A 61,985-nucleotide genomic window follows, 5' to 3' on the forward strand; every position below is an offset into this window, starting at 1 on the left:
AATTGCCCAACTGCTGTTGTTCAAAACAGTTTTGTATTTAAATTACTCTTTTGTAGTTTTGATATTTCCTCCCATCTTACGCATGGGTTGATAAAGTATCAAACCCAAATATTCCTCACAAAATCTTGTCGACCATATATAGATATTCATCTTTCCAATTTCCTCGTTGAACACTCGGAATGTTATCCGTTATCGGTGGATTCAGCACTTAGCAACCACCAGTGATTCGGGGAATCAGCACTTAGCAACCCCTTTCACATTCAAAAATACGGTGGAATCAGCACTTAGCAACCACCAATGATTCGGGGAATCAGCACTTAGCAACCCTTTGGGGGAATCAGTACTTAGCAACCCCCTTTTACATTTTAAGATACGGTGGAATTAGCACTTAGCAACCACCAATGAATCTGGGAATCAGCACTTAGCAACCCCTTTCACATTTAATATACGGTGGGATCAGCACTTAACAACCACCAACGATTCGGGGAATCAGCACTTAGCAAACCCTTGGGGGAATCAGCACTTAGCAACCCCCTTTTTATTCAATGTACTCCGGCTTATTCCGAATGTTCAACCGGAAACCGTGTTTTTCAACACTTTACCACCTTTCCCAACTTAACCACATATTTAGAATCTTTGCCAAATATTTATTCTATGTTCAAATAAGTCTCAACATATATCAAATAATATCAAAATAATGTATTATTTCACATGTTTATTTACCTCGGTGCAAAATATCAAAATTTTGCAATTTACTCCACTATCTTCTCTTTTCCCCGTTTGAGATATTCTTCTCGTCTTTCTTGATTATGGAGCTTGGAAGCTTGAAAACTCTAACTATGGCTTCCCCCCTTGCTGATTTCGTCCAAATGAAGAAGATGAGCACAATTTGCCATCTTTTTCCCTTTTAATTCATTTTAATTACTAGATTACCAAATTGCCCCTAACTTAAAATTTTCCTATTTCACTTATCTCATGTCCATTTTTGTCTACCAACTTAACCTAAGGACTTCCAATTTAAAGTTTCATAACAAATGGACACCTCTAACAAGTAGAACTCAACTTTTTCACTTTTTACAATTTAGTCCTTTTGACTAAATTGAGTGCCCAAACGTCAAAATTTTTGAACGAAATTTTCACGAAATCTTTCCGTGAAATTGTAGACCATAAAAATATAATAATAATCATATTTTCCCTCGTCAGATTTGTGGTCCTGAAACTACTATTTCGACTAGGCTCAGAATCGGGCTGTTACAGTTATGGTTAATTGGGTTTCCACGTTAGTCAATTTGGTTTTCATCGTTGCTAGTTAACTGATCATATCAGCTAGTTAACTGGCCACGTCAGCTAGTTAGCTAGCCACGTCAATTGTCCCACTAAGTCTGTGAAGAAAAATGTTAATTAATGACTGATTTTTCACTTTTCGATAATGTTAATTATTGATTTATTATTTTTTGAAAGTTGAGTGACTGAATGGAAACCAGAATGACACTTTTGTCAGTTCTATTAAAGTTGAGTAACTTTTGGTGTAATTTACCCTAGTTTTTCCCCCCTAAAACCAAGCAAGTTTTAGGTATGCAATCCCTTGCGTACCTAGAAATATGAGATAGTTTTAATACAAAGTTTTGTGTTATTTTTGATATTACAGCTCAAAATTTAAGAATGTTTGAATAAAAATATTAGTTAAAATATGGATTTTGGTAAAAAGAATTAGGCAAATTTAAAGTATGGATTGAGCTCAAATTTAAACATTTAAAGTTCGAGTCCGATTTTTTTGAGTTTATAATGTTTGATGTTATGTTTTTTTATATAATATAATTATAACACACAAAAATCAAATCTATCATAGTATATAATATTAATATAATTTAAGCATTAAAATATTAATATAATTATATATAATCTTAATAAATAAACATATATTAATTTACTAATTATATAAAAGTCTTCTAAAATGGCGAGTAACCAGCAAATTAAGTAGCTGCACATAGAAATATGTATTCCTCTACTCTTGCACTTTTATTCTATGAATTTAAGATAAGTTTTAATGGAGAATTGGATGTAGTACATGCGTTACGCTTAATTTATTTTTATCTTATGTTATAGTATTGTTATAGTCTCTAATTTTACCGTCCATTGTTGTTTTTACACAAATAGTATCTCTCTATTTTTAGACTTCAAATTTCAAGTTCAGCTTTTAACACTGTTAAATTTTTTTGTTAAATTTATTGATGTGACATTTTAAAATAAAAACACCCACTTCGTAATTATGTAAGTTAGAAAATGATGTTTTAATGAAATAGAAATTAACAAAATAGTTTTAATAATATAAACAATTAAACCTAAATTTTGAATTTACAAATAATATAAAAATACCCTAAAAACTATTTGAATTTTTTTAATTATATTAAAATCATGTTTTCTTAATGTGATTATTTTAAAATTACAGAAAATATATTTTTAATAAAATAAAATAGATATTTAAATTTCATCAATTGTGATATTCTTTTAAAAATATATTTTTATTTCTTATTTTATTTACTATATTAATGTGTATGATGTCATTTCTGTATGATGTCATCTTATCGCATCAGCTTGGTGACATCATCTTCATTATGGCCAGTCTGATGTCATCTTATCACGTTAGCGTCACTAAAGTCTATAATTTTAGGCTGCGTTCTTCATTGCTTAACAAACGAACTTTTCCTTGAAAAAATGCTTTTCTTTGAAAAGCAATGAAGAACGAGCTTCGTTTGGTAACAAATTCTCAGAAGCTGAGAAGTGTTTTTGGGCAGACGGAGAAGTAAAAATTTTTAACTTTTCAGCCAAGAAGTGCTTTTGGCTGGTTCATTTACTTTTTTAGCCACACACGAACGCCCTTATCTGCTCTCTGCTGCTTCTTTGCCCTCATCTCTGCCCTCTGCTGGTTCTGTGTTCTGCCCTTTGCTGGTTCTTTGTTTCTCTGCCCTTTACCGGTGAGTTTATTTTTTTCTTCTCTTCTTCTCTTCTTCTGTATATTTTTGTTTGTCTGGGATTGATTTTCAAATTCCCTGCCCTCTGCCCTTTGCTGGTTCTTTGATTTTCAATTTCCCTACCCTCTGCCCTTTGCTGGTTCTTTGGCCTTGAAGCTGCACCAAACAGTAAATGCTGTTGTGGAGATTGTGAAAGAACATTACTTGGTATGTAGGCAATGCTGTTCAATTTGTTGTCAGCTTACTGCAGTTGTCTCATAAATTCTGAACTCCTTTTAATGTTTTATTAAGTTATTGCAATTCCTGAGTATAACCATGCCATAGGGTATGCATCAATAGCAGATTACAATACACAAAAGCTTCCCCATAAACAATTTGTGAATGGGCAGAGGTGAGGTTGATTTTAGTGACCAATCATTTTTTGCTTATTTTTCGCTTATTTGTATATGTAAATTGGCTGCAGTAATCTTTACAACGTTGTAATTGGTGTTTGGAATTAATATCCTCCATTGTTTAATTGCTTCAATAGCAGCTCCATTTTTGCCTTATGGATAAGGTGTCATTTTCATTTTTGTTTGGTTTCTTTTCAAGTCCTGTAGTGTTCTTGCATGCTTGTTGTGGATGTGTTACTAATGCCTATCAAGCTTAAATACACTCAAAATGATTGATGCAGGGTTATTGCAACTGTTATGGCTCTTCCAAGTCCTGAAACGTCAGGAAGGTTGCTTTTGCTCCTTAATTCGATTGGTGAGGTCACTGAGACATCCAGTTCAAAATGGGCCAAAAAGAAGTCTAGTTATAATGTGGGATCGTTGGTTCCATCAGAGGTGAAAAATTAGTGTTTGATCTTTTAGCTTTTTTGTGCTTGTTTGATTCAAATACATCTATTGAATACTTGTGCTAAATGCTCCATAGGTTACTGAAATAATGCCCCTTGAGTTGAGATTGAAATTTGGAATTGGTTTCTGTGGACGGGTTCATATAACAGAGGATTTGTCTATTAAACCCGCCATGCTTGCTGGTAAGACAATTTCTTGGAAACTTCTGTCGAATGCATGTGAATCTACTTTCAAGCCATGATATAAAAATAAAATTTGTTATATATTTAAAATATTAACTACTAGGCAAATTACTTTTAGTTTCACTTTTTCTATAAGACTCGAGCTTGACTCATATGATCAAACCACACTTTAAAGTCAAAATCAAGATCAATTCATTTTTCTGTTCCTTCTTTGGAAATGATTTTACAATTAAGCTGATTCAGCCCCAACTGTTAGCAAGCATCTGTGCTCATGTCCCCAGAATAACAGTATCTATATTATTTGAGTGAATGAATCTATCGAAACATTAATTGCTTTCTTTACTTGTTTATCAGAAATTTCCATATCATATTATCATAGAAACTGTCATGATTGCTATCCATTGCTTCACTAGTTTCTAATCCTTGGGGCTCTTATAAAGGTTTAGCCCTCTTTCGCACTTTATTTCTCTGCAACCTTAATATGTATTTCTATCAGATGAATAACTTTTGGAATTAGAGTTTCTCTTGTCTTTTATTTTTGAAACATTGGTCTTTTCCCCTTTATGAAGTTTTTGTGGTAGACTTTGTTTTGAGCCTAACTTGAACTTTGTTGATCTTAGAAGCGCAAAAGAGAAGCTTCCAAGGCCTTGGAGCTGCACCAAACAGTAAATGCTGTTGTGGAGATTGTGAAAGAACATTACTTGGTATGTAGGCAATGCTGATTTTGTTGGTCTATTCAAAATATGTTCAACATCTGAGTGGGCTGAAATTTGCTTTTCTGTTTCTCTTGTACTTTTTTACATCATGGTATGTACTAGTTTTATTACTATAGGTCTGATTCTGTTTAAAGATTTTAGTTGAACCTTTAAATGAAATGCAATACACGCTAAACTGTTCAATTGAAACTATGTTTGCTTTTATAATTCTAAGTATTTTGTTTTATATTCTCAAACATTTAATCTAAGGGGTGATGAAATTGTTAGTTCGATCCATTGTTAATTGAACTATAATTATCTAAACCGTTAGTTGAATTGAGCTTTTTTCTGTTAAAATAATTAACCGAATCGAACCAACTTCAATTAATTTTGTCGGCTTTCTATTGAATTGTTATTTATATAACTTTTTTTTTTTCTTTTGGTCCAAAGTTCATACCATTTTGAAACAATTATTGGCAAACATTACACTAAAATAGTAGTGTGCATTAAATCGGAACAAAAGTATGACAAACAATGTGCATTGTCATATATTAGAACAAAAACATTATAACATTACAATACAATGACAGTTGGAACGAAATTGATAGGTGTTTAATTAATTAAAATTAAAATATAATTTTATAATAATACAATCGTGTCAATATCTAATTACAAATATTTAATTTTATATTTAAATATTTAAATATAGTTTATATATTCTAATTAAATTTCATAAATAATTAATATTAATTACTTAGAAATATTTAAAATTAATATTATTTATTAAAATATTAACAATAAGTTATAATAAATTATTTTTTTATATTTTTGCTAAAATATCATAATATTAACTAATTTGAACACTATTTAAATACATATTTGTTACTTTATAATCTCATGTCTAAAATGGACATTTTATTCTTCAAAAGCACTTTTTGATAGCAATGCCAAACACTGAAATTTCTCAAAAGCACTTCTCAAAAGCAATAAAGAATTGACCCTTAATCATTATACCAACATCATCGTTAAATCGAAAAACTGTCAGGGCCTGTATTGTAAGTACAAACTTCAATTATTTTTTATTAAATAGGTGATTTTAGTATTTATAGGCTATTTTACCCAATTCACCTAAAATAATTAAATAATTACAAAAATAACTCCGCTACAGAAACATTAACCGGAATAACCTGGAAGGAGCAGTGTCAAGAGGATATGGCCACCTCATGGCCGGCACACATGTCTCCAATCCCCAAAAAATCAAAAATTTTGAAAATGGGTGTTGGCAACTTGGTTCACAACACCTTAAAAAAATTTATTTATTTTATATCAGTATAACATGTATTTTAAAAAATACAGATGAGAAAAAAAATATACATAGGTGTCTGTCATTGCACAGCAGCACCAAAAAAATACTTTTTAATCACTGCTCCAATCATTAGGTGGTTTTTTGGGGATTTGAGGCATGGGTGCCAGCCATGGGTGCCTTCCTTCCATGTTATTTCGATAAATATTTTTAAACTTGGGTAATTTTTATAATTATTTATTTATTTTAGATTCGTTTAGTAAAATAGTCGTATTTATATTAAAATGATTTTTATGGCGTTTTCTATAGAAAAATTTAATTTTTATTATAATTTTGACTTGATTTTTTAATGGTTTTTTTATCTTATTAATATAAAAAAATTTATCTCAAATAGTATGCACATTAAATTATTTATTAAAATGATATGTTTGCAATAGTTAGAGTGGTGCTTTACAATTTGGCACCATAAATTTTTTTCCACAATCATCATGCCATAATAGGGTTTAAAAATTTATTTTTTATTAGTGGTGTCAACCTATATGATGCCACCAGTATTTCTTGCCAAAATATGAGTTTGAATCGAGTTGGAGGGGTGGGGGAGACTTGTTTGGCGGCACCCAGGTGGAGGGACATTGTCAGGCGGCACCAGGCCCTATTAAAACAAAGCCTTCTTAAACGGTTTAATAGTTAACTGAGAAGAATAAAGGAGAAAAATATTTTAAAAATATGTTGAAAATCGGTAAAAACTAGTGAACATGGGTAAATTTTGATTTCAACATTTTTTAAAAATATCCTTAATACTTTCACAAATTAATTTGAAAAGGTAACGTGTCTTTTCGGAATACATACACAGCGTATGAGATAGAACAACACCATTTTAGGCAAAAGTTGACTAGGCTTGAGGGCAATTTCAACATAATTTTTCCTTTCCTGTTATTGATTAACTGTTAAACCGTTCAAGAAAATTTTGTTTAAATAGGGTTTGGTGTCGCCTAACAACGTCCCTGGGCACCACCACTCAACCAGTGCCGATATTAAGTTGGCCCTCAACTCAAACACATTGATTAATGCCGCTGATTCAAATCTTGTGACATATAGGTGGGGCACAATCAATTCGTCCAGTCGATAGGTTCGACTGAATCATGGCCACGCGGCCTCAACTCGCGATATGCATCCTAATCATATTAAATTACAACATTAGTTAAGATCTCACAATTAATTAAAAAATTACGTGCAACTATTATGAAAAAAATTCCGTGCAATATTAGAACCTTTTTTTTACTGGTAAATGGATCGTCTTTACTTTGTGATCATCTATTGTAATTAAAGAACCCGTCTCGATATCTGCACAAACAATTAAAATTTTAATCATTGACTTAACAAATAAACAATATAAAAATAACAACAATTATTTAATTTGAAATTTGATCCATACACTTTGATTTGGTGTAATTATATATATGAAACTTTAATTACAATTCAAATATATACATGTAAGTCTAATTTTAATTTAATATACATATTTAAAGAAATTATTAGAAAATATGAAATGACTAAGATGTGTACGAGGAAGTGGCCACTTCTTGAGGCACTACAAGAGACTAGTTTATTTCTATATTTGTGAGTTTGAAAATTTATTGAATCAAATTTTTGATCTAGGCCTATTGGGTCGAGTAGGTTACTCAACCCTTAGACGGCTCTAGCTTAGATGGATTTTGTGAGAATATATATATATATATATATATATATATATATATATATATTCTAGAACCAATTTTAGAATCTTCGCAGCTAATGCATCCTAACAAACTGGTTGGCTGGAACTTGTTCTTAGGCGCTCGCTATCTATTTTCATTGTTCAACCCTTTGACAACATGAAAAAACCAAAAGTTTTGCCCTCTCTCTCTATCTATCCATGGGATTGAAAGGCGGAGGCCTTTGGTGTTTCATCCAGTCAAGAGTTAGGGCCTCGTAACCACTAGCCAATATGTTTTTCCTTTTCTCACATTCGTTTATGGTTTGATATGTATTTTCACAAACAAATTATTAAAAAATTTAAAATACTTCAAAAGAACTAAATATCACCTTTTTAAAAATAGATTATTATTATTATGTTATGATTATATTATATTTTAATATATATTTATATTAAATTATATAATTATAATTAAATTTATTTAATAATATTTAATATAATAATTTTAGAATATTATATTTATTATTTTGAAATTATTCATAAATATTAACTTCATAAATTTGATTATAATAATTATATTATTAATAAATTTATAATTTAATTAATTTATAAAAATTTAATTACATTAATAAATGTAATTATGTAATTAAATGTAGATTAATTAATTTAGATTTTAGTATAATTTATATTTATAATTATTTATAATGTCTATTTGACTAAATATTTTTATTACATTTCTAAATTTACAATTTTAAAAATTATTACTAAATATTTTAACATTTTTAATTTTTTAAAATTTATATAATTAAATCAATATGTTTAATTTTAATAGTTTAATTATATATTTATATATAATTTTTTTAAATTTATAATTTTATAATTTTAATTATATATATTTTAAATTTTATTTCAACTGTAATTTAATTGATCTTTTAATAATGTTACAATTGTAATTAATTACTATAGTACTATTTATATTTAAACTTTTAATATATTTAAATAATTATTAAATATATAAATATATTAAATATATAGATGAAATTTTTAAATTATATAAAATTCATTTTATTAAAAATATGTCATAAATTAATTGAAACTCTATTATGTCAATAGTGTTGATACAATTATTTAATATGATTAAAATTAATTTAAGATTAATTTATAATTATATACTTATATTATCAATTTAATTTTAATTAGTCAATAACTAATAAAGATATTTAATAATAATGAAATTAATGTATATTATAAATTATGAATTCAAAATTAGAATCAAATTATATTGCTATCATATTGTGATTATGTATAGTAATTAATCTAAAAATTGTTATAGCTATAATAATAATAAATTTTATTAATATTAATTTCAATTATTAGATTTTAATTTAAGTTCATATATTAAGTTTATAATTAAAATTAAAACAAATTAATTAATTAAAAATTTTATAAAATAATTAAGTAGTTATTTCACATAGTAACATTAAATCAAATGATTACTAGTCTTAATTAAAATTATTTTAACTAATTAATATTAAATTTAATTATGCTGTAATTAAAAAATTCATTTATTTAATTTATTAAAATAAATAATTAAATTTTTTTAATTTAAAATTATATAAATTTTATTTTTTATTAAAAAGTAATAATATAAATTTGGAAAATAAGCAATAAATAGTAAAAATAAAAATAATAAAAAATTAATTTAATTTCAATTTTTCAAAATAATATAATATGACTTTTTTTAAAATTAATGAAATTTTTTTTAAAACAAAAAACAATAATTAATTAAATATTATATTACTTATTAAAGAAAATTATTTATATATTGCCATTTAAATTCCACAACTTAAGTATATTAATGAATGGTTAGCAAAAAATTTACTTAATTGAAAAATTAAAAAATTATAAATACTAATTTAAATATTAAAATCATTTATTTAGATATTTTTTATAAGGATATAATATGCAAAATTAGATAATTTCAATAAATCTTTATTAATAAATATTTATGAAAATTCTAAAATAATTAAATGATTTGAATAGTTTTAAATTGAATTATAATAATATAATATATTATTCTTAGTATTACATTATAAATTAAACTAATCATAGCTTTAATTAAATATATGGTAATTAGTAAAAATGTATATTAAAATAAAATTATCTTTTATTTAATATTAATAATATTAATAATCACCTTATCTAAATCATTACATAAATTATATTACATTTATCTCAATAAATTATAGTTTAATTAATATCTATAATAATTATATTATATTATAATAAATGAATATTATTACTAAATATTTAATATTAAGTTTAAATTATTATAACATAAATACTTCCCAATAATTTTACCATATTAAATTATTTATATATTTATTTATAAATTTATAAATATTTTTAATTTTTATAAATTTAATTATTCAAAATTATTAAATTTATAAATAATAATAATAAATTATATATTTTATAAAATTTTCAATTTTTAAAATATTGATTAAAAATTTTAATGATTTATAAATTTAATTTTTAAAAATTTAAATTAATAGAAAATTTTAGTAAAAAATAAAATTATTTATACTATTTAAATTTATTATTTAAAAATTTATATATTTATATTAATAATATAAATATTTATAATAAATTAAATTATTTAAATATAATATTTAATAATTATATTTTAAAATTTAATATTAAAATTACAATTAAATTAAATTAATTATAAAATAAAAATTTTATAAATTATAATTAAATAATAATTATTTAAATTAAAAAAAATAAAATTAATTATATATATTAAATTTTTAACTTAATAAGATTAAAGTATTAATAATAATTTTGAATATAATTTAAATTAATAAATTATTAAATTTAAACATTACTATATTAAATTAGAATAAAAAAATATTTAAATATAATTTATATAATTAATAAAATTATTTCAATCAAATTTAAATATTAAATTATTAATATAAATTTATTAATATATAAAATTTAAATATTTAAAGTTAATAATAATTTTATATAAAATTATTATCAAATTATTACAATTTATACAAGATTAATTACTAACATTTAATAATTTTATAAAATATAATTTATTATAAATTATATTATAATAATATTATATTTATAAATTTATATAAATTATATTTAAAATTAAATAAGTTAAATATAAATTTATAAATATTACAAATTATCAATAAATATTTAAATTATTTTAATTAATTTTTCATATAATTTTCAAATTTAAATTTATTAAACATTATTAACATAAATTATAAATTAAATTTAAGTGAAATAATAATATGATAATATAAAAAACAAAATTATAAAATAATTATTAATTTTAATAAATTAATTCAATTTACATTAATAAATATATTAATAAAAATTAAAATTAATAAATTAGATAAAATATTATAAAATTATTAATTAAAAATTAATAAATTATTAAATATAATTTATAAATATTATTAATACAATTTTATATAAATAATTTTACAATATATCTATTAAAAATTTTTAATTTTCATGTTTAACTCAAAATCTTTTTTTTATTATTAAAATCAATTTAACAATTTACTATTTTCAATGTTTATTTTGTTAATTTTAATTTAAATCCTTTCATAAACTTTTTATTCATTAAAAATCAATTATTTTAACATACATTCATTTGAATTATACAGGATAATTAAACTAATCTCATTCCATGATAAATACAATGATCATTAAATAAACATTAAAATTACTTAATCAAAAATTTATGAAAAGTATTATTGAAGAAATAATTTATTAAATGGAATTTAAAAATAAAATGTTAATATCAATGACTAATTATAAAATATTAAAAACCAATTATAATTAAAATAATTTATTTAATAGTAAATATAATTTATATAATTTAATAATCATTTTTTAATTTTTTAAAGATGAATACCTAAAATATAAATTTATTAATAATTTAATAACATTGAGTATAATTTAGCCTCAACTACCCATCGTCAAAGGTTTTGATTTGGGGCCTCCGGAAGCCGCCTCCTCCTTGGTCTCTCAAAACAAGAGGGGAGATGGATTTAAACAACTTTTGATTCGGCTTTCTGGAGGATGCAACCCCCCTTGATTCAAGAAGAGATGGGAGATGGGTTTCACTTTAGGCTTCAATATTCCTAAACATATGCTTAAAAGAAACAATCACAGTTTAAACATGACGCCACCAAACTTAGAATTCCACACAAAAATGGATTGGCTGTACCCCAACAAGCGTAGGAAATACGGCAGAAGCTCAGCTTCATGGCCCCCTCAAGCGAACATCAGATAGACCCACACGATCCTTACAAGATATACAAGTTTTTGATAGCCGTCATATCTCTAAGTTAATGAATATCATTAAATCGATTCTAATAATACTCTCAATTGATATCTACATTTTAACAATGATATTTAAAGAGTTGACCTCAATAATAAATACTTTTCTCCACCCCGGGGCGGGCATATTCACAAAAAATTCAAAAAGTTAATTTGACTAATCTTTTGGTTAAACCCCAATTTGATTACAATGTTTGTGTGGAGACAAAATTGATTTTTACTTTTATTAGTTAAACAGCAATACACGGTTCTCTTTTAGAATAACTCATGTATGGCCCCATTAGAGAAAGCGGAGGTTTATGCCCACACAATCATTGAAACGTAATTCCTTGCTACCCACCCACCACCTTCATGCCTCAAGTCACAAACATGTTGAACCATGGACGAAATAAGAAAATATTTTAGGATTAAAAATTACGATAATTTTATCATTTTAATGATTTATATTTTTATATTTTTTAAAAAATTAAATTAATGTTTTTTATATTTTTAGGGGCAATATGTAAATTTATCTTTATTAATTTAAAATTTTAAAAATCACAAAGGACCTAAATAGAAAAAAATATTTTAGAGGAGTGGGACTCCTACCAGCCTCCTAATTTTGCCTTTATTATTATATAGGTTATTTTTAAATTTGATCATTTTATAATTTTGATTTATGAATTTAAATTTTATTAATGTGTGGCCATTAAATATTTTAAAATTGTACCATATTATCATAAAAAAATTTTATATAAAATTTTTAAAAATATATAAAAAATTGTAATTTAAAATTTTTTCAAACAATGACGCATCATATCTTTAGGAAATCTAATTTCAAAAGAAAAAAAATCTCCTGAGGACTGTTTTCCATTTTGAAATTGATTTGGGAATTAGATGATTGGGTCCCGATTAAAGGTGTTAATCAACAGGGTCAAGTTGGGTTTAGGCCGGGTCTAAATATGATATTAATATACTTTATATTTATCTAAATCTTGACCTAAAATATGAATTTAAAATTTTGCCTAAACTTGTACATATTTGTAAAATATTAACCTAAACTCATTTTAAGCCCACCCTTTTGTTTTAAATTTTTTAAAAAATTTATCTATATGATCGTTTATTTTAATATTTGATAATTTGATAATTTTTATTTATTGAAAATTTTATATAGTCACCTTTAACATTTTTTAATATTTACATTAGAGTAGAATTATATATTTAATATAGGTTTGTTTTTTAATATGTTCTAAATTACATAATATATAAAAGTAATATAATATAAAGTATTATTGTAATGACCCAAAAATTCACGGGCATCGAAAAAGTATAATATCGGGCCTCCGTCTTAGTAAATTGAGTTCGAAAATAATTATTAGAAATATTTATTAAACTATTTGTGTGTTTAATTTGGTTTTAGATAGGTGAATTTAGCTTAATTAAGAGTAATTAGTAAAAAGGATTAAATTACAATAGAAATGAAAGTTTAATTATAGATTAAAATAAAATAAGAGGGACTAAATAGGTAAATAAGCCAATGGCTTGAGATTAGGCGGCAATACATGAAAAATCTTAGATTTTTCTTGATTTATATTATAAAATATTATAAATTATATTAATTAAAATTAAAATAATATATTATAGGAAACAAATAAGATAAAGACAATTGTGTGATGATAAATAATACATGTGTAAAATATATAAAACACACTTGTAATAAAATAAAATAATTTCTTATAATTTAAGTAAAAGATATTTGTGAATAAAATATTATTATATGATTATTATAATATATTATTATTATTATTATTAACTAGAAATAAAGTAAGTAAGTAAAACAAAAGAAAAAGAAACAAAAGAAGAACAGAAAAGAAACAGAGAAAGAGACTAAAACAGAGGAAGAAAAAGGGTAAGAAAAGAAAGGGGGAAAATTTAGATTTTGGAGCTTGAAGTTTAATAGGTAAGCTAAATCAAGTCATTTTCTCATAAATTTGATGTTTTTGGAACCCTAGAGCGAAATACTCTTGGATTTAAGTTAAAAATTTGAAAGTTAATAGATTTTTGAGTAGGGTTTATGTTGAATAAATGATGAAATTGAGGTTTTATTTGATAGAATTTCTAGTTAGAGTTGATAAAAGGATTAAATTGTGAAGTAAGCTATAAGTTTTATGTTTGTAGGGATTAAATTGAGGAAAATTCGAAATTAATGAAATATGCTGAAAATTTGGTAGTTAAATTTGAGTTTAGAAGAAATTTGAATAGAAATAGAGTGTGAATTAAATTAGAAAAGTAAATAAATTTAGTTAGGATTAAATTGAAATTAAAGTATAAATTAGATAGAAATTTTATTCTTATTATAAATTAATGTTGTAATTGATGGTGTAAATTATTATTATTTTCGTAGCTAACAAGGAACTCGAGGCATCGGCATACAAAGGAAAGGAGAAGGTTATTGAGGAATAATCGAGTAAAATTCGGGTTTGTATTACTATAATTCAAATTATTTATTATTTGATGTTAAATTTAAATTATGTGTATGGTAAGCATATGATAAGGTAAGTGACTTTATTGAATTGAATTTGGAAAAAAAAATTAAAATTGAATGAGAAAAGTATGTGTTGGCATTGAACTGTGTTTTAATTAGTGAATGAAAAAAAGAAGAGTATAATTGATATTGAAAATGAATTTTTGAAATAAAAGTGAAAATTAGATTGTGAAATTTATATACCCTATTAACTAGTCGGGCTGAGTCGGATATAATTGGCATGCCATAGGATTTAGAAGAGTACGAGATTTATCGGCTTTGCCGATCAGGCACTTTATGTGTCTTATCTCAGGCACTTTATGTGCCGTATCAGGCACCTCGTGTGTCGTTTCAGGCACCTATGTGTCGTATACTGATTAGGTACTATGTACCGTTTTAGGCACAATGTGCTGTATTGGTGTGTTTGGGTTGGAATCCGTGTATCTGTCAAAGTCCAGATTGTTAATAGGGTGAATAATTGAAATAAGAAAATTTAAAATTGTGGATTGAAATTTGAGATTGAAAATGAAAGGCATGAATTTAATGTTTATATAGTGATTGAAATTATTACATGTGATATATGATTGAAATTGAAGAATAGCTAAAAATTGTATTGTTATTGTTAGTTAATGAAAGTTTATAAATTAATTGATATTTAAGAAATCGGATAGTTACATGCTTGGTAATTATAATTCTTTGTTGTTATTATAATTTGAATTATGGTAATACCACTGAGTATACAATACTAAGCGTACGGTTGTTTCCGTGCGCAGGTTGAAAAGGGATCAGAGTCTCGGTTCAGCATTTAGGACAATCCCGACTCCGACATAAAGATTTTGGTGATGTTTTCTTCCTTTAAGAGAAAGTGGCATGTATATAAGAATTATAATAGTTATTTTGGTATGTTATATAGTTTTGTTGTGAAATAAGATCTTATGTATTATGATCTCCAATCTTAGACCCTAAACCGAACAAATTCCAATGCTGCACCTATCAACAACTTCCATCAAATTCCAATGCTGCACCTACAAATACTAACCTAGTATGGACGGGGTTTCACAAAGGTCCATTTTAACGGCCAGACAGACCAATGCTTATATTTAGTTTTTCAAAAGAAACGGCCAATCGAATCTCCTCCGTCAATAATTGTTGTAGAATAAGTTTTGATTTAATATATAGTTTTAAATCAAAATTAAGGTGTCAAATTATTTTTCTTGTCCTTGTCTCTCGAAAACTTACTCCACAAGCAACGAGGAGACAACAAATTTTAGGAGAAAGACACGTGAATATAATTCAAAATAATTCTTTTGTAATTTCTATTCGCATAGATTTTTTAAAAATATTTTTCTTAATTTATTATTTTAATTCATTTTTATTAATTATTTTACTAACATGTAAGCACATGTAGAGTGTTACGTTAACGCGTGTTTTTGATCATTAATCAACTAACGACCATATCATTAATTCTGTCAAAAAATTATCATTTTAAACAATAACGAAACCTTCTTATAGTAACGACCCAAGTGGACATTAGTAGCGATTAATTGTTAAATTCAAGTACTAAAGTAGATAAAAAAATTATAAATATTAAAGTGGACTTTGTTGCTAAGTTCATGTGACAGGTTATGTTGTACTAATTATTTTTGTCTAAGCCTTCTTAAATATGAGATAAATATTGATACTTCACGTAAACTTTGTTTCAATTTGTAATGTTATATGTGAATTTTGATTTTGTATGACTTTATATATAAAATTTTACTTTGATTCAATTTTATAAATCACTAGCAACATTATCGACATAGCATCATTTTATGTTTATAAATTGCACACAAGAACAATTATATTAATCCAATATAAAATATTTATTTAAATGGGTATAATTGAATCAAAATTAAAATTTAATATAGATATTTGAGCCACAATCAAAGTTTCATGTACATAATTGCACCAAATTAAAATTTATGTATCGAATTGCACAATTTTATATGTACATTTGAACCACAACTAAAATTTATGTATCGAATTGTACATTAAAACAAAATTTATATAAATATAATATTAAACTTTAGATTTGAAAACGTAAATAAAAGTGGATTTCATCCCAAACTGAGGACAACAGTTGGATTGATCCACGCAAATTCTCAAATATACCAATCGAGAAACCCTAAACCCTAAACCCTAAACCCTAAAAGGTTAGAATACTTATTTTTTTCTTGAATAGAAAATGTTGAATATTTAAATTAATTAACAGTTTAATACTCAAATAAAAAAAATTAACACATTTAAAATTGGGAGTCATTATTATTTGCAAAATTTTATCTAAATATCACCTCAGATATTAATAAAATTAATATCAAACCTTAAAACGGACAAGGACATGCATATATTAAGTTTAACATTTGAAACTTCTTTTCCAGCCGTAGTTCACATTAACACTGAAACCTGTACGGGAGAGTCCTGCAATCAAGAAAAGAATCTAAGCTGTCTTGCACCAATGGCGCTATATAATGGCCTGGAGATTAAGAAAGGATTTCCCCGTCACTTTTTTGTTTTTTAATTTCGTGGTCTTCTAAACCCACCCAACCAATGAGTTTTTACAGTGCTATGTTTTTCCTTTCTACAGTCATGATTTATGAACAATACATTTACAGCTATCAGTTTTTGTACCCTTTACAGGCTTACTCGGATGTCTTTTCAAGTTTCACCGCGTTTACATTGTCTTATCTACGTACAATGACCGTGTTTTTGTTTTTTCCTTTACTCCAGGAACTCATCTTTACTAACACAGCAAAGCAGCCTCATTGTCTATATTTTTCCTGCTCTTTTGCTTAGTTATATTTGTGCAGCTGATTACAAGCACATACAATAATTGGACGATCCCCTCTTTGCATATACAACTTTTTACCCACCTTCCATGGCAACTCTATCCAAATGGTATTCTCAAAGTCACTCACAGGTACTGAAATCAAAAAGAGGTTGTCAATCCCCTCAAATATCCGGCCTTCTTTGCCAAGTTTCAATAGAAGCCATGCTGTCAGAATTAAGCTAATGTACGGGACAGAGATCTGGCCAATTGTCTGCACTATCCGCAAGAAAGGGTACAAGAAGTCTGTTTTCTCCGGTCCATTATGGAGAAATTTTGTTATTAGTAAGAAGCTTAGAATTGGAGATAGAATCCGCATGTACAAAGTGCACGATGTTTGTTCTGACTGTAGGCTCGAAGTGGAGAAACCAACAGCAACCAGCAACATGGAGCTTGCCATGGGTGCAAGTGCAAATGAAAGTTTGGTTGAGCATCATGTCATTGCCGCCTGTCTGGCTATTTGGTACTAATCTAAGTGATGAAGCCACCGAAATGAAGTGCTATGTGGCAAAAGAAGTTAGAATCTTGTGAATTTGTTTTCATTTCAACAGCAGTTTTTTTTTTGGGTAAACATCACTCAACTTTGATACCGTTGACAAAACAGTTACTTTGGTTTCAATTCAGTAACTTAACTTTCGAAAAATAACAAATCAATTCTTCTAGCTATTTTTTATTACAGACGTAACAGAAAAAGAAAAAGAAGAAGCAAAGAAGAAGAAGAAAAAGAGAAACATTCTAGATTGGTTCAACAGCAACATGAGGTTATGAATCGTGGCGATGGTGGTGGGGCAAGCTTCACAAAGAACAGTTCCGGTGACGAGAATGGTCTAGAGCTTTTCTTTGTTGTATCCAGACAAATGTACCATCTCATCTCTACTTAAAGACTTGTATAGTGTTGGCTTATTCTTTTTGTGTTGAGGAAATGAGAAGAATTGCAAGAAGAGGAGAAAAAATACGAAGAGAAAACAAAGGCGGGAGGCAGAGCAGAGGCAATAGCGAGGGTGATGTCTATTGCAATGGCAAGGGTCAGCGACCTTAAAAAATGTCATAACTTTTGTTTGGCATCTCCATATCTTCTTCTTTTTCTTTTAGTGTTAACTAGCCATGATAGATGCTTTGGAAATAGAATCTGCCATAGTTTAGGGATAAAATGGTATGGTTGTTGCTGTCACAGTCGAGTTCAAGTTCAAACCAATGGTCCCCAAAGTTGGGAGGTAATTAGGTTGATAATCTAAAAGGGTAGCTTATTGTGACATTTCCACTATCAGTTGAGTTCCAATATTTGTTTCTAGTTTTGACATTGATTGGAAGGTAAAGAAGCTATGGTTTCCACTATGCTTTGGGTTTGGGTTATGGTTAATTGGGTTTCCACGTTAGTCAATTTGGTTTCCATCATGGCTAGTTAGCTGGTCATATCAGGTAGTTAATTAGCCACGTCAGCTAGTTAACTAGCCATGTCAACTGTCCCATTAAGCCTGTGACGAAAATGTTAATTAATGATTGATTTGTCACTTTTCGATAATGTTAGTGATTGATTTGTTATTTTTTGAAAGTTAAGTGACTGAATTGAAACCAGAATGACACTTTTGTCAGTTGAATTAAAGTTGAATAACTTTTGGTGTAATTTACCCTAGTTTTTCTCCTAAAACCAAGCAAGTTTTAGGTATGCAATCCCTTGCGTACCTAGAAATATGAGATAGTTTTAATACAAAGTTGTGTTATTTTTGATATTACAACTCAAAATTTAAGAATGTTTGAATAAAAATATTAATTAAAATATGGGTTTTGATAGATAGATTTAGGCAAATTAAAAATATGAATCGAGCTCAAATTTAAACATTTAAAGTTCGAGTCTGATTTTTTTAAGTTTATAATGTTTTATGTTATGTTTTTTATATAATATAATTATGACACACAAAAATCAAATCTATCACAGTATATAATATTAATATAATTTAACCATTAAAGTTGTTAATAAAATTATATATAATTTTAATAAATAAATATATATAAGTTTACTACTATAAAAAAGTATTCTAAAAATGGCGAGTAACCAGCAAATTAAGTAGTTGCACATAGAAAGATGTATTCCTCTACTCTTTTGAGTCGCAACACTTCTACTCTTTTGAGTCGCAACACTTTTATTGTATGAATTTAAGGTGGGTTTGAATGTAGGATTGGATGCGATACAGTGCGTTACGTTTAGTTTAATTTTTGTCTACCGTTATAGTATCTAATCTTATCGTCACCGTTGTTTTTACACTAATTGCAGGCAATCGCACCGCCAATCCAAACCCACCTTTAGTCTCTCTATTTTTCAGCCTTCAAATTTCAAGTCTAATTATTAACACTGGGGTTTTATTCGAAGCCCATTTTCGTAATCAATAAAAATATAATTACTCAAACAAACATATAATGTTCACTTTTATATATTAAAATATACAAATTATTATTAAAAAAAGATACACTAGTCAAACCAATCTTAGGATGAATTTGGATGGGTAGTATATTTATCTGCAATTAGTGTAAAAAAGTAATAGCTATGAGATTAAATACTATAACGATACTATAGTGTGAAACAAAAAGTAAACTAGACGCATCACACCGCCCATCTAAACCAACTCTCCTTATTACTTTGAACACAAATCTATCGTAATCCACAATTCTAATAATTCTACTAAAATAAACATGCACTACCAAACCTATCTTAATAAACATACACTACAAAAAATAAAATAAAATAAACATAATCTATAAAATTGGCATACACAATTCTAATTTTTCAAAAAAAATTACAAATATCAAAACTAATACAATTCTAATTATTTTCAAAGTTAACATATTATTGCAGAACAAAAAATAAACTTTTGACACAATTCTAAAAATTATAAAATACATACTTTTTTTTGGGACCTTTGGTTGTGGGGAGGAGAGAGGAGCATATAAGTGTTTGTAATGCAAAAAAAAAAAAATCAAAGGTGGAAAATAATTAGTACTAACCTTAATACTAAATAAACTTTTAATACGCACACAAAAAATAACTACTAAAATATAACTAATTATACTACTAAAGAAAATACAATGTCATTTCTTCTTGATTTTCCCAAGAAACCTTCAGCTAGGTTGGGGAACAAACCAACCCCTTTTATAATAATGAAAATAATATAATTTTAATATTAATATTTTAAACAATAGATAAAAAACCTTGAATTTTAGCTATTAAAATCTAAATTCATGACCGACGAGTCACATGCCGTTTGACGGCCTGCCACTAATGTGACCCGTCGGTCACAGGTCCAGATTCCAATACCTAATTATTTAATATTTTTTCAGTTTAATAAAAAAATATATGTTAAAATATTTAGATGCCACCTGACATGTTGGCTGCACCATTAAATTTTTTTTATGATTTAACCGTATAAAATATTGTGGTATCTAATCCTAGTCTTGTCGATTGCCCAGGCTCGAGATATAATCGAACTACTCAAGCTCAATTAAATTCATTTAACAATTTTAGCCTCATGTTCAAACTCAACTTACTAATTAGGCTTAAAGTAATTAATATATAAAGCTAATAACATAATTTAATAATTCGATAAGACTCACAAATCATTTGAATCAAATAGTATTAAGTTTAAATTTAGCTTATTCAATAGCTTGAGCTTGATTCGTTAATTATTGAATCAAATTTAAAGGTTTTTTCAAGTCAAACTCGAATAACTCGGACAAGCTTTTTATACTAGGCCTATCTGTGTTCCCTGCTTAGGTTTCCACGTTGTCGAATGTTTTTAACGTTTACTCGTTTTTAAATCGAACGCCATTGTTGAATTGAATTTAGAAAAGAAAAAACAATATACTTAGGACCGGCAATGGCATCCAAAGAGAGAAGAGTATGGAAACTATGAACTATACAGCAGGATTTTCACTATTCATACAAGCCTAACAACAACAAATGCTATATTTGGTAACTATTTTGTTAAATCTTAAAATATTGCATTGGAATCATAAAAGTTGAACGGCGGCAATGGCCGGAATTTTCTCTCGCAATTTTTGCGTTACGGCTACTCTAACAGTCATGACCCCTGCTGCAGGACCTGTGATTCTAACTTTCACGATCGGCTCCTCAATGGCAACTAATTCAAGAGATCCACCCGCTGCACCAACCAGATAGGGCCTAATCTCTTCAAGTACCTACATAGTATAAAAAGTTCATAATAAGTTGACATTTATGCCTAATTTCATTTATGCATATGTAAGAGTACCATAGAAACCCCTAAAATAGGAGTTGGATTCAATTTGCCCTTTATACTAAAAAGTATACACATTAGTCCCTGTACATTAGATCAAAGAGTAAATTGATCCTACTGTCAAAAATTTCATTCATTTCTAGTGTTAAAAACTGATTCTTGTATGTTAACATAAGGTACAAGTGACATGTCATGTGACACTGTTTGATTATTCCATTACCCACATCAGTTTTTAAACGTACAAATGGATGGAAATTTTAAGAGCAAAGACCAATTTGCTCTTTGATCTAATGTACGGGAACTAATTTACCTATTTTTTAATAGAAGAGGACAAAATACAATTTGACTCCTAATACAGGAGCCTACATAGTAGTTTACCGCATCTGCAATGTTTGTGAGAGAGAACAAATTGCCCATAAATAGAAGCCAAAAAAGGCCAATCAACCATCAAAACAATGTGATAACTTTGACCAAGGATTTAAGCCAATCTTAAGAAACAATAAGTCGAGAATAGTAAACAAAGAAGGCGAAGAAGTCACATATGTATTATCATGTCTGCATGATATTTCTGTTCATTCAATTTCCATATCGTTCTTGCATATCTCCCACCACATCAAAGTAAAGGTGCCAACGCATGCGCCGTGCACCTTAGCATTATACAACAAAAAGTGCCTCAAACTTGTTCAAGCAAGGCCCATTTGATCAGGCACACGCCTGGTGTTTCATTTTTTTTGACTGATAAACCTTTATAATAAGGAAGGGATAACATCAAACTCTATACTTTCCGATATTTGAGCATTCAACAACAAACCTTGACCATAAGGAAATCATGCATACTGACAAATAAAAAAAGCAGGTTTTGTAGATAAACTAGACCACAATTTACATATATACATAGAAAGAGAGATATGTACACATGCAAAAACTAACACATTTGAATCTTGCACTTTATTTCACTAAGGTTAGCTCTCTTTTGTGCCTTGCTCGTGAGGCAATACAAGGGTTCTAGCACCTAGAGAGCACGTTGCGCCTATATAATGATTAAATTTGAAATGCTAAAATAATATGCTATGGAGAAAAGGAGAACAGTTACGAGCTAATAAACCAATGAAGTAATTACCTTCTCAATGTTCTCTTCATTCATCTCAAGGCCAGTTTCTTCATCAGTCACTGGTTCTACAGCCACAATTTCAGGTATCTTTTCCATTAGACGTCTCTCAATACCCATCTTCATAGTCATAACCGAACTCGGACATGAGCCACATGCCCCTTGTAGCTTCAACCGCACAACATTACCATCAATCTCGTGTAATGCTACATTTCCCCCATCTGCAATGAGGTACGGTCGAACTTCATCCAAGACGTTCTCAACATTCTCTGCCGTCAGCGGCAACTCCAGGGCTGAATTTGGAGTGGCCACAGCCCTTACAACTTCAATAGATTCAAAACACTTAATAAAGATTTCAACAATCCAGAATTTTAGTGAATCATTTTTCTATTACTAAAGATTTTGAAAAGTAACAAACTACAAAAGGATTAATTCCATCAGATGTCCTCAAACTGAAACTATAACCCAAACTTTAAATTGGTCCTCAAAATTCAAAACGATCTAATCGAATCCTTAGGTTTTCAGTATCATATCAATCAAACCCTTCCATCAACCTTGCTAATAGCTGTTGGTCAAATTGTCTTGGATCCAACCTATTAAAAAAAATAGTCTCTCCAAATTTTAGATATTATTTGTCTTTTTAACATGTCATGTCCAAACTATTCATACAATACAATAGATACAAACCTGTTTACAATTTCATCCACATGTTCTAATGATACTCCAAGCCATAACCGAACTATCATTTAACATCTAAACTGACTGTTAGACTAATATAAGTACCTGGTTAACATGAAAGAATAAGGGACCAATTTAAAATTTAAACGATAGTTTGGTGACGTTTAACACAATTAACCCTACTTCAAAATTAACCTAAAATTGTAACAAAACAAATCTAAAAAGAAAAAGGAACTTACTCAGCCTGCGCGTAAGAGCAGGAGATCGAACCCGAAGACAACGCCATGTGCAGCGCCTCGACGGATTACGCCCTTTCGCGACCGAGACGCGGGCGCCAAATAAACTCGATGATGGCTGGGCAAATTCGAAAATCATCATCAGAACCTTGAAAAACCGAATTAAAATATCCAGAAACATAAAAAAAAAATCAGAGAGAAAAGAAAAACGAACCTTGGAAGGATTAGGACGAGAAGAGAAGCGTTCTAGGGTTTGATAATGGGTGCTGCAACAATATGTTGGGGTAATAACAACGGATTGCATCTCCAAATCAGTTGACTTGGACGAATTAGAGATTAAAAAAACAGTCTTTTCTTTATGAACTTGAATCAAGTTCTTTCCTCTTTTTTTTCTTTGGTAGATTTGAAGGTGGAGCTTGAACGTGTGCGTGTGTTAGGCGAAAGTGTGGCTTTTAATCGAAATTTGTGAGGTGGGGATATTTCATATTTGTTTTATAGTTTAATTTTCCTTTTTTTTATATATATTTATTTAAAAAATGATTTCAAATATATAAAAACAAAAAGTTGAGACAAAAATTAATAGTTTAAGAGGTTGAATCGGTTGATTTTATTTTAAAAAGTTATGAACTTTTAATTAATTAATTTATTATTATTGATTTAATAGTTGAATTGATCAAATCAATTAAATCAGATATTGATGTTTAATTGTTTTAACTATTGGTTTAGTTATTAGAGTATTGTATCTAATACTTTGAGATTATAGTATATTATTATCTGAAATTTTATATAAAATTTCTAATTTACAAGTGATAAGGTGGCATAATCTCATATTATTATAGGTACGGGTTACTTAAGTCTGAGATTCGAGTTTCTCATGTTGAGTCATTATGGGTTCTAATTATTTTAAATTTTAATCTTATCAAATTTAGAATCATTTTGAGTTACTTATTTATGTTCATTCGAGTTTAAATTCATTTTAATTTCGGATTCAAATCAATTTGTGTTCGTATCCATTTGATTTTGGATTGAAAAAAGTTTAAATTATTAACTTTTGAGCAAATTACATAAAATTCAAATCACGATTGTATAATTTTTTATCATAAATCTAAAATATATTTTTCTAGTCATGTAATAATCCTAGAATTTAGTGGTAAAGAAATAAAAGAGGCTTTCTGTACAGTTGAAATATAGGTACCTCTCAAGTCTCAACCTTTTCCCAAGCTTTCATCAAATGGATTTTAGTTAAATCTCTCTGGATTTAAATCAACAAGTTCCATAATTGAGAACAGAAATCAAGTTCTAACGAAGAAGGAACATCCCCGAATTCCAAAATGAAGAGACCTAAATCCATTTCTTCCTTCAACTTGCTTCTTCTCCTATCTGTATTAATAACCCATCTCTGTTTCTCTCTTGTTTTCGCCGATTCCCACTTCGAAGGATTCGATTCTGAAGACGACGACACTGTTGAAGAAGAACCCTTTGATCCCCACTCTGTTAAATCACCTCCTTTAACTCAGTCCGAGTCACAGCCTTCTCTTGATCCTGATCTGAACACTGTTCCTACTTCGGATCCTTCGTCTCAATCGGATCTTCAAAAGCCATCGACCACCACATTTGAGTATTGGGATGAGGATGAATTTGAAGGTTTACCCATCGAGCAACCACAACCGGAGCCTTCGAAAACGACTGAAAACGCTTCTCCAAATGACCCAGATCCTAAAACAGCTTTACGACCTGGGAATGTTTCGGGTTCTAAAAAGTCCTTTACGGTGGAGATTATTTGTGGGGTTTTCTTGATTGCTTTTATGATCAATTATTTCATCGGTAAACGTGAAAACGAAAACATTGCGTTGGCATGGGCAGCGAAATTCGCTACCAAAGGTTCAATCTTTGAGAAAAATTTCAGTCTTTTGGGTATCGGGGAAGGTGAGGACTCGCCGTTGTTGTTAAAAGAAGGGCAAAACGTGTTCAAATTCTACGCCAGTGGACGAAGGTATTGTCAGGGATTGTTGGCGACGATGGAGTTGAAAAGCAGGCATGATTTGATATCGAGATTGTTTAACTTAGTGGTTCCTTGTAAAGACGAGATTACTTTTGAGGTTTCTATGAATGAAGAAGCCATGGATCAAGTGGTTTTTGCATTAGCAAAGAAGAAAGCTGCTAAAGGGATGCAAAAAGAAGTTAGAGATCTACAGAGATTTGCTGGGTTGGTGGCTAATCCTAGTGGAAGGAAATGGGTGGTGGATGAACTATCTGTTATCTCTGAATCTAAGGAAGTTGCTGGGGATTTGATTACAGAGACCGTGCTCGAACAGGTCGGTTTTCGAGTTATTGATTTATGTTATGAACTGGATATTGATTTGATTTAATGGAATGCTTTATTTGTTTTCAATGTGTTTAGAATTGTTGTAGGTGCTAGCGTGTGCATTATATCGTTGAATATCTAGATTTCAATTTTGTTGTTCTTAGGATCATGAATCCATTATGTTTACATTTGAATTTATGATTGTTGTTGTCTTTCCGGTAGTGGATTGGGTTTAGGCGGATGGATGTACTGGGATTCGAGGTTCCTGTAAGTTAGCTAGGCATGTCGGAGCGGTGTGGGCAAAATAAGGAAGCGAGACAACTTAGGCAAATAGTGAAGCTGAGAGTGTAAAAAGTAGGAAAGAAGGTCATATCTGGGTGTTTATACTTGGTTTATTGGTTGCTTGGACATTGGTCGTACATTTGGCCTATTGACATGCTCGTCTGTCTGTTGAGCAGCGTGTTGGTGTTGCAACATTGGTCGCTTAGTATCCTTTTTGACTAACCAGCTGATTCTAGGTAGTTACTTGTTGTCCCAAGTTGCTGGCTCTTTGGTCAACAACTGCACGAGCTAAGTGCTTGGAGTTTTATGAGCTTGAGTTTTGTTTGGTTTCTGACCTTCTTTGGCATTGGGTTGCTTTGCTTATATGCCAGTATAAGATTATGTTTTCTTAGGATTCATTCATCCATTATGTTCACATTCAAGTTTTCTGAAGATGATACTATGACAACGGTATCTTGTTCATTTTGTGGTTTTCTTGTATGGCTTCCCTTGTTCATACTATATTCTTATATGGGATCCATTGCATTTAACCTTTTTATTGTTCCAAAATTGCCTGGTAGCTCTGTGAATTGCTTTAACATGGGTGAAATCGATTGTGATTCATATATTGTAGGTTTTTGGTGACAAATCTTTTGAGAAATATGGAAAAGATTTCATTTGGATGCATTTTTCGGATCAACATCCCGACAAGCACAAGAAAATGCTTTTGTTTAAGTTTTCCCTTCCTGATGCCAACCACATGGCTGACATGACTCGCTTGGTGGCTCTTGTACCATACTACATCGATTTAATCGGGCGTTACAAGCTCAGCTCTCAGGTGTTTCATCTTGAAATTACTTTATGCATCGAATACTCGATGCATCCATTTGGTAACATTCTTACTTCTTTTTTTGCCTATCGCAGGCTCGATCCAAAACCGAAGCTGCAAGAGTGAAGGCAGCACAAGAGGCATACAAAGAACTTCAAAATGCTAGGCTAGAAGCTTTGCAGAAAAAGAAAGCCGAGAGGAAAAAGATGTTAGAGGAGGCTGAAGCAAAGCTCAGTGCGGAAGCAGTTCGCAAGAAAGAAGCAAAAGAGCGTGCACGGCAGATGAAGAAGGCAATGCCAAAAATGAAGATGACTCGTGCTTAGATGTTTTTGGATCATTAATACACACTCTCGACGCCATTAACCGTAGTAGTTCAGGGTTGTTCTTAGCATCTGCAGGTAAATTGGTATCTTTCCTGAGAATTTATACTAGTTTTCAGTTACCTTTAAACAATGCTTTTTGTCGGTTTTGAGTGTACCACAGGACAATGCATTGCTCGAGAAACTTGATAATTTTTTCTTCAATTGATAGACATTTCAGAGAATTGTTTAGAAAAACCCCTAAGTAATAAATATGATTATGTTCTGATTATTTCCTTAAAGAACAGAGCCAGCAACCATATTGAATGTACTTGCCTAGTTTATGTTTTTAATGCTTTAATTTATTACAATAATCTTAGTACCCTTTGGATGCGCGGTAACTATGGTGTGGTGAAATCTTTTACCTCATAGTTACACTAACTAATTTCACTATCACCGTAATTTTTAACTATACCGAAAGTAAACGTACCGTCAATTCTCCTCTTGTTATGACTTTTTTCTGTAAATCTTGGCATAGTAAAGAAAATGCATTATGATGAACAGTTCAATATTTCAATGTGCATATGTATATATATTATATTTGCCAATTCGATTTTCTTTTAACTTTATTTTTACAAATTAAAAATTGTAGTGAATTGAAATGAATTTTGTTAAATTTATAATTAATTTTAATTTTTATGATGTAAAAATAAATATCTTTTATTTAAATACTGAAAATAACTTCAAAATATTATCTAACAAATTTAATTTTCTAAAAACACTATATAAGTGAAATTGATTATTTTATTTATTTGAAAAAAATTCTTTCTAGAAATATTATGAATAAAATTTACAATTTTATCAAATAATATCCAAAAGCAATAAAAGAGAGCAGGTTTTATCAAAACTAAAACCCAAAATTAATATGAAAAATTCAAAACAAAATTAAACATATTTATGATGAAGTGTTTGTAAAAATCTAAAAATCTAATCAAACAGAACTCTGTTTTATTAGTCGAAAATGGAATTAGATTAATAAAATAAAAACTAGAGTACAACTGGATTCAAAGTATTAGGGGGAGTACCATAAACATTAAGTAAATTTGGAAATTTTAAAACATCCAAGAAAGAAGGGAGTTGAAAATTACTCCTTAATTGAGCTTACTCATCCACACAATTATTTCGTGAAACATTTATTTTTTTCACGAAAGACATGCTTCAAAGAATTATCAGTCATGGAACATCCTACCCTCTTCAATAAGATTAAAATTATTATCATTGGACAAAAGCTGAATAATAGTAACAAAGTTAAGATCTTTGGCAAGCTGATTGTTCAGCCTAAACGTTAGTGGCATTAGGAATGTGCTGGAACAGTCCAATGATCACGTATGGTGGCTCCCACTCTTGCCTTGGATTTCCCAAGGGATACCCATCGACATTAAATATTAAATTTAGTTGAAAAGGAGAGAGAGATACTTAGCTTATCTCCATAGATAGTGGAAAAGTTCCAACTTTAAGAAACACGACAACTTTAAAAAACAACTATTAGAAGCATGTTCAAATTAAAATGTGTAAGGTCCATCAAAAGTTCGAACAACCCATCCGGCCAAGACCCTCACTTATCTATCCTACCATGGCTTTCGAGTGAGCAAATAATGGTGTTTCCTCATCTATACTCCCTCCATATTGGGCGGTGCCAAAGTCAAGTCCAAGCTGAGCCTTTGATCAGTAATAATGTTGCAACAACATGCTTCTCCACTATTGATTTCTTTTTCTCCTTTGGCCATATAGGGCGAAAGGAGTGGTGGTTCACCCATGTCGGTATCTTTGGTATCGCCCAAGCACTTCATTTCATCAGTCGTATTAGTACCAAATATCCTGACGGGTGGTTTGGCAATAACATGATCAACGAAGGTGTCATTTGCAACATTAGGAAGCTCCATGATAGGGATAACTCCCTCCTGTTTGATCGGTGCATCAGACGCCTTATGTAGTTGAAGATCCCCGTATTGGTTACTGTCAGCTAGCTTCTCCACTTCAACCCTATAGAGGCAAGAACCATCTTCATATTGCACTTTGAACATGGTGATTCTATCACCAACATTGAAGCTATTACAAATAACAAAGTTTCTCCATCCACCGGAGAAAACAGGTTTCTTGTACCCTTGTTTGCGAACAGTGCAAACAATTGGCCAGATCCTTGTGCCATACATAAGTTGAATTCGGACTGCATGGCTTCCATTGAAACCTGGCAAAGAAGGCAGGATCTTTACCGGAATAGCCAACCTCTTCTTGATGTCGGTTTCAGTGAGTAACTTTGAGAACATCTTTGTCGCTTCCATGGTTGCTGGTTGTGGGTAATGATTGCCTGCAAAGAGGATGATCCAATTGTATGTGCAATGGAAAATATACTTTGATGTCAGCTGATATATAAACGCATGTTCTTCTCTAGGTGCGGCTTTTAGCTTTTGGAGCTTCCTCCGGAGTGATTAAGAATAAAATTTGGACGAGGGCGGTTTGGACATGTTTTACTAGGGGAATAAAATTGAGAACAAGTCTACTCGTCTTGTATAGCAACCATCAATCTTCACGTCAAAGCATTCCTATTAGATGCAACACATAGTTGTCAATGGGGACAATTTTGTTTTAGATTTTGAATCATTTATTATGATTCAAGTTTGCACAATGCTAAAAATAAAAATTAAACCATTAGTAATTAAATTATAGATAAATTTTCGTTTTAGTCACTTAATTAAAATAAAATATAATTTGGTCACTGAATTATTCAAATGTTTTCATTTAAGTTAGTGACGGTAAAAATCAATACCAATCAAAAGCCCTCTTTTCCCTTCTGTTTTACGGTTCAACTTTTTTCCATGAAACAACTTTGGACGTCAAAGATCTTCAAACCAAAATTCAAAACTTTTTTCTCCAATCTCCGACACTGACTGTTAGATTGACTTGGATCTAAGGTATGTTCTTCTACTCGTTGATGGATATTGATCCACTGTACTGATAATCGAATAGTCGTTTTGAGCTCATTGGTGGAACTAAGGTATTGAGCAATTTAATACATAATCGAATAGTCGTTTGGATATTGATCTAAGGTATGTTCTTCCCTTGACAAAACACAAAAATATTTAGGTGAAAATATATCTTTGGTTGTTTTCAATTTTCATATTGAGCAATTTAATCCCTATCAATTTCAAGGTAAACAATTAAGGATAATTAATTGTAACGTTAATATTTTTCGTTAATTGTGCATAACTTTAATTAATATAATAATAAATTTAACCCGATATATTTTATATAAATGTTAATAAAATATATAAATATTGTAAAGTAATTTTATTAAATGAAGATGGAACTCAAAGATTATAAGAAGCTATATTATTATGCCCAATAAAAATGATGTACAATTGCCATCATTGTGGGCCTTAATTTACGGTTGTGAATGTGAATTTTGTGAAAAATATGACAAATTTGTAAATTATAATTAATTTATGATTATCATATTGGTGAAATATTTAAACACTAATGGGTTGACTTTATCTACAGCTTAGCCGACCTAATTGTTGGAAGTTTTGGGGGCAAAATTTATACATTTACATTCAAACACTCGTCACTTTCTCACACAAGTCCCCCGGGACTCTCTATCAATTTTTTGAAAATAATTGAATCGATTTGTCAAATAGATTAAATTAAAAATTATGAATAATCAATTTAAAATAATACTTTTAATTATTATTGTATTGACGGTTAAATCAGTTCAATCATTTTTTTTTATCTCGTATTAATTTATGAAAAAATCGATTTAATCTCTCGCTCTTCAAATCAATGACTATATAATTTTTGATTCAACTGACCAGTCCGATTCTGAAAACAATATCGTTATTCAGTGACGGAACTTAATAATATATAAAATTATACTTTGACCCTCTAAAATAATAAAAATTAATTTAATAAACTATTAAGATCGTAAAAATATACAATTTAAAACGTTGAGGTTTCCATCTCTAATTTGGTCATTGGTGAACGGCTAGATGGCTAGTCGCGAGTTGCATGTGTGTTGACGAGCTCCATCGCGCGATTAAGGCGCGCATATAATTTTAATTAAATAAAGGTTGCCTTCGTTTTGGGAGTGGTCCCAATATCCTGACCTGCCACATTACATTCTCCTTTAGTAAAGAATGGCTGTATGTAGGTTGAATATAATTCCATAAATTTCTATAAAAATTTTCCACTATTATTATCTAAATTTGAATTTGAATTAAATGCTATTAAACATTTGAATTCGTAAAATAAATTGATTTCAAATTTTCAACTATTTTTGAATACTGAAATTGCAAAATCTGAATTTAAAAATTCTTTTTATTCATATATAAAAGTAAAATTATAAGATGAATTTAAACATTTGAATTTGAATCTGCATTTGTCTATTTGCAAAATTGAAATTGCAAAAGGTAGTTTAAAACAATAAAAATGAATAGTAGAAATTATATATGGATATGTCAAGATGTTTTCTTTATTTAAATTTCACTAATACAAGATAATATAAGTACAAGACAAGGTGTAATTTGTAAGCACAAGTACAAATATATGTCCAACAAATTTTAATGGTATAATATTGAATTTATCAATACAATGCATAGACGGAAAATGAGAGAAACCCTACGCAAAGCATACGTACATAGTGGTAGAAAGACCCACATATCCAAATAAAACTTTTTAAAATTTACATTGAATCAAGTTGCGGTTTATTAGTCAGATATGCACTAAGGGCCAGGCTATGACAATTGATGATTGTGATTCCAAATGCATTAAACCCAAGAAAACAACAATTTTGGGGGTCTCAATTCATTATCCCACCGACTTGTATCATAAAAAAAGCATCCCATAATCCTTCTCGTCACATTCGACAATGAAATGTTGATCCAATCCACTTGGAGCTTAATTACATTTTTATCCCTATTAATATCAACCAATAAGTTGTTTATTCTCATGGTAATAAAGGGAAACAAATATCTTTGGAAAAGTGTTCGTCGACCAAAATATCCATGTCTAAAGGGTTTACTAAATGAATTCCTTCTAGAAAAAGTACGCCCTTTTGAGATTTAAGTCATTATTATTTTTAAATACATTGATTAAAGACCATATATGTGGTTAAGATTCAATGATGACGTATATGTGTTATATTTTTTTTAATAATAGAATGGAGCTTACCCATACACAACACGACACCTTATAAATGAAACATGTGTTATGTCCTATTATTGCAGAAAGCTCACCATGGCAGTTCAAGCCACAATGATGTTCTCTAAAAAACTTACATATACCGACATCAACAAGAGGTTGGCGATCCCGACAAAGATCTGGCCTTCATTGCCTGGTTTCAATCGAAGCCATGCAGTCAAGATTCAGTTAATGTATGGGACAAAGATCTGGCCAATTGACTGCACTGTCCGTAAACAAGGGTACACGAAACCTGTTTTCTCCCGTGGATGGAGAAAATTTGTTGTTCATAACAAACTCAAAATTGGTGATAGAGTCACTATATACAAAGTGCAACATCAAGATGGTTCTTCACACTATAGGGTTGAAGTGGAGAAGCCAGCTGCCGGCAACCATGAAGTCGATGAAACCACCGTCACACGGCACCGGCGAGAGCAACTGCCTAATGCACCGATGATCAGCATGCTTGCCAGTGTTCCAATTAACACATTGGTTGATGATCATGTTATTATTACCAAACCACCTGTCTGCAGGATATTTGGTACTAATATAAGTGGTGAAGCATGTTGCAAGATAAGTACTGGTCAAAGGCTTAGCCTGGATTTGGTTCTTAGTCAACCCACTATTTGCTAATTCAAAAGCTAGCTTGGCGAGCTTGGAGTTGGCCAGGATGGGGTTGTTTTGCCTATGGTGTTTTTTTTTTTTCTTTTTTGAGTTTGTTTTACCTATGATGATGCAGATAGTGTTTTTGTTTTGTCGGCATCTTTCATGTTTGTTTTACTACACATATTCTGGTTGTTTTGGTTTGTTTTTCCATATGATGATGCTGATAATAGTTTTTTCTCATCGGCATTTTTCATATTTGTTTTATTATCTATATTCGAGTTGCTTTGGTTTGTTTTTTTAGGATGCCATTGATAATGTTTTTCTTTTATCGGCATCTTTCATGTCAGTTTTATTGTTCATGTTCAAATGGTTTTAGTTTGTTTTAGCTATGATGTTGAGTAAATTTCTTTTATCGACATCTTTCATGTTTGGTTTATTATCAATAGTTGGATTGTTTTGGTTTGTTTTATCTACGATGTTGACATTTTTTTTGGCTTCTCAAATATTTATTAGAATTAGTAATTAATCATTCGTAGATCCAGTAAAGGTCATACCGGGATTGTTATAAAATATTATGATAATAATTATATTAGAAGTTTCCTTTTTACTTAAATACGAAAAAAGTATTGTTAAAATAATTAAAAAGTTTACCAAAAAAATAATTAAGTTCTTAATTCAAAACTTTAATCTAAATTTTGCAACCAATTCAACCTTTAATTTTTATAATATATATTTATAAATAATTTATGTATTTGCAATTTTATTTTTAAATTATTTCTAATAATTTGTAAAAACTTTTTAATAAAAATTTATACTTAAATGCTCTACATCAAATTATAGTCTATCTCTCGTATCAGTTCTCCTCAATTAAAATCATTACTCATCGCTTATCACTAAGCATTAAACTCATTGTTACTCAAATTCCTCACTCAACAATCACCCTCCTATATATATAAGTCCGTTCGCCATCACTCTTCATAAAATATTTAGCTAAGCCTTTGATGATCAGTAATAATCTTGCAGCATGCTTCTCCAACAGCATCACTATAGGCGGTTGCATTTGCATCACCCTCAACGATATAAGGTGAAAGGAGTGGTGGTTTACCCTCCCTATTCGTAATGCCTAAGCACTTCATTTCAATGGCTTCATCACTTATATTAGTACCAAATATCCTGACGGGTGGTTTGACAATAACATGATCATCATCAACCAAGATGCAGTTCCACTTGCACCATTGGCAAGACAATAGTCCAGAATATCACACCAGATGGCTACGACAACAAAGCCATCACAGTCACAATGCCCTAACAAACTAGCAAACACTCCCAAGAGATGAGTTTAATGTACTAACTAGGGCTAATGAAAGTATTAGACATGGACTTTTTTTAATCTTATCATCCCACATTCATTTGAAGAACGTGTGATATTTTTTATGCTGAAATGCATTTGAAGAAAGTTTTATGATATTCAATCAAGGCATTTGAAGAAGGTTATATGATATTTTTTATGGTGACAACGTGGGACAAATCACCGGCCCATGAGATCATCCTCGTATTGTCTTATTTGTGACGGCACCGCGCGTAATGATGAACCACAGTTTACAATCTGATTTGTTTATACTGTTAACTTAAAACCTTTTTATTTTATTTTTTTACACAATACTTAAAATTATCTATAGTCCCTCTTCTATCCATAAATAGAAGGATAATACATTTTAACACTTTCAAACTTACATCCTCTTATATTGACAATAATACCCATACCAATTGAGAATTTCTTTTAAAATTAGCTTGTTTGGTTTAGCTTATTAGTAATATATCAGCGGGCATTTTTTAAAACCAAATCCAACTTTATTGTCACTAAATGGCTTTTACCATCATATGCTAGCGTATGAATAATTAGCGGCGTTGTTTGGATAAATCAAAATCTAATTCAGTGAGATAAATTCACTATATTTGAACTCAATATAACGAGTGGTCTTAGTTCTATTACTCTTAATATAAAATTCTCATTATTGTACTCAAAGCCTAGATCTGTCTCTACTATTTCAATTGCACTTTAACAATAATGTTCCTCTACAAACTGATAAATGCTATCGTGTTGAAACTAGGTGTAAGCTATCAATTAAGCACACTAACCTAATCTTCCTTCTTTTTGCCTTACACGATGTAAACAATTAAGGCGATGGTTGATTGGTCCACTAATCACTAAGTGAATAAATATAATTTGATTATACTGTTTGTTATTCCTAACTAAGAATTTTCTCTCGATCTCATCTTAAGCTAGAAATTACCACCTAATGTCTCCTCTCGGTCTCACTACTTGGCCCAATCGTATCAAAATTCTACATGATAAACTCTTATCTCAGTCTTATTTATCTAGATATTTCACTAGAGGCATCAATTCTAGTATATTAAACATTTTGATACAATGAAGGTCTTAGGCATGTGTCTTTTTACATTTATTGGATTCAAATCTAAAAGTTTCCAGAAAACAACCCTTCCTCTATGACCAAACTATCAACCTAGTCATAATGTTACTTTTTAAGGTAAACTAGTCTAAAATACTTAAAAATTCATAAAAGAATTCCTAAAATTTAAAAGTCAATAAATACATTATTGGGTTCATACATCACTTGCCTTAAATGATTTAAAAGCTTATACAAACTCAAAACTCATCATTATTGACGCAAGCACATGTAGAATATACAATTTTCATTAAAATAGTCATAATTTTAACTCCAAAAGTCGAAATAAGATTATTCAAAATGCATTTCAAGATAAGAGATAACTCTTTTAATAAAAACATCTCAATTTAAAAATATTTGAATCCAGTAAAAAATGTATTGTAAATCTACTGATCTTCTAGACTTACAAAAAATGACAGCTTTACTAAACTTATTTGAATAAGTTTCGACTCATATGTACATACATTACTCATCAAAATTTTGACGAAAAACAAAACTAAAACTACTTGTCTTTTGTTGAAAAACTAATCAAGAATTTATTGATGAATGAAAACTAACAGTACATTCAGTGAGTAAAACTGCCAGTCTATCTTTAATCAAAAACTCATTAGTTTTTATAGATTATCTGCTAACTAACTAACAGACTAACTTATGCATACTAAGCTTAACTACCCAGCTAATTGTTTGCTTTCTTCTCAACACCCCCTCAAGTTAAGGGTTGGTACAAATCTTTAACCCCTAATTTGGACACCAAATATTCATGCTGCTTGATTCCAAGAGTTTTAGTCATCAAATCTACAAGCTGTTTAGTCGTCCCAATATGGTGCATTTAAATCAAGCATTCTCTAATTTTATCTCGTACAAAATGACAATCAATTTCTATATGTTTAGTGCGTTCATGAAAAACAGGGTTTGCTGCAATCTGTAGTGCTGCTCGGCTATCTGAAAAAAGTATAGACTTGTCAAGCTGACTAAGAAAGACCTCTTTTAACAAGCCATCCAACCAAATAACCTCTGCTACTACTGCTGCCATGCTTCTATATTCAGCCTTTGCTGACGATCGAGAAACAGCAGTTTATTTTTTTTATTTCCATGAAATGAGAGAATCTCCAAGTTTAACACAAAAACTAGTGACGGATCGTTTGGACATGGGACATGAAGCCCAATTAGAATCACAAAAGGCAATAAGTTGTGGTTTACTAGATGCAGCCAACAGGATACCCTGACTAGGATTTTTTTTATGTATCGAACCACACGAAAAATAGCCTCCAAATAAGATTTTTTGGGTTTGTGCATGAACTGGCTTAAGTGTTGAACTGCAAACATTATGTCTGGTCGTGTATTGGTCAAGTATAGTAACCTTCCCAAAAGTCATTGATATAATGCAACATCAGTTATCAATTCATCCCCATCAGCTCTTATTTGTACAGATTCATCATACTCAATCGAAGTGAGTTTCTGATTTTATTCAAGAGGCGTACTCGTTGGTTTTGCTTCTTCTAACCCCACATCAACTATCAAATTCAACGCATACATCCATTGATTCAACACAATCCCTTCACTTGATCTCATAACCTCTATTCCAAGAAAATACTTCAATGCACCTAAGTCTTTCATCTTGAAGTTTTGGTGTAGGACCTTTTTTAGCTCATTTATCATACCAATGACACTCCCTGTGATTAGCAGATCATCAACATAGATAAGTAGGATGACTATGTTTCCCCATCGTCTTTTGAAAAACAAAGAATAGTCCTATTTGCTTTGTGTGTAACCTTATTGCAGCAATGCCTCAGTAAGTTTTAAATTCCATTGTCAAGAAGCTTGTTTCAAACCGTACAATGATTTGAGCAGAAGACACACCTTGTGCTCCCCCTGTGTGCGAAAACCATCCAGAATGTCCATTTGGAAAAGGGGCCATTCATACATGGCAGCCAAACTAACAACAGTTCGAACAGTGACATGCTTAAGCACAGGGGAAAAAGTCTCCTGAAAATCAATACCAGCCTGCTATTGTATCCTTTCCCTACCACTCGAGCTTTAAACCGTTCAACGGAGCCATCAGAGTTATACTTGATCTTACAAACCCATTTTCACCTACTAGGAACCACACTAGTAGGTAAAGAAACAACCTCCCACGTACCATTAGCTTCCAAAGAAAAAAATTTCTTGTTGCATAGCATTGACCCATCTTGGATCTGAGATGGCCTCAGCATATGTTTGGGGTTCAGTTAAAGAAGAAATAGTAGCTGCAAATAGCTGAGTGTGAACAGTTAAATGCAATGAGGAATAAACATGAGAAATAGGATATGAACCTGCAGCAAGGGAAGTGAAAGATTGGTTGGAACAAACATAATCTCTCATCCAGGTAGGTGGCTTGACAGGCCATGTGGTGCGTCGTAAGGGGGAAGAGAAATTGGTTCAGTAGCAGTTGGTAATGTTTGAGAAGAAGAAGGTGCTGGCAAAATAAGTGATGGGGAATGGATAGGAATAAAAGACAAAGGCTCTAGATGAAGAAAAGTAGAGCTATCAGCTGTAGGGAAAATAAAAAATGTTTTGTAAGAAAGGCAAAATGAAACACGGTCTCATGAAATAAAACATCGCGATTAACAAAAAAAAATTTGGTTTTAAGCTTCAATAACAAGTAACCTTTCTGAATAGAAGGATATCCCATAAACATAGAAGGAATAGCCTTAGGAGAAAATTTATCATGATAATTAGGTGTGGTAGTATAACAAAGACATCCAAACACTTTTAAACTGGAAAGATCTGGAGGTTTACGATATAAAAGTTCAAAAGGACTCTTCTAATGTAAAAGAGAAGTAGGTATTCGATTTATCAAAAACATGCAGTTAACATACACTCACCCCAAAATTTACTAGGCATATGAGACTGAAATTTAAGTGACCTAGCAACGTTAAGCAAATGTCTATATTTTCATTTAGCAACTCTATTTTACTAAAGAGTATGAACACACAAGCTTTGATGTACAATGCCTAACAAAGTAAAAAATTCGTTGCACTCAATCTTAAAAAATCCATACCCATTATCACTACGAACAACTTTGATGCTAGTGGAAAATTGATTCTTAACCTAGGCAAAAAATTGTTTGAGATATACAAGAGCATCACTTTTATATCATAACATATGCACCTATGTCATCCTAGAGTAATCATCAACAATGGTTAAAAAAATACCTATGGCCACTATGAGTAGAAACTCGATAGGGCCCTCACAAATCTATATGAAAAAGGGAAAAACCAATATCAACACGAGACGTACTTATGGGAAATGAAAGTCTAGTTTGTTTAGCAAGAGGACACACAGGACATTGTTGTATGCTATCACTATTCAAAACTGTGCAGGGAAGATTAAGCAACTTATTCAATCTTGAAATAGAAGTATGGCCAAGTCTAGTGTGCCAAAAAAAGATGGTTCAACGAATGTAACAGATGCAACAGACAGAGTCAAAGCCACACTAGTTTGTCGAGACGGTTCAAGGATATAAAAACCACCTTGCTCCCTACCAATCTCCCTCATCTTTCCACTTGAGAGATCTTGTATAAGGCAAAAATGAGGGAAAACAAAACAACACAATTGAGATCATTAGTAAGTTTAGAAATAGAAAAAATGTTATAATGGAAATTTGGAACATAGAGAACTTTGGTAAGCTGAAGACCAAGTTGAATAGTATAGGTGCCAACATGAGTAATTGAAATAGAAGAGCCATTTGGGAGTCGAACACAGGGTGAATGCAATACACATGCAATAGGAGATTCTAAGAATTGGAAATTAGAAAGCATGTGGTCAGTAGCTCCAGTATCCATAATCCAATTTTGACCAACATCAACCATACCTGTTAGGCTTGTAGTAGGTTCAATTGTAGGCTCCTTGTTCAACAAACTCAAGATTTGTTGATACTGTACCTAAGTAAATACAGGTGTTTGTGGACTAGACATACCAACATCACCAGTCATTTCATTGCCACTTGCAGGATCATTAACAGAAACATTGTTCACTACAGATCTAGAAACATTGTTTGCCTTCTTATTAGTGAACTTAAAATCTGCAGGGTAACCAATTATCCTATAATAATTTTCCCTTTTATGCCCTTTAATCTTGCAATGATCACAGGTTCTAGTAAAACATTTCTTTTGTACCATGTGTGTTGAGTGAAAAGAGACCGGATCAGACCCAACAGTACTGGAGCTATGTTACCTCTATGACTCCTCTTGCACAAGCATAGAGTATACGTGATTGACAGATGGTAATGGGTTCATTAACAAAATTTGACTACTCACTGCATTATATGTTTCATTTAATCCCATTAGAAACTGGAATAGACGCTGCTGTAAAATATGCTCAACATTCTGTCGTGATTGAACACATCTACATGAAGGAAAAGGCATAAGAGCATCGTATTCATCCCAGAACAGTTGCAACTTAGTAAAATACACAGAGATGGAAGCAGTAGCTTGAAGATGCGGGGTGATTTCACGATGCAAAAAAATAGATTCTAGAACCATCAACTTCGTGGAACCGTTCACCAAGATCGTTCCACATCGCTACTGAGCTGGATGCAAAAATGATCCTCACCGAGAGCTCCCTGCTAACTGTATTCAAAATCCAAGATAAGATAATGGCATTACACCACTCTCATTGATAGCCCATCTCATCTGGTAACGAATCCTTAGAACAAGTACCATCTACAAACCCCAATTTGTTTTTGGCCAACAACGCGATTTTTATGGTCTGGCTCCAAACATTATAATTCTCAACTCCAAGCAACTGGTGAGACACCAACAGGGTACCTGAAGTATCAGAAGGATGCAGGTAAAGGGGATGATTAAAATCAATAATCGATTCAGAACGAGTCACCATGATTCAAAACCTCCGATGGTGAAAATAGAAAACGACGAGCAAGAACAAGAAGAAACACCACATATGAAGAGTGCCCTAGATTAACAACCGTATTTGGGCCAGTAGAAACCAACAAAAATGGGCTTTGTCAACCAACTTGTAGAACCCAAAACAAACCAAGACCAACTAGCAATATGGAGTAAACTGGAATGACCAGAAGCAGTACCGAATAACCATGAATGACTGAAAAGACGACAATCATGAACAATCGGAAAAACAATGATCACCGGAGCTTTGATACCATGTTGAAAAATTGATCAAGAATTTATTGATGAATGAAAACTAACAGTACATTAAGTGAGTAAAACTACCAGTCTATCTTTACTCATAAACTCATTAGTTTTTATAGATTATCTATTAACTAACTAACAGACTAACTTATGCATACTAAGTCTAACTACCCAGCTAACTGTTTGCTTTCTTCTCAACATCTTTACACCCCACTTGTTTGCATCTTGTCTATTGCATCATATCTATGTTTCTATATATAAGTATATTTATATATATTCCTTAAAAAAAAGTATATTTATATATATTTAACCACTAGTGTATATATGTCATTCGAATGGAAGTATATATGTCATATTATGTACTTTTAAAAATTTTATCATAGGTATAATTACAAATTTAAAACATAAAAGAGTTTTTAAAAATAGCATTTAATAAATAATAAATCGTATCATTTAAAATTAATTAATAATATATGAAAAAATTCAGCATGTGTTATATTTTTTTAATAATAGAATGGAGCTTACCCATACACAACATGACACCTTATAAATGAAACATGTGTTCTGTCCTATCATTGCAGAAAGCTCACCATGGCAGTTCAAGCCACAATCATGTTCTCTAAAAAACTTACATAAACCGACATCAACAAGAGGTTGGCGATCCCGAAAAAGATCTTGCCTTCATTGCCTCGTTTCAATCGAAGCCATGCAGTCAAGATTCAGCTAATGTATGGGACAAAGATCTGGTCAATTGACTGTACTGTCCGTAAACAAGGGGACACGAAACCTGTTTTCTCCCGTGGATGGAGAAAATTTGTTGTTCATAACGAACTCAAAATTGGTGATAGAGTCACCATATACAGAGTGCAACATCAAGATGGTTCTTCACACTATAGGGTTGAAGTGGAGAAGCCAGCTGCCGGCAACCATGAAGCCGATGAAACCACCGTCACAGGGCACCGGCGAGAGCAACTGCCTAATGCACCGATGATCAACATGCTTGCCAATGTTGCAGTTACCACATTGGTTGATGATCATGTTATTGCCAAACCCCTTGCCAAGTTTTTTGGTACTAATAACTGATGAAGCATGTTGCAAGATAATTGCTGATCAAAGGCATAGCCTGGGTTTGGTTCTAAGACAATCCACTATTTGCTAAGTCAAAAGCTAGCATGGTTGGTTGAACTTTTGATAACCCTTGGACGTTTTTGGACGTGCTTCTTAAAGTTGTTTGTCTGTTTTCTTTGTGGCTGTGGTGTTCCTTTTTTGGGTTTGTTTTACCTATGATGCTCCTCATAGTGTTTTACCCACTATTAGGAACTGTTGAGTATATATCCAGATGGGTTAATTTATGTATTTATATGATATGATTATTTATAGATGTGATATATTAGGTAGGTTACCATGTACGTTGCCATGTCCTCTATTCTAAGGTTACCACGTGTTTATACAATGTGGGTTCTCCTATATGGTGCGAGCCCAGACACGAAGTGCGAACCGTTTTATACAATGCGAGTTCGCCTATATGATGGTGTGAACTCACATCATGCTTATAGAAAACACTGTAATAAAGAGTATGGATCAGGATCCAATCGAGTAATAGATAGATAATAATGAGTATCATAACAGGAACACATAAAATGTTAACCTATACATTATTAATAAAAAATATGGTATGAGCTAAAACACATTTCCCCGTTCAACAGTATGAGCTGAAACATATATATTTACAAACATTTCCATCAACATCATCAGACGTCAAAAAAAGGGATTTAGTGACATGTTTTAAACACCACCAAAGGTAAGCAACATAATCATGCTAGATAAAAAATATTAGTATTAAAAAGAAATGGTGGAGCAAACAAGGGAGACATTTATACCCAAAGGCTCGAAACGTTGAATTGGAGTACGTTGTTGGACTTGGATTTCACGACCAAGCTTCGGGACATCTTTTTCTTCTGGTCTGAGTATTCTTAGAACTTTTCTACCTTACCTTCTTTGCGCATATCTTGTTTGAGCGCAGACCACCTAAAGGGTATACGACCACCGCTTCAGATTCTCCAACACTAATGGTTCATTGTCGTTTAGGTCTAAAAAATTTTGGATTTACCCTTGGAAAACTGTAATAACATGACAAATAAGATTTTTCAAAAAAAAATCTATTAGAACTATCTCAAATTTCTGGGTACCGAAAGGATTGCATACTTAGCAAAAATTAATTAGGTGATGAGACACATATAATTTGAACCATCTATGTATGCCTAGCAAGCAGATAAGCAACTAAAACTTGATTAGCTATGTATTTCTCCATGAAAACACCAATATTCTAAAATCAATTGAGGAGTATGTATATAGCAAAATATACTTACAGCTAGCAGAAGGAAAAAGAAATTGTGAAGAAATATTATATATAGCAGACACATGATAAACATAGCTACATATACCTGCCGAGGAACTGGTATTGGAGTTGGATCCGATTATGTATGTATGGATGTAGGAGATGAAGAAGGTACAGCATAGAAACAAAGTCAACGAAACGGAAGGCTTTGGCGTGAGAAAAATAAAATAAAAACCAAGCTTTTCTAATTTCATACCCTTCTTATCAAATCATTATAAGGAGAATAAATCAAAAGCAACAATCCCAGCCCAATATATAAATATATATATGTATACATATGCCCCTAGCTTGAGCGTCTTATTTATATATGACTTGAAGAGTCATAAAACACGAGAGGGTGAAAAAGACGGTACGACAGCATCCTAGATAAAACAAATCAAAGAAACACGAACTGCAAAAGCAGACAGATACATGTTCAAAACGTTTGAGGACCATCAAAAGTTTGAACAATCGGTCACAGACAAGGTCAAGCACACAACTTGAACGGATTTTTTTGTTGCAAACCATCAATTAGGGGTCCTACAATGGATTGGGTTGTCGCAGAACCAAGTCCAAGCTAACTTCACTTTGATGATGAGTAATAATGTTACAACATGCTTCTCCACAATCATCACTAGTGCCACTGCCATAGGTCATTGCCATTGCAATTGCACCACCCTCGTCGATACCAAAGAAGTTGATCTCTTCTTTGGCCATAAACCACTTCATTTCAGTCACTTCATCACTTAGATTAGTACCAAATATCTTGACGGATGGTTTGTTGATAACATGATCATCATCAACTAAAGTGTCAGTTGCACCATTGGAAAGCTCCATAATACGGATAACTCCCTTCTGTTTGATCGGTGCATCATCAGGAGTCTTAGCTAGATGTTCTACCTCGTTTCCAGAGTTGGGTAGAGCGTTTGCATCGGCATCATGATTGAAAGAGAGAGCAGGAGAAGGAAGAGCCCCGTATTGGTTGCTGGCAGCTGACTTCTCCAGTTCAACCAGATAGTGGGAAGAGCCATCTTCATATTGCACTTTGCACATGGTGATCTTGTCACCAACATTGACGTTGTTAGAAACAACGAAATTTCTCCATAATCCACCGGAGAACACAGGCTTCTTATACCCTTTTCTGCGGATAGTGCAGAGAATTGGCCAAGTGCTTGTGCCGCACAAAAGGTGAATTATGACTGCATGGCTTCCATTGAAAGGTGGCAATGATGGCAGGCTTTTTGCCGGGATCGCCAATCTCTTCTTGATGTCAGTATCCGTGAGTAACTTTGAGAACATCTTTGTGGTTTTAGAGACCATGGTGACAAAAGAAGGTTTGAAAGATTTAGGCATACTAAAATGGGATGATCCAATTGTGTTAGGGAATTATATTAGAAACCAAGTGATATATATAGACAAATCAAAAGAGGTCCATGTTTCATGTATAACGTGTTGTATCCTATGTAACATTTATTAAGAGAGAATCATAAAACTGCATTTACAAAGTAAGACAATATTGTGCAGCTCGACAATAGTCCAGAACAACTAAAACAATTAAGCCATCACATCACAATGCCCCACGAAACCACCAGAATACTAAACCAGCAAACTTCCAAGAATTGAGATGAGTTTAGTATGGGTGCTGAATGCACCAAAAATAATATTTCTATGTCTAAATGCTATGTAAATAGTAATATAAAGAATAGGATCGATCTCATAAGAATTGGAATAATTAAAATTAACGTTCTAATTAACCAAGTTTGCGATGGGCAATTATTGTGCCCACAATGATAATTTGTGCAAAAATTTTGACTAAAATAAAAATGATAAAAATAAAAAATATAAAATAAGATTGAATAAATTGATATGATCAGAGTCTAATTTTAGGCTTAATTTTGTATCTAAATGTAATATATATTATAATTAGTAACAAATAAAACCTAAAATTAAGAGAAGGATGACTGTGCGCCCTTCTTCTATTTAACACCTAAATATAATAACAATAATAATAACCTAAATTAGTAAAAAATAAAATAAAGAGATAAGCTTATAAATACAAACAAAATTAAAAGAAATAATAGTAAAAATAATTCTAAAATTTTTGTTATTAGATAATAATTATATCTACACAAAAATTAATTAATTAAATGCGTAAAATTCATTTCCAAAAATAATTAAAATAAATAATAAAAATATGTGGATTAAGCGCATTATTAGTTTAACGTACTAAGTACTAACTAGGGTTAATAGGGGATAAGACATGAGTTAATTATTTGAGTTAATGCATTATTTGGAGTTTGAACTTCACAATTATTCTCACATTGAGGCTTGAATCTTTTTTTAATTCAAGTTATAGTCCTCGAGCTTGGTAATTGCTCTCACGCTAGGGTTTGAACTAGACAATTGTTCTCCCATTAAAACTTAAAAACTGTTTTTTTAGAACAATTACTAAATTTAGGAATTAAGCTGTAATATTAAAACAATTGCGAAATTAGATCCCAAATATTAACCCTAATTTTTTTTTATCTTAGCATGTAGGCCCTACAATGAAAGAAAGTATCGTCTTTTCTTTTGACTGAAGTGGTGAATATTGATATACAAATAAGTTGGGAGTTTGGAATTTGGAGGTGTAAACTCACCAAACTTTTTGCCGGCCACTTCTTCTTTCTTCTTCACAAATTGTGTATTTTTTTTTTTGTCCTTTTGGGAATTAATATATTGTTAACCAAAACCATCCGATGTGATAGCATAATTAACCAGTTTCTACAAGTTATCAAACATATGGACATACGTGAGCCCTCTATGTGCCTTCTCTCGCTACTCTATGCCCCCAACCAATGCATCTACTTCGACGGGCATTAACTTATGGTAAATACTGTAACTAGATGAGTTTGGTGGAGCGTCCAACAATGGCTTGCATAGTTTTCCAACTTTTAGTTCCTAAATTCGGCAATTACATCCACTTTGATACTTGAATTTGGTAAATATGTTTATTTTGATTTCTGAATTATAAACATAAAAGTTGAATTATGTGGTACTCTGACATTGTATTTTGTCATAATCTAAAAATAAAATATAAGTTTAAGGACCAAAACGAATCTAGTTATCAAATTTAAATACTAAAGTAGACCAAAAAATAAAAATAAAAAAAGCAAAGTAAATCTAATTGCCCAGTTTAGAGATTAAAAATTATATTAGCCCTTTCAAATGTGGCTGGTTGGCCAGTAGGCTACTCATGAGTTTTATGTGTCTATTAATAGGGATTAATATAATTTTTTGACTCTTGAATTTAGTAATTAGGTTCACTTTGGTATATTTATTTTTTTTATCTACTTTGGTATCTTAACTTGACAACTAGTTTCGTTTTGGTGCCTGAACTTGAAAAATATAAAAGTTTGATGAAATGGTACTTCAAGATTGTGCCACATCTTCAAATGAAATTTTTAAAAAATTATATAAATTTTCAGGTGAGGATGTAGTACAATCTTATAGTGTCATATACAATATTATAATAAATGAACCAGTGGTCAAAACAATTAGACCATTGATTCTTGATTCAATCGGTTTAACTACGAGACCAACAATAACTAAATAATTAATTAATTAAAAATTCATAAAAAAGTTAAAAAATATTAACCCGGTTCAACCTATTCAATTACTGGTTTTTGTCCTAGCTATCGATTTTCACTAGTTTCAAGTAGTTTCTAATTCAATCGGTTCAACCCTTTCATTTGGACCAGTATGCCATCAGTTCCCAGTCTAATAGATCCAACTGATCAATCTAGTCAAGTTCTAAGAACACTGATCTTATCATCAAATCTTGACAGAATCCAAGTCTAGAAACCAAAATGGATCTAGTTGTTAAGTTTAGGTACCAATATAAACAAAAAAAAAAAAAAGTTCAAGTACCAAAGTGGACTTATTTTCTAAATTCATGGACCAATAATTATATTATCCTTTAGTTAAATAAAGTTTTGCCTTGCAAACCAGTGATGTATTTTTATCCCCATATTGCCTAGCCTGCCCACCAACAATTTTTTGCATATTATTCTTTTAGGATGATATTGATATTCTTTTTATTTCATAATCAAAATTAGGAGATGGCTTCTTAATTTATTTTTAGGGATAAATTTCAAAACTATACATGAATTATGGTTTAATGTGCAATTGTATATATGAATTTTGGTTTGATCCAATTCTTGTAAATTATTAAATCAATTATTGATTTTCGATTAAAAAATTAGTTTAATAAATTTTTTAGTCGATTCAATCGGACTATATCAATTTTCGATCTAACCAGTTCAAAGCTATTTTTTGGATTGATATCTTGATCAGTTTTTGGTCCAACTGATTAATCCTATTCGATCTGGTTCAAACAACATTGACTATCACGGAATTATCAAGGGTGAGTCAATTGACCAAGGGCAAAGTGAGGGAGCAAGCAAGGGTTTTGGCTCTCCCTTGGAATGAAAAAAAAAAATCTATTTTAGACCCCAAAACTTAAAAAGTTATAATTTAATGCACGGTAAAACAATAATTTGATCCTAAAGAAAAATGAAATTTTGATCTCTTCCGCTGTAAAAATATAAGCCAATATAATAGTAAAATTCGATTTTAGCCCAGCTGAAGAATAATAATAGAAGGAAGGAATAATAGTATATAAGGAATTGAAAGAAACGAAATTGAATTATGGAAGAAGAATGGAGTTGGGTTTAGCCACGTTGAAGATTGAATCTTTTGGAATCTAGGTTTTGATCGGAATTGGGGAAAAATCTTAAATAAAACGAGTTCAAGTCTGAATTAAAGTGACAATGATAGGGGCCCTAAGGATAAGGGATGAAATTTCTAAATTTCACTAAAGGTATTGGAACTTGTCGTATGTTATACTTGTTTGTTTTTTAATTTTACCATAATAATAAGTTTAATTTTTAATGTTTATGTTTTTTAATTTAACCCTTATTTTTTAGTTAAATACGTTTAAAAAAAGTCAAATAAATTTTTTAACGAAAATGTCGTCTAAATATTTCTTTTAACGATGTTATTGTGGCGACCCGCATGACAATTCACGTGTAAATTCATGCTGACGTGTCACTATTTATCTTATATACTACACTAATAAATAATTTGAAAAATATAAAAACAATGAAAAAGATTAAAATTTAAAAAATTAATATGGAGTATCGTCGTTTGTTATGTGAGTTGCTATATTTAAAATTTTAATGTTCTAGCTAGTATTTTTCAACTCGTTTATGGAATTAAAAATTATACTGCATGTGTATTAAATAATTACCTTAAAACTAATGATGATGGAGTGGTTTATATTGAATATATAACTATATATATATATATATATCCATTGTTTTTTACTAAATGATCCAACCGAATTTTACACACAATAACTATTATATATATCCATCGCGTTGGCATTGTTTTTATATTGAATATATGTAGGAGATGAAGGCACCACATAGAAACAAAGGCAACGACGTTAACTCTCGAGCATGATAACTATTATATAAGTAATATTAGAGGCAACAATCCCAACGCAATAGACAGAGACATTTATATATATACACACACAAATCCGTTATTTGTATACGACTTGGAAGTCATAAAACACCAGAGGATCCAAAAGATGGTACGACAGCATCATAGTCCATAGATAAAAACATATCAAAAGAGACACGAAGTACAAAAACAGACAGAAGTCTGTCCAAAATGTCTACAAGGTCAACCCCATAACTTGAACAGATTGCTGTTCCGAACCCTCACCTAGCGATCCTCCTACCATGGTTTTAGCCTGAGTGAGCAAATAGTAGTGGTGTATCCTTAACTATAGTCCCTCTATATTGGGCGGCGCCAAAGTCAATTCTAACTTCACTTCTCCTGCGTATGGAGTAGTGGGTTGTAGAAGAACCAAGTCCAAGCTAAGCCTTTGATGACAGTGATAAGCTTGCAACATGCTTCTCTACCAGCATCACTAGAGGCCGTTGCATTTTCGTCACCCGCAACGATATAAGGTGAAAGGAGTGGCGGTTTACCCTCCCTATTCTAATGCCTAAGCACTTCATTTCAATGGCTTCATCACTTATATTAGTACCAAATATCCTGACGGGTGGTTTGACAATAACATGATGATCATCAACCAAGATGCAGTTGTACTTGCACCATTGGCAAGACAGTTTGTGACGGCACCGTAATGATGAACCACAGTTTACAATCTGATTTTATTAAAAAATCATGCTGTTAACTTAAAAGCATTCGCATTTTCTTTTAAATTTAGCTTATTAGTAGTATATCAGCTGGCGTTTTTTAAAACCAAATCCAACTTTGTTGTCGCTAAAGGGCTTTTACCATCGTATGCTAGCGTATGAATCATTAGCGGCGTTGTTGGGATAAATCGAAGTCTATCTCAGTGAAATAAATCCATTATATTTGAACTTAAAATAACTGAGTAGTCTTATTTCTATCACTCCCCAGTATAGAATTCTCACTATTGTACCTATAGATTCCAATTGCACTTTAATAATAATGTTGATTTATGAACTCATAAGTGCTATCATGTTGAAACTAAGTCTAAGCTATCAATTAAGCACACTAACCTAATCTTCCTTCTTTTTGCCTTCGACGATGTAAACAATTAAGGTGATGGTTGATTGGTACACTAATCACTAACTAAGCTAATAAATCTATTTTGATTATAATGTTTGTTATTTCTAACTAAGAATCTCCTCTCAATCTTATCTTAAACTAAAATTACCACTTAAGGTCTCCTCTCAATCTCACCTAGGTACGTATTAGATCTTTTCTCAGTCTCACTACTACAGAGGCAAATCTAGAGGGGGGCGGCATGGCCTCCGGCCCCCTAAAATGGAAAATTACTATTTTGACCCTCTAATTTTTTTAAAAATTTAAATTAGTAAAGGTAAAATTGCACTTTGGCCTCCCTTAAAATTATAAAAAATTTGATTTAATCTTTTAAAAATTATAAATATATAGACTGTAAAAATTTAAAATTTCATTCACCCCCCAAACAATTGTTCTGGCTTCGCCCCTGCACTACTACATGATAAACTCTCATTTCAGTCTCATTTATCTGGATCTTCCACTAGATGTGTCAATTCTAGTGTATTAAGCATTTTAATACAATTAAGGTCCTAAGCATGTGTCTTTTTACATTTATTGGATTCAAATCTAAAAATTTCTAGAAAACAACCCTTCATCTATGTCGCAACTATTAACCTAGTCATAATCTTACTCTTTAGGGTAAACTAGTCTAAAATACTTAAAAATTCATAAATACGTGTAGAATTCCCCAACTCGTCATTCTTTAGGGTAAGAATTCCCCAAATTTTAAAAGTCAATAAATACATTATGGGGTTCATACATCACTTGCCTTAATGATTTAAAAGCTTATCCAAACTCAACAACGACATAAGTACGTGTAGAAAACACAATCTTTATTAAAATAGTCATAATTTAAACTCCAAAAGTTGAATTAGCTGATTCAAAATGCATTTAGAAGATAAGAGACAACTCTTTCAACAAAAATATCTCAATCTAGAAATATCTGAATCTCATAAAAAAAATGTATCGTAAATCGAACTATCTTTTAGACTTAAAAAAAATGACAGCTTTAATAAACTTAATTTAAGTTTCAACTCATATATGCATACATTACTCAACAAAATTTTGACGAAAAGAAAAACTAAGAGTGAGTTTGGATGGGTGATTGGGTGCGGTGCGGTGCGTTTAGCCTACTTTTTTCTCACGCTACAGTGTTGCTACAGTATCTAATTTCACTGCCACCGCTGTTTTTACACTAACCGCAGGTAAACGCACCGCCCATCCAAACTCACCCTAAAACTACTTACTATCAATTTAAGACTTAAACAATACATAACAATCAATATAACAATTATCCTTTTTTAATGATCTTTTTTATGGTTATGCCGGCAATGATAGGTGGATCTGGTAATTGGTATGTTCCGATTCAGATAGGTGCAACTGACATGGCATTTCCGCGATTAAATAATATTTAACTCTGGTTGTTGCCACCAAGTCTCTTGCTCCTATTAAGCTCAGCCTTAGTAGAAATGGGTAGCGGCACTGGGTGGACGGTCTATCCGCCCTTAAGTGGTATTACCAGCCATTCTGGAGGAGCAGTTGATTCAGCAATTTCTAGTCTTCATCTATCTGGTGTTTCGTCCATTTTAGGTTCATATAACACCAAATACTTCATTTACAAGCAATGCGAACGATGTTGGAAGCCCGTAATCGATGGCTTTTTTCATGTTCACTTCATATACCAAGTACCTTTCGTTAACAAGAATATTAGAAAGAAGCGCTAGTCACCGTAAAAAGGTAGGAGAAAAATGGCGCTACCACTGACTTTACACCCCACTTGTCTGCATTTGTCCATTACATCATAGCTATGTTTCTATATATAAGTATATTTATATATTTTCCTTAAAAAAAAGTATATATATATATATATATATATATCATGTACGGGTTTTTTACAAAATTATTATAAAAAATAAAAAATAACCAAAATATTATAACTTTTTTTTAATTTACCAAAATATTATAAAATTTTTTTATTTACCAAAATATACCCAAAAAAAACAAAAAACAGAAAAAAAACCCTGACAATAGCCTGATCAGGCCAATCACATTGGCGGGTGCCAAAGAGTTTGCGGCACCAAAGGTGCCAAAGGACTAAAAATGTAACTATCTGTAGTTTTAAGGACCTGAAATGCAAATTTACCATTTTAAATTTTGAAAGTAAAATGATGTTGCTGTGCGTGGCGGCACTAAAATTGAAATGTGGCTAATTGCCTTCTAAGCCCTCATTATATATTATTTTCTTTTTATTCCCCTTTAACTCACTTTTTTATTTAATAAACAAGCCCTCAACTTATTTTTGTAGTTAAATAAGCTCTTAATCTATGATTTTTACTCATAAAAGCCCTTTATTTTATTATTAAAATAAATATATTTTACCTAAAATAAAGCTATTTAAAAAGTATAAACTAATTCTCATTTTATGTATTATTTTGATAATTTGATGAGAATAGTTTATTTAAAAATTTACTAAATAGAGTTATTAAGAGTATATAATATAATTATAATTTATTTTTCTATTTGGGTTACATTTATGGGTGATCAGTTTTATTATTACTTCGGTTTTTCAATAAGGCATGCCTGGTATTTCTATTAATTTTTTAATTAAATCTAATATTAATTAAGTGATAATTAAGATACTTAGAATTCTAATTAAGTAATAACTCTATTTTAATTTAATAAACTATTCTCATTTAATAACTCTATTTTAATTTAAAAACTATTCTCATTTAATAACTCTATTTTCATTTAAAATATAAAATTTACTGAAATATAAAATTTGTAGCTTCATAATATCTTAAGAGACTATTTTAATTAAAATAGTCTAACATGTTTATGTTATAAGTCTATTAAGAATATATTAAATTTATAAATAGATAAAATAGTTTATGTTTCCATTATTTTTTCCTTTTGATTTAATATTAGTTAAGGAATATATTAAATTAATAAAATTAAAATAGTTTAATTTAATTTTTAAAATTAAAATAGAGTTATTAAATTAAACTATTTTAATTTTATAAATTTAATACATTCCCTTAACTAATATTAAATCAAAAGGAAAAAATAATGGAAACATAAACTATTTTATCTATAAACATAAACTATTAAATTTAATAAATTAAAATAGAGTTATTAAATAAAAAAGTGAGTTGAAGGGGGAAAAAAAGAAAATAATAAATAAGGAGGGCTTAGAAGGCAATTAGCCATATTTCAATTTTAGTGCGCACAGCAGCAGCAATTAACTTTCAAAATTCAAAATGGTAAATTTCATGTCAGGTCCTTGAAACTACAGATAGTTACATTTTAGTCCTTTGGCACCATTGGTGCCGCCAATGTGATTGGCCTGATCAGGCTATTATCAGGTTTTTTTTTTTCCTTTTCTGTTTTTTGTTTTTTTGATATATTTTGGTAAATAAAAATTTTTTTATAATATTTTGGTAAATAAAAAAAAGTTATAATATTTTGGTTTTTTTTATTTTTTTATAATAATTTTGTAAAAACCCGTCATGTACTTTTAGAAATTTTATCATAGGTATAATTACATATTTAAAATATAAAAGAGTTTTAAAAATAACATATAATAAATAATAAAACGTATAATATAAAATTAATTAATAATAATATAGGAAATATGTACTATATTAAAATAAAAAATTAATTCTTTTGAGTAAAATGAAATTTGAACATTAAAATACATCACATTAAGACTACTAAATGTACTGCAACTATTTATCATAGTATTATCATCAATTTTGAATTGATGTCGAGTTAACTTGTGACATTAACTCAATCAACAACATTATTAATATATATATCTATATATATATATAAATTGATGGAGGTTATAAAGTATGCATAATAAAATTAAAATGTTTAAAATAAATTAAAATGAAATTTTAGTTAAGTGGTAAAATAAAAGTTTTATCAATGCAAATAACCTGGGTTTATATCGCACTCTATACAATTTTTATTGATTTTTAAAAAAATTAAAGCTCCTTCAAATAAGATATATATATATATTTTGGATGAATGATGAAATTCATTAATCCAAGAATACAATTAAACTGCTACAAAAGAACATAAAATATTATACAATAACTTTAAGTTATACAAACAAATTACCCAATGATACCCCAAGAAGCACAAAGTGAGCATTAACAGGATCAATTCTATTGATTGGTCTTCCTCCTAAGCGAGCCCGCACAAACTCTTTAATCTGCACCAAGACATCATCTTCAGTTAAGAAAAATGCACCAAAATGCCTCTTGTTCCTCTGTCTCCATATCACATACAAATATGCACTCCAAGCAAACTTGAGTATAACAACAAGGAAGACCTTTCCTTTTAAGTTTCAACAACACTCAAGCTAACTCTTGCCTCCAAGTTCCCACAACCCTATGAATGGAGCAAAGGCATAAAACTAACTGTCACACCGTCCTTGAAAAACTACACTCAAATAATAAATATATTTTAAAATAAGAAAATATGGCATTATAAATTTCTTAACCGAATTAATACTAGTAATACTAACTTAATCATAGGTGTCTATGTATACAACTAGGGGCTAAGTCAGAAAATTTTTGGAGCAGAATTAAATTGTATATTTTACGATAGTAAAAATACAATTTTATCATTTTAATAGCCTATAATTTTATAATTCTTAAAAGATTAAATTAATTTTTATCACTTTGAGAAGGTTAAAATATAATTTTACCACTACCAATTTAAAATTTTATAAACTATAAAAGCATTTAAATGAAGAATTGTCTAGTTTACGGGTGTGCATGTCAGTCCCTATGTCTGCCACTTATACAATAATAATTATATATATATATATAAGAAAGAAAAAGAAACTAGAGTCATCATTGTATACAACAATAATTAAATATAAGAAAGAAAAAGAAATCAAGCACATGAATCTACATCTAATTTGATACAAAAGATATTAACAAGTTATGCATTAAAAATGGAGGTTTATCGCTTGTTTGGGAAGTGAAAATTTGAGAAGAAAAGTTGAACTTTTAACAAATGTACCATTTTCATCAAATATATATTCTTCACTTGGTTTTGTTTTTTTAATAATTAATCTTTCACAAATTATAAAGGTGTGATTGTACCAATGGCTTTTCATCATATGCTATCTTTCTTCTCCCTCCATATGACCGTCATCAGTGTATGCATGCTTTGCTACTTCAAAATCCGAAATTTGAAGAAGACGACAAACCTCACGACATACATGCTGATAATTGAGCGATCCTGCTAATCGCGCGACATTAAAATGAAACAGTGAATCCAATTGTTTATATCAAGCCATTTTCATTGTTTCTCAGTGTAACACGAAAACCCTTTAACCTCTTCAACTCACTCTGGCTTGAACAATGGCAATAGAAAAAGAGCTATTCAAAAAAAGACTAACCAAAACGGATGTTGAGAAGAGGTTGTCTATTCCATCTAGGAAGAAAAAATGTTTCTTGAATTTCCGTGGCAAGCATATGGCGGAGTTTAAGGTGAAGGACAAGCATGGCAAAGAGTGGAAGTTTAATTGTTCGACAAGGAAGAAAGACTATCCGAAGCCAGTTCTCACTAGTGGATGGCTTCTATTCGTGCAGTGGTGGAATCTAGCAGTCGGTGATGAAGTTAAAGTTTATGGGAAAATGGATCAAGCTGGTGAGGAGCATTATCGAATTGAAGTGGCTGTTGCCACCGACAGCACCGCCGATGGAACCGTAAACGATGACCAGACTGAAACGCATTTCTTTGAATTCATTAGCCTGAAGCCTGATCTAAATGTTGGCAAATCCAAACTCATCAACTGATATGAGTTGGCCTTACTTATGTAGCACATAGTCACTATGTATTTTGAAGTTTATGTCTCGTAGGTCGTGCATGTGGCTTTTCGCTTTATCAGTATTGTATGACCTTCGATGTTGTTTGGAAATGTACTTTCTTGAATCTTTGTGTTACCTTTAATGGTGTTCTTAAACGTACTTCTTGTGTTATCTTAAGTTGAATGTTTAGGATATGACGAAACTTGTGAAATAAATTTGTGATGGTGTTGATCTTGCTCCTTGTGTGAGCATATGAATTCTTGATATGCGATTTGCACGATTGAGATGCTTAATGAAATCTTTATACATGTTTTAATTGCTTAAACAGACGCATAAAGTAAATTTGGAATATATTTGGGTATAGTTGATATGTCATATGATATTGAGCTCTTCAATTTTTTGTATATTTTGTCTGGTTGGTTTGATGCACCTGAAAATTGGTGCGTTTGAAGGGTATCTTGATAGAACATTATGTTAATATTGGTGAGTGTGGAGAGTATATTATTGTGCTTTACACATTCGACCTGTTTTTTGTTGGAAATTTTGTTATACTCACATGAAGTTTTGTTATTTTATATAGTGTATTTAGGGTTTATCTATGTATCCGCACAAAATGTCCATGTTTGATTAATAGGGGCTATGATCTAATGATGCTTAATGGTATCAATGGTTCATATTAAACATGTCAAGTGAATTTTGATGTTGATAATAATTTTTCCATTTTATGTTATGATTGAGCTTAAGATTTATTGACGATGAAGCCACCTTTGTTACTCTGATGTGATTGTTAAATTGAATTTTAATATGCTTTTAATTTATTTGACATATTATGTATTTTCAATAACTTTAAAGTACTATTGAATTTAATGAAGAGCTCGGCATGACAGATATTTGCTCCATGCATAGATTACAGATGACTTCGATTTGTATTGAGTTTTGATTCACTATAGCTATAATATCTCTTTTACATTTGACAAGAGTTTGACATGCACTTAGGATCACCTATTATCTCTTGAATATTTGTTTGTTGAAGATTTGATGTTATGTTGGTCACTTGGAGTTATAGATTTTTGGTTTTGTATGGTTTTAGAAATTCCAAATCTTTTTTAATTTAGGGTTTAGCTTATATTTAGGCTTTATTTATTTTTCTCAATGTAAGAATAAGGATTTATAGTAGGTAATCAAAAGAATAGTTAGTAAAGAAGTTGAACTATAGAGATTTGAAGGATGACAATAAGAGAATTGGTTATCTAGGAAGATTTTGGAGACATGTACATAAAAGTAAACTCCATTCACAACATGTTTACTTGGCATGCCAATAATGAACAGTAATTCAATGATTTGGTTTATTGAGTCACTCATTTCATCGAATCATTATTTATCTTTTATTACGGTTTCTTTCTTAATAGTTATTCTTTATCGTACCAAAGAAAATATTATTATTGTCTCTATCGAATAGATTCAATTCTTTTTATTCTATTTTTACCCTTAATTATTTTAATTAATCTCAACGTCTTTTTCTTTACCCTCCTATGTTAGAGGGAAAATCAATGGAAGAATTGAAAAGAAGAGATAGAAATCATTGGGGATTGGTAGTATGTTCATTTTTTTTAAAGAGAGGGAACATTTGAGAGTGTAAAAATTAGAAAGAAAATATTATATAGCTGTAACAAAATATCAAATAAATTCCTTACCAACAATCCAAGTAGTTTATCCTATTAATAAAAGCAGAAAAAGTTAAGATGTAGGCAAATGTATAAACCAAAACACCTCGTCACAAGAAACCTAAATATATTCCTTACCAGCAATCCACGACAAATACGGAGCTACTCACTGGCAAATGGTGGGTTCATTGATGGTACACACAGTTGTAGGCTTTGAGTTGATCACACTGTGAGTTTGGTTGGAAGATAGCAAAATGGGGGTACAAGGTGATGAAGCAGAGCTGTGAGTCGAGCATTTGAGAGAGGTGATGATGGATTTGATTCCCATTGAACGCAATGGTTCAACTCAACTCTTTTTGTAGAGGAAGGTTTTGATTTCAAAAACCAATTGAGTTGATCGACCTGTACAAAAAAAAAAAAAAAAGAAGAAGAAAAAGCAATCAATAAGAGCTACACGGCAGAAGAAAAGAAAGTAAAGAAGAACCAAAGACCAAATGAAGAAGGATCAAGGAAGCTATGGCAGAAAAAGAAGAGAAAGGAGAAAGAAGGAGCAAAGAAAAAACCTGAAAAGTGGCTTTTTTACCAAAGACCCGTAAGTGTTGTGCAAGGACTGCCCATGTTGTCATGAGTAATATCGCTATACCTAAAGTTCGGTATTGCGATATCCTCATCACTCTTGAAATGAGAGTTCTTGGGTTTCGCGATACCTTATGACAGATATCGCATATAACTGCTGGTGGCTGGAGCTTCTCTGTTTCAACACTGTTAGAGGTATCACAACTTCCAAGCTTTGATTGGGCCACCAGGAGCTTCCTGCATCATTCACCAACCTCATTAGATACCCCATATGCCAATTGGTCATCTCAAGTCACAAAAATGACATAAAACACATAAAACATTTGCTAAATTGAACAAAAACATAGAAAAGACAATTAAATTGCTTGAGAATAAACTCATTAAGTGTAACGATAAGTCTAATTTGACATATTAAATTACGACAAGTCAAAAAACTATTGTAGATTTCAGTTGTTGCGCCTTGATGTTGCAACACCAAGATATTGGCATCACGACCTTACCAACAATATTCTCCCAAATCCGCTAGGCAGCATTGACGTCACGACTGTGGTCCTGATGTTGCAATTTTGGCTCCTTGAATAGTAATTGGGATCCCTCATCAATGGTGACTGTTGTCGATGTCATGACTTCAACAGCACAATGTTGTGACCTTAACACTTGTATCGTGACTCCATGCTCTTAGTGTCGCGGCTCTGTCACCAATTCACTTGCAATGTGTTAGCTCTTGAAATTCAACTCCGAAGGTGACAAACAACTTTAGTGTTGCGACACCAAGGGTCTAGTGTTGCGATCTCCAAGACATCATCAAGGTTAATTTCTTTATGTTTTGGCTTTAGCCACTTCCTGTGCAAGCTAAAATTAATCGTTAAACCGTAAAAGATAAAATTTTACCACACACTTAAAACACACAAAACTAACTATTAAGATAAAAATCTAATAAATATTGAAAATCACAAAATAAAATCATAAAAATACTTAAATAGAAGCTCTTATTAAGTGTCAAATTGACCATAGCAATCTATGGCATATCAAATCCCCCACAACTTGTCCTCAAGTAAACACCCAAAACACAGACGAACATTGAGCAATAATGATGATAATGATAAGTTAAAAGGTACATACAATGTAGATGGTTACAATTTCTAGAGTTCACAACTTCAAAAAGTATGATATCCTCCTTTATTATTTTTAAAATTTATGCATTTTAAATGTTTTATATTTTTCCTTTTCCAATTCTACCACAAAATAGATAAAAAGAAAATTATTTTTTATTTATGTTTTCTATCATTCTTACTAAATATACTTACGGAAAAAAATATATTTTCAATATCTTTCTAATTTTTACCCTTCAATTTTTCATTTTTATTTTCTTTCCACTTAATAATTATTCATCATCTACTTTATTGGATTGTAAACTATCATAGCATCACATATAAATCAATTCTTGAATCTATCAACATGATTCTTCTTAATCGGTTTTCCATATCTCTTTTATGATTTATAAATATTACCTTCCAGGAATTTATAATCATCCCTTCCAACTAACACTTTTTTGATGAAGGCTTAGGTGTGTGTTGCAGAATTTGGAAACCGCCAATGTGATCATTTCTTGCTTTGAACTTGACCAAAGGCTCTAGATAGTTTAGAAATGACTAGAATATGTTGTTAGTCTTTTTATTTGGATAAAATTTAAAATTTAAAATTTAATCTCTATACTTCAAAATTTAAAAATTAAATCTTTTTTATTTTTCTAATTTAAAAAACTCAATATAATAATTAACATTAGTAGTATTTTCCTTTAAAATTTGTCAACTTCTCGCGTGAGAAAACCCTTCTCGATTTAATATAAATCTTAAATTCTAAACTCTAAACTAACCTACAACATTTTACTAATTGAATTTGATTACAACCCTATTCAAGACCATGGTTTCTTCCATATAGCCTCAGTATAATCTACATTGATGGCAAGGTAGCGCATAACGAAGCGCCAATCCATGCTTCTTTGGTGCTTGTTCCCAATCTGTGATACATCATGGTTTCGTCTTCCATTACAGATTTCGGCTAAGGAACCAATTGATTTGGATCTAAAAACTTGCAGAATAGGATGCTCTGATTCATTAATCAACCGCAACAGCTCTTCAACGTCGGCTAATGGCATGCATTGAAGATCAACATTTATTATACTTCCATTCATAATCACCGACTCAGGCTCCCAAATCTTATTATCAGTAACCATGAAAGACCAAGCCGAAAAAATAGACGAATCGTTGCAAAGGATTTGGAGCAGCCACAGAAAGATTTCATCCGCGGCTGTACTAAAATCTCGGTCGTAGATGATGAAAAGCCAGTTCATGTGGGGGGTTAAAAGGTTCAAAATATGGTAGAGACTGTGGTAAATGGTGGGTTCATTGGTGGTGAAGAATAATCGGCAAAAGCGGGTTTTGCGTTCACAGTTGCAGGTTAAGGTCTGGTTGAGGATGGTGGAGAGCAATGAGTCGAGCATTTGCGAGTGAGGATGAACTTGATTCCTCATTCTTTATCTGCAGTTTAATTGAACAGCATAGTTAGCTCAGTGAGTCGTTGTTCCTAGTTAACTTAAAACTCAACTGTGGAGCAAGCTTCTTTTATAGAGGGAATATTTCGATTTGTTAACCTACTGAGTTGATCCACCGGTCAACACGGTTTGCTGCAGAACTTTCACGGTTAGCTGAAGTTTCTGTCGTTTTCCAGTATTTCGAGAGATATCTGTCGTATATATGACCCAAAAAAAATTCGCTGCTTAATCAATGGAAAGATAATTCGGTAATTAATTATCTGTATTTTATTATGGCTTCTGCGTAGATATTGATTATGAGTTTTAAAGTTGTTTCATACTCAGGACGAGGATCGAACCTTAACCATTTATCATCTTATTTAACTCTTGTGATTAAAACAATCATAAACTTTAAATAAAAATTATAAACTAGATTTAAAAGATATTAAAAAGTAATTATTTTGTTTTCTTTCACATCATCAATTTTATTGAAAAATGAATAAAAAGTGGATATCCCTTAAAAAATTTAAATTCTAAATTTTATAGATAAAAATAGTATTAAAACAGGTTTGCGTTTAGGGATCCAATCGAATCGACTTTAATTTAGTAGGATTTCATGTGATTATTGGATACAAAAAATTTCAAAATCGAAAATATATAGATTGAAAGAACCGGATAAAAGAAGGAAATATCTATCCAAACAGAGAGTGAAATGTAGAAAATAATAGAATAAACTTCTTGTTTGTTTATTCAAATTTGCTTTACTTCGTAGTTCTTAACGTACAGTATATATAGACTTTCTGAATTGAGTAACAAACTCACTAACTGACTAACTACTTTTATTCTCTAATATTCATCCATCTTCTCCACAGGCAAGACCCGTAGAAAACTCCGAAAACAAGTAAAACTCGACAACGAAAGTGGCTCAGTGAGAACATCAGCGACCTGATCACACGCTGGAACTTCTCCAACGGCAACAGTGCCATCAGCAAGCTTTTCACGAACAAAAAATAAATCTAACTCAACATGCTTAAACTTTGAATGAAGAACAGGATTTGCAGCAACCGCAACCGCCCCAGAACTGTCACACCAAATATGAGGAACACTATTAGACTGAACATGTAATTCTTGAAGTAGCGACAAAAGCCATGTAACCTCACTAGTAATCTGAAGAAGACTTGGTATTACGCCTCAAAGATGAATCGAGCAACAACCTGTTGTTTCTTCGTACACCATGACACAGGTGTATGTCCGAAATAAACACAGTATCCAGTAGTAGACCTCCGGTCATCAAAATATAATCCCCAGTTTGCATCAACATATCCAACTAAGGACAAACTAGTGGACGGACGAAACACAATTCCAAATTCAATCGTACCACCTAAATACCTCAAAATGCGCTTCAGAGCGGTCATATGAATGGAAGTAGGATAATGCATAAATTGACATATTCGATTAGCAACATATGCAACATCAGGCCGCGTAAGAGTGACATACTGTAATGCTCCTGCAAGACTCCTGTATTCAGTCAGATCCT

General features: G+C 30.8%; 3 protein-coding genes and 2 long non-coding RNA genes across 8 annotated transcripts; 3 read left to right on the plus strand and 2 right to left on the minus strand.

The window, feature by feature from the left end:
- The first annotated feature begins 2,700 nt into the window (after positions 1-2,700).
- LOC105779377 (rRNA biogenesis protein RRP5) lies at positions 2,701-4,898 on the plus strand. 4 transcript variants are annotated; one of them, XM_052629562.1, is made up of 5 exons: positions 2,701-2,975; positions 3,129-3,179; positions 3,646-3,799; positions 3,888-3,993; positions 4,614-4,898. In XM_052629562.1, exons 3-5 carry the CDS (start codon positions 3,662-3,664, stop codon positions 4,703-4,705), a joined length of 336 nt encoding a protein of 111 aa, XP_052485522.1. In that variant the 5' UTR covers positions 2,701-2,975; positions 3,129-3,179; positions 3,646-3,661; the 3' UTR covers positions 4,706-4,898. The 4 variants fall into 4 exon arrangements, with proteins under 4 accessions (XP_052485522.1, XP_052485524.1, XP_012458578.1 ...); XM_052629564.1 differs by having other exon boundaries at positions 4,617-4,898; XM_012603124.2 differs by having other exon boundaries at positions 3,142-3,179.
- Positions 4,899-13,886: 8,988 nt separating this feature from the next.
- Positions 13,887-15,612, plus strand: LOC128040550 (uncharacterized). Its single transcript, XR_008195215.1, has 3 exons — positions 13,887-14,000; positions 14,445-14,518; positions 15,338-15,612. It is a non-coding gene; the product is annotated as an uncharacterized LOC128040550 (long non-coding RNA).
- A 5,648-nt stretch (positions 15,613-21,260) lies between these two features.
- LOC105779373 (nifU-like protein 2, chloroplastic) lies at positions 21,261-24,167 on the minus strand. The gene is made up of 4 exons (XM_012603120.2): positions 23,911-24,167; positions 23,700-23,814; positions 22,795-23,105; positions 21,261-21,618 (listed from the first exon to the last, which is right to left on the minus strand). Exons 1-4 carry the CDS (start codon positions 23,998-24,000, stop codon positions 21,430-21,432), a joined length of 705 nt encoding a protein of 234 aa, XP_012458574.1. The 5' UTR covers positions 24,001-24,167; the 3' UTR covers positions 21,261-21,429.
- A 710-nt stretch (positions 24,168-24,877) lies between these two features.
- LOC105779370 (uncharacterized protein At5g49945) lies at positions 24,878-27,695 on the plus strand. The gene is made up of 3 exons (XM_012603117.2): positions 24,878-26,011; positions 26,897-27,100; positions 27,187-27,695. Exons 1-3 carry the CDS (start codon positions 25,028-25,030, stop codon positions 27,412-27,414), a joined length of 1,416 nt encoding a protein of 471 aa, XP_012458571.1. The 5' UTR covers positions 24,878-25,027; the 3' UTR covers positions 27,415-27,695.
- Positions 27,696-42,426: 14,731 nt separating this feature from the next.
- Positions 42,427-43,481, minus strand: LOC128040370 (uncharacterized). Its single transcript, XR_008194995.1, has 2 exons — positions 43,288-43,481; positions 42,427-42,963 (listed from the first exon to the last, which is right to left on the minus strand). It is a non-coding gene; the product is annotated as an uncharacterized LOC128040370 (long non-coding RNA).
- Positions 43,482-61,985: the final 18,504 nt, after the last annotated feature.

Source organism: Gossypium raimondii, chromosome 4 (assembly GCF_025698545.1).
Source record: "Gossypium raimondii isolate GPD5lz chromosome 4, ASM2569854v1, whole genome shotgun sequence".
Classification (NCBI taxonomy): Eukaryota; Viridiplantae; Streptophyta; class Magnoliopsida; order Malvales; family Malvaceae; genus Gossypium; species Gossypium raimondii.

Coding starts and splice junctions, on each gene's coding strand:
- LOC105779377 (XM_052629562.1), top strand. CDS start 3,662: ATGGCTCTTCCAAGTCCTGAAACGTCAGGAAGGTTGCTTTTGCTCCTT. Junction 3,800..3,887: donor GATCGTTGGTTCCATCAGAG/GTGAAAAATTAG, acceptor AATGCTCCATAG/GTTACTGAAATAATGCCCCT. Junction 3,994..4,613: donor TAAACCCGCCATGCTTGCTG/GTAAGACAATTT, acceptor TGTTGATCTTAG/AAGCGCAAAAGAGAAGCTTC.
- LOC105779373 (XM_012603120.2), bottom strand. CDS start 24,000: ATGCAATCCGTTGTTATTACCCCAACATATTGTTGCAGCACCCATTAT. Junction 23,815..23,910: donor CTCGTCCTAATCCTTCCAAG/GTTCGTTTTTCT, acceptor GAATTTGCCCAG/CCATCATCGAGTTTATTTGG. Junction 23,106..23,699: donor TGCTCTTACGCGCAGGCTGA/GTAAGTTCCTTT, acceptor AATCTATTGAAG/TTGTAAGGGCTGTGGCCACT.
- LOC105779370 (XM_012603117.2), top strand. CDS start 25,028: ATGAAGAGACCTAAATCCATTTCTTCCTTCAACTTGCTTCTTCTCCTA. Junction 26,012..26,896: donor CAGAGACCGTGCTCGAACAG/GTCGGTTTTCGA, acceptor CATATATTGTAG/GTTTTTGGTGACAAATCTTT. Junction 27,101..27,186: donor GTTACAAGCTCAGCTCTCAG/GTGTTTCATCTT, acceptor TGCCTATCGCAG/GCTCGATCCAAAACCGAAGC.